This window comes from Gossypium hirsutum, chromosome D13 (assembly GCF_007990345.1).
Source record: "Gossypium hirsutum isolate 1008001.06 chromosome D13, Gossypium_hirsutum_v2.1, whole genome shotgun sequence".
Lineage (NCBI taxonomy): Eukaryota > Viridiplantae > Streptophyta > Magnoliopsida > Malvales > Malvaceae > Gossypium > Gossypium hirsutum.
This window is the reverse complement of record NC_053449.1, coordinates 54,165,554-54,237,642: the sequence shown is the minus strand read 5'-3', so window position 1 is coordinate 54,237,642 and position 72,089 is coordinate 54,165,554. Positions and strand designations below refer to the sequence as shown.

The window sequence follows — 72,089 nt, the reverse complement described above, 5'->3', positions numbered from 1 at the left end:
CCAATTGCCAAGTTGAAGATTCACTCCTTTGCAACCCCCTTAATTGGAACACTTTTCGAGTTCACCGTATTGATCTGACCCAACTCACTCTCTATCTTGAGGTCAAGTTTATGAGTAGCCTCCTCGGACATAAACAAGTCAGACGCACCAGTGTCGACAAGCGCATCTAATTTCTTGTCGGCCACAATAATGTCTACAAACATCAGCCCATGACTCGTTCTATCTTCGACACCCCCTAGTATCGAACCGAGATTGTTATCCTTCACATCTGACTCCCTCTTTGCTTCCATATTCATGAGAGTGGCCTTCTTTGGGCAATCTCTGATCATATGAGGACCATCACAGTGAAAGCAACTTATAGGCTCACTCTTTCTCTTGTCCCAAGGCTTCTTACCATTGCCGTTCCTAGCGGGCCTTTCTTTATCTCCCCCACTATTACCCTTTTGATTGAATCTGGGCTTAGAAGAATTGGCATTGTCTTTCTTCCCACCAAATTCAGCAAGCAATTCTGCCACAGACATCGCCTTGGTGAGCTCTTGGACTCCTCGGCGTTGCAACTCTTGCTTCGTCCACGGTTTTAACCCATCCTTGAAGGAAAAGAACGACTCTTTCTTACCCATATCTGAGATTTGAAGTATGAGTTCGCTAAATTTCTACACATACTCCCTCACAGTGCCTTATATCACAAGCCGACGCAACTTTACCCGAGCCTCATCCTCGGCATACTCTAGGTAAAACTATGCTTTAAACTCACATCGAAACTCCACTCAAGTTCTAATTTTAGTCCCACCACGTCTCACATCAGTGGACCTACGACTCCACCACAACAAAGCAACGTCAGTGAGACACAAGCAGCAGTAGTTACCTTAGTTGCATCATCCATAATGCCTTTGGCACGAAAGTATTGCTCGGTTCCTCACAGGAAGTTGTCTACATCTCTTGCAGACATTGTTCCCTTGAACTCCTTGGGCTTGGGAACATCAACACTAGGCTTGGTTGCGATAGCGGCTAACCCTCCATTACCCAAGGCAGCCTTGTAGATTGTGAGTTCACCCTTGAGCTTCGCAATCTCCTCTTTCAAGGCCGTTATCATAGCCTCGATGGCATCATCCCTGCCATTCAACTTTTCAACACTATCCAACATATACTCTTTGAGTTGCTCCTGCATGGACTGCAACCCATCATAGAGCCTGCCATCGACACAACCAATCCTTTCCTTGATATCTCCTACGGATTCCTTGAGAGTGACGACTCGATCCTCTAAAGCTGACAGTATGTCCCTCGAATGACTAGCTTTCCTAGCCCTCCTACGGGTCTCCATTCCCTCAACATTCTCAATAACTTCTTTTGACATCTTTCAGCGGTGCCTACAAACACTGGCTTGGATACCAACTGTCACAAACTTAGAGTTTTCCCATGCGATCCGAGCAGCCTTAGGCAGTTTCTTTGCTCAAAAACGCCTAAATCAGCCTAACTCGCAATACTTATGGATTCAACAGAATTCCTTTAAGGCACCCACGAAGAATGAAGTAAGAACAAACTTGAAAGATGAGCAAAAGCAATAGAAAAGTAAGAACACTTGAGAGAAAAGTTTGAGTGAATACTCTCAAAATTCTATTAACAACTGAATAATGTACAATGAACAGAGAGTCCTTTATTTATATCTAAGGCTCTCCAAAATCAACGGTCTAAAGCAAAATACATCAATGGCTACAATTAAAAGCTATCTAAATATCGAATCTCTAAGATTACATAATCGTATCTTCTAAAGATTACATTTAATATCTAGGATCACATATCTCTAAAGATCACCTTCCATATTTGCCAAGCATATCTTTAGAAGATCACTTTCCTTATTTTCCAAGCTCTGTAGATGGGCTTTTAATTTCTCTAGGCAATGGACCAGTCCAATTGGGCCAAATCACCTTCCTTGAATGCGATAAATCGTATGAGTTCGTCATAGTTGCAAGATACCATGCGCAACCCATGACACAAACACTTACCACCGACTAATACGACCATGTGCACAATCAGACCGCTAGAGCGAAAATCATTGCTTCACCACATTCACCCATGCAATAGGTCGTAGGAAATTAACTTCTCTAACCACACTACTATGCTAATTAAAAATAAGGAAAGCAACCAAGCCGAAACGTCAAACTTAACAAAACGGATGGAAACCATCAGGATCAAATCAAACGTTTGGAACAACCAGCTAATGAACGGAATAGAGAAAAGAACCAAACATATGAAAACCACAGAGAAGAAGAAGAAAGGAGAAGAAATAACGTCAAAAACAGAGGAAATTTGGGAAGGAAGAGAAAAATAATAAAAATTAAAAAAAATAGGTAGGACAACATATCCCCAATTTTTCTCCCACTCCCCACTAACCCACTAACTCTCAACCATCTCAAAATTTAGGTTCCTCCAAACCTCTATCAGACACCCGAAGCAAAAATTATCACCTACGCTCACGTAAGGAATCGAACATAGGACCTCCAACACACTAACTTCTTACCACTCGAACTAGTAGGCTCATTCTAATATGAGTTTACCAACAATATTTCATAAACCCACCTAATAGGGATAAGGCTAAGACCAAAAATAACAGAATTTACAAATGTGAGACTTGAACCCAAGCCCTCAAACACACACCCAGAACACTTAACCACAGAACCAGATACTCATTTGCGTCTACAAAAATAGACATAAATTATTCAGGGCGTTACATGCCAATCCCGAATATCAGGATGTCACATTAATGTCTCGTGTCATTCACAACAATTAAAAGTTCATTCATCCATTGTCTTATTATTCGTATAGGTTTTAAGTCAATCTTACTTTTTAGTTATCATTGTTACATGCTAAACATACATCACATAGTCTTATGTCTAGTATCATATAGTTCCCATTCATGCAATATCTATTTAATCAAGCATATATCATATTCCACACAAGTCCCATATATCGATAAATTGGCAATTTAACACATAATCTATTAAACACAAACATGTTACACACAATTGCATATAATATGATAGATTGGAATTGCAACAAGATACTCATGTAGGCATACATCACATAACACACATATACATATAAGATAATTTGACACTTGAGCAATGAAACATAAAAGTGATCTCTATCATCACTCATCAGATACACAGATCTCTAACACACCACATAGACTCATAGAGTCAAACATGTCCAATCAGTGAGGCATAAAGCTAACACTCTCCTTATTTCCCCTCACATGACCCATTGAATGGAGCTTAGCTCACATTCCCTTATCCTTCCTATATGTCTCAGGGCCTCAATTCGCAAACCATATAACATATAAGTGAGTACTCACAATCCTATGGCATGCCAACTATATCCAATGGTCTCAAAATCACAAGGCCAAAATATTCGATTTAACACACACATCACTTACAATTCACTCCACTTTTATACTACTAATATCATATTATAACATAGCATTATCACTCTCATCTAGCACATATAACATGCTTACACTTACGTTTTCACAACAGTATCATGAACATATAACACATGTATTAGCATATCATCTCGATTCACTTTATCACAATAACTCAAGCACATAATACATAAATTAAATAAGAGCACAAAAGAACTTACACTCACAATTTAGAGTAGGGGTTTAGGCTACAACTAAATTCCCAAATAAAGCATAGAATCATGTCCACAAGCAATTATTCTAAACACTCACCTACTATGCTTTCACCAAAAAACCGAAAGCTTAAACTAACTTTTCCTTGCCTTTTGCCTTGCTCGAAGAAGGCTCCAATGGTTCCGATGTTTCACACATAATAACCATACAATATACACAATCAACAATCAGTTCAAAGACTTACTTCAAACAATCAAAACATAAGCCTAAGCTATGTTTTCATGCAACCAAAACCTTCGACATAGAAAACTTTAAATTCGAATATCTCAGTCCATACTTGACCTTTTTGCCTAAAACCAAGTCTGTTCATCTAATTATTCATCTACAACTAATTCTCAACCTTTAAACTACTCAAAACTACCCAATTTATGGTATCGACTTTTTCGACATGTTTATGAAATTTTCACGAAATTTCATTAAAACATTGGAATATTTAGTGAAACTTTAAAGTAAGTTTAAAAACTTTCTAATCATGTTAGAACAAGTTGGAAAAACACTTTAAAACCATTTTTTTACCCAAAATCCTAAAATTCACCATTAACGACCCAATTTTTGGCTTTTATTTAGAACATGTGATTTAATGGCTAATAATTCAGTTTTAAAGACTAGATAACAAATAAAACTTATTAGATGTTGAATCGTTACCTTAGATGAAAAAAAACTAAGTGTTTGATTGAAAACCCAAAAATTCCAAAAGCTTGATAATGGAGGAAACTATGGTATTTTGGGTGTTTTTCTTAACTTCTATGGAGATTTATAGCTAGGTTGATGGTAAAAATCGATAGGAATTAGGATTTGGAGTTCAAAATTGATTGAAATAATAAGAGAGAATAAGGGAAGGCAAATACTAACTTTGGGGGTTGTTTTTACGTGAAATAATTTGGAGAATGGAGGTTTTTTAGCTTGAATTTTAAAATATGGTTAAATTGCTTCATAAAAACTCTCCATTTTGACTCTTTTACAAATCAGTCCCTAGGCCCAAATTGAAAGACTTTTGAAATATTTTCAAAATTTGATTTAACAGCTAAGATGTCATAGTCGAATATAATTCTGGTTTACCATACAACAAAATTTCGAGTACTCTAAAGCTAAAATTCCCTAAATACCCCTAAAACTCCTAGGCCATATTTTAGGGTGTGACACCTATACCCTCAATTTCTCAAAAACTCTACTCATTCTTCATAAAAACTTCAACCATACTCGATGCAATAAGGAATAAGAACATTTCTGGAAAGCAAGGAATTCAAACAAACTTCGACTATATATCTAAGAATAAGGGTTCCTAAACTCAAACTTTTTATTTTTCCATTAAATTGTTTTTTTAGGATATCATGCCTCCTAGGAAAGTTACACGAACTATGGAAATGAAACCATTGATAGTTTAAAATCCCTCTATTTTTCCAAACACGAACGTTGAAAAATATGTTAATGAACTTCAAGGAAAAACATTCATCCAAGAAAGGGGATTCGATCCATCCATGATTTTGTGTAAAGAAATATGGCCTTTAGTGCGATATCATAAATGGGATCGTTTTTGGATTATCCCTAAAGAGAGTGATATAGTCCCCACTGTTTAAGAATTTTATGCATCGTTACGGGACCAAGAGTCTAGAAACACTGAAGGTCATATGTGGGATATAGTCCTTGTGCAAGGGAAAGAGGTTAGAGTAACCCCGCGTATTTTTGGCGATTTTATAATGCTCCATAATATGAAAAAGATTTTATTGATGAAACTAATTTAGAATATTTTAGAAACAGAGATATGGAAAATATTATAAACTTTTTAACTGAAGGAATGAGTGAATAGGAGTATCGCGTAGGTACCAATATCCCAGTATCTTTTAATTAAGCTATTATGTTTCCTGAGGCTAAGATATGGATTCAATTTGTTTGCACAAGAATTATACCTGCTTTAAATGTTTTTAATGTTAATACCTTTAGAACAGTTTTACTCAATGTTGTTTTGAAGAAAAGCAGGTGTGTTTTGGAAAATAGATCCACCAGAATATGGGAAGATGCATTAGTAGCCAGAAGGTGGGAGTTTTCTTTCCTCTTCTAGTAATAACTCTAAGCAAAAACATAGGTGTACATATAGCCACTGAACAGTCACTGAAACCTTCCCAAAGTATTATCAATGACAATTTGTTCCAACAATACATTGAGTTGCGGGCCAAACAAGTAAAAGATTAGAATAAATGACAGCAAGAAACGAAAACTACACCCAATTCGTCATAAAGGATGGTACGAGCCCAACAAGACATTGGTGAGAGTAGTCATCCAAAGTTAGATTGGATGATTCGATGGATGCAAGAATCGGGACCAATTTTTCAAGAGTTTGCTAGGCAAAACAACATCCCAGTCCCCAATCATACACCTAACATGTTCGGGCTGACAAGTATGAAACAAAAAGAAAAAGCGTATGAAAGCGAAGACGAAGGAGAAGATGATGAGAATGATGGGAATGAGGAGATGGATGAGGACGACGATTAAATTATTTTAATATTATAAAGACTTGTATTTTTAGATGATTATTAATTTGAACTTTGTAGGAGTAGGGCTAATAAGTAGATTATTTTTTTTTTGGTTTTTTTGTATTTTGTTTAACTTTTCTACATAGGAACCCAACACGAAGGAGACACGAAGAATTTGAGCTTTACATGATCAAAGGAGGAAGCACCCACCAATAGGAGTTAGAGCAATCATGATCAATCGGGTAACTTCTCTCCTTATCTTTTTATGGGTCACACATTAAGGACAATGTGTCAACTAAAGTGTAAGGGGGTAACAAAGAAATTTGCTTCATTTTATTTGATTTTTCTTGTCTTTTGGTGTGCTTGAGCTTGTAGAAATACAAATGATTGGTTAGAAGCATGTACATAGGTTCCCTGTGTTTATGAATAAGTTTGGCATAATGATAGGAGTTTTAAATTTTTTTATTATTAGACTACTAAAGTTCTATATGTTACACTGTAAATAGGTATTAAGTCATCATTTGTACCAAGTGATATAGAAAATACAAGGAAACAAGCATGCAAGTATGAATGATAAATGGTCAAATTTGTGTTTGTTTGGTTGATTAATTTTATGCACGATGAGATATTTAGGGATGACCTAAGACATTGTTTGGAACACATCCAGAGCCGAAAAGTTGTCTTATTTATATTTCACCTTTAGTACCAATTTTTGAGCCTATTGACACTTCTTGATGAACTGCATTACAAGCCCAGGGCCTAAAAACGCTAATTTGTAAATGCCCTTTTTCTTTAGTCATATATTACATGATTATAAACTTCTGGCCATACGTATTAAGGGTTAAGTTGATACATCATAGCAAAGTTTGTAAAAATAAAGTGAAATAGGAAATATTAGTGTCATATAGGAACTATAAGTCTTAAAATTAAAAAAAACAAATAGAAAAAAGGACACTAGCATAAAAAAGATGTTAGAATGCATTGGAAACTGGTGGCGCCAAATTATTTGGCTCCACCAAAAAAATTATTATTTTTTAAAGCCATTTTTCAAAAATAGCAGTATTTTCTTGGTATTTATACAGGTGGCACCATTCTACATGGCTCCACCAAAATAATGAATTTTTTATCTTGTTTTCTTACGTGGCATGTTGGTGGTGCCAAACTCTTTGGCTCCACCAACTTTTATTGTAGATTTTAGGTCATTTATGTGTTTAATAAAAAAAAGTGGGTCATTTTTATAATTAATCAAATTTTTAGGGTTATTTTTATAGAAAAACCCAAAAAAGATGAAGATGATCTGAATGATTATGGTAATGATATAAAATGCAATTTGAATGATGAAAGTGATGCAAAGTGATAAATTAGAAAATGGATTCATGATGAATTTTAAGTTGAAGTTGGTATTTTTACCATTTGAAATTGTATATGTGGTTTGGGTTAAATTTCATACGATTGATGTTCTTTTGAATGTTATGATAGGTGAAATTGTTTCACATTGGTTCATGTAATTGTTAAACGGTTAAGGTAAGTCATTTTTTTATATTGTATGAGCTTACTAAGTATTTTATATACTTACTTGTGTTACTACTTTTCTGTAGATTTTTTATGCCGGAAACGTGTCAATCGGATTAGCGAAAAGCTCACACCTAATGTCGCTTGATTTTGTAGACTGTTGATGTTTCATTTTGGTTACTTGTGGCATGTACTTAGGTTGGATTGATTTATGTAAAATAATATGAAATTTGGTATAATAGTTTTGTATATAAGCTTATGGTTGTGGTTTGATTCTTGATTATGGTAAATGTCAAGTTTGGCATTTTGAATGGCTTTATGCATATGTTTTAGATGGTGGCATGAATTGGCTATAAACTTGGGTTTTTGATAACTAAATGTTATAATTGGTATTGTTAAAGTTGTGAATTGAGATGGTTCAAACATATTTGGTTGTTGATTTGAGCTGATGAATTGTTGGTGTCAATGAGGGCACATTGGTTGTATGCTAAAATGATTAGGTGAATTGGTATTTTGGCTTTGAAATATGCATGTTTTGGTGTTGGTTTGAATAGCATGAAATGACATTATAGGTCACTTCAAGAAATGGTATGAAAGCTTACTTAAATAGGTCATTTATACTGCACACAGGATACCACATGACCATGTGTCACACACGGGTGGTTGACACAACTGTGCATGCTACAAGTTCAAGGTGATTTTTAGTTCACATGACCAAAAGTGAGTTACACGACCTAACGACATGGCCATGTGATATTGAGTTACACGGTTTGGCCACACAGCCATGTTCCGAAGCCACATGGGCTGAGCTCGGTCACACGGCCTGGCCACACAGCTGTGACCCCTGTTTTCACTTTTTATTTAAAATTTTGTAAAAGTTTCTGTTTAGTAAAGAATTGTTCCCGGTTTGTTTTAAATGCTTCATGTGTTTGATTTAGGCTGAATATGATTAATTAACAATGAAATGATTGTAGTTGAATTATGAAATGAATTATTTGGTTTTTAACAACAAGATAGTGAACAATGTTAATGTTTTATAGTAGTAATACCTTATAGCTCGAGTCGGGTGACCGGACTAGGTATAGGGTGCTACAATATTATTATGAGATATTACCTTTTAGCAATTTAATTCCTACGTAACTACTACTATTTAGATATAAATATACCATTGAGGTTTATCAATAAAATTTAAGAGATTACCCTATTATTGTCAATAGTATAAAAAAGAATAAATTATCGTATTAGAAAACTACACTAAGTTTAATCCCAGAAAATATTAAAGTAGTCACAAACAATCTCACTTTATTATTTCATCCACAACAATTGAGTCAGATTGATTGGCGACCCTTGGTTTGAAGATATATATTTCACGAGATCTGAGACTTCCTATTGTCTAATCGATTCAAAGGATTGCACTCTTTTTGCTGTTAAAAGCTCCACTGTGCAAATTTTTCGTACTTGTCTCCAACAGTTACCATATGGTGCCATGACAATATATATCCCTGTAACCATAAGTAATCATATAAGGTTTATTAGCGAAGATAAGGCCATGTGTTATCAAGAACTCTTTTGCAATTTCTGGTGATGAAACAACAATGGTGGAAATTTCACCAAGCTATAGGTGCATTCACGATCCATTTGATCGTCCAAATCTCTGAGAATTCGATGAGGTAGTGAGCAACTACCTGATGTAGGTTGCATATAAAAGGTAATTTCCATGGCCCTGGTGGCAGATTCTTTTTGGAGTCTATGAATTTAATTATCTTTACTATTTTAACCACGACTGAAAAGAAGAGGAAGGAAGAGAACAAGATTAGCAAGGAGGGAAAAGGAAGCAACTCCATTGGTATTATTAAAGAATAGGATTTTCAGCATAAAAGGTTTCAAGTTGTGAATCAATTCCCGTTGAAAACGTTTCCCTTTTACGTATTTTCCAAATAAATTAATTGTAATGATTAAGAGTTCCACCCTTTTTGATTTCTGGATTAGCTACATTATTATTCAAATCCTATTTTCAAAAGTTGATTTATACAAATATAAAACTATAAATATAGAAGCTTGTTGAAATTTTAATTCACAATATTTAAATAATTTTTAGTATAACAATACATGAATTTTCTGTTAAAAGTTAATAGCCTATGAGATAGTCTTTCGATTAATTATTAATTCAATAAAAAACTGAGTGAATATACACCAATTGATAATTTTAACCTCACTGTTATAGTAATTAATTTCATTATTACTACCATTTTTAATTTCACTAGAGATAAATATACCGCTCATCCAAAGAAAAATTAATTTAAGCTTTCCAACTCCACAAGCATCAGGGGCAGAAGGCTCGACGGCTGGGATGATAGATTAACCTCTTAGGATACTAGATGAACCCAACATTCTCTAACCAAATCTGAGCAATCCTTAAGCGGGGTACTAGAGGAATGGAAATCATCACAAGGTTTGTTTAAAAAATTGACAGCCATCAACGAGTCCATTTCCACAATAAGCTGATGGATACCCAGACTTTTAGTTAAGTGTAACCCCTTACCAATGCCCCATTGTTCTCCCAATCATCAACATAAAACCGTGTATCCAAGCTTCCCTCTCATTACATATCAAACCACCAGCAGAGGCTTTCCGGTACGAACTACACCATCAGTATTAAGAATGAAAGAACCAGGTTGGGGAGTCGACCAATGAACCCAAACCAAAACCAAAATATACCACAGTAAGCGGCTTTAGTTTTTCGTTTTATAGTTAGATTTATTTTTCAATAAATTCAATTTTTCAAGAGAGTTCATCTTTAATTTCTGACTCATATACAGAAATTAATCTTCCTTATCAGAATATCAATAAAGTTTTTATTATGTTTATTGGTTCATGAATAGAGCCCACACTCTAAGCAAGTTGAGAGTTCGAGAATAGCAAAGAAGTTCGTGTTAGTTGAAAACCGAAAAATGACCAATTTTACTTATTCCAAAACATGTGTACAAATTCAATGAAGGATTTATTCTTAAATAACACAACTACTCAATTTTAAAATAATAATAATAATTTTTCATTGTACAACAAACTCGATTTCTATACCATTTTTTTCCAACATGATCTAATGATCCTCAATAAAAAGATGAACACTTGATTTCTATTTCTGCAAACGAGTGTTGGCGCCAATGGTCCAACAAAGAGGTGAAAATATTTTGTTGTACTACTCGTGTTTTCAGCAAAGGCTGATCCTGGTGGTAGGATGGTCTTGATTGGCTGCTACAACATGTTAAAAAGAGGCACAAGTTTTAAAGCTGTTTCTTATGAAAATGGCCTGTACTATATGGTAGGAAAGAAACTTAAGATGCTACTCGTCTGATATAGAGGGCCCTCGGCTCAGCTCCTTCACTTGACTTATTTTAATATAATTTTAATGAAGTATGGAAAACAGTAAAATTAATTGATAAAAATTAAGATGTATGGAAAGCTATAAGTGGAATTCACTTTTTTACAACTTTTGAATTCATAGCTTTAAATAAGGTGAATGTCACTCATTAATTCAATTACATCATCAATTGAGGTATAGAATTATTTTGGTTAGATCAATAAATTCTTTTTCTTGCTCAATTTTAAGCATGTTCACAATTATTGAATTTAATAGCAATTCAAATAGGTAGCAGATCCACCAAAAATAAAAATCACCTCCTGAACCACTGTTTGTCTAAATTTAATAATTATTAAAAATTATTAAGAACTATAAAAAAATATAAAATTAATAAAATATATCAATTTAAAATAAGTAACCATCACCAAATCATAAATGCAAAATAATAGAATCCATACCTTTTTTTTTTCACTGAACAGTAGTCATTTACTTTAATCATATTGCCTTTAAGTATTTTTTTTTTCTAAACTTATATCATATTTTCTCAAATTGGTACACGTAGCAGTGGACAAGATGCACATCAAACAACTACTTAAAACAAAACTTCCATTAAATTTCACATATTTTTCTAGTTATTTGTCATTCCAAATTTTTTTATATTTATAGCAATTCATCACACTAATTATTAAATATTTAAATAAATTCTAACTCCATGATGATAATTAATTTGTAATTTAAATATTTGTTATAATTTTCAATATTTTCTTATAATTCTTAATAATAATATTTTTTATAACGAAAAACTATTGGTTTTTTACAAAAAAAAAAAAGATATTTATTTTTAGTATTTTAAAAATATTTTTAAATATTTGCTGAAACAAAGAGGCGAAATAGTGTGTTTTCTAGTGGCCCATCATTGATTAGCAAAGGTCAATCCTGGTGGCAGGATGGTCTTCATTGGCTGCCACAACATGTTAAAAGAGGCACAAACTGTAAAGCTGTTTCCTATATTGCTATTGCTAGCTTATGGTAAAAGGACCTCTGCTTAGCTCCTTCACTTGATTTATGTTAATATAGTTTCAATCCATAATTTTATTTGATGAAATTTAAAATGTTAATAATGGAATGATGGATTTTAAAAATTACCAAAACCTATAAATGTAATTCACTTTTTACAGCTTTTGATTTCATAGTTTTATATATAAAATATTATAGATTATGCAGAATTGTAAGATTCAAATAATACTATAGCTTTATATTAGATTTTTTTTACTGGTGGGATGAATGGATTGACTGCGTATTGTATTAAATAATTTTTATGATTGGTATGAGAAAAAATACAAACCAATTATTTAAAAAATATTGCTAAAACTATAAAACATTATCTAAACACCATTTAACAAAAAAATTTAATTTCTGGATTTTTTAAATTTAATTATGTTTGATAATTAATCTATATTGTAATAAATATTTAAATACAATTTGTTTTTTTTTCCCTTAAATTAAAACTGTGCAAGCTAAAAATATACCAAATTAAGTTAGATTTTAAATTGTATTAGTATTTCATAGTTTTCATTGTAATATAAAAATTAAGAATTATATTATTTTAAAATGTGAATTTAGGAAATTTTTGAACATTAGTTATATTATTAAAAATGTTGGTAAAGGGTATGAAGGACCAAAGTTAAGGAGATGGATAAACCCATACTTGCATCCCATGGCTGAATTGAACAAATAAAAAGCATCATAAAATAAAAATGATTGCTACAAACTTCAACTTTATTTACAGGAGGAAAACAGTCATTTAAATTATAAAACTAATTTAATAAAATAAAATCATAATATAATTTTCTTTATGAAAATAATTAGGAAATAGTACTAATGGACTCAATCATTTATAAAAGTTTGCTTTTGTACATAAAAGGTAGGATTAAATTGGAAATTACTAAATCTACAAATATCCTCAATTCTTCCATCGCTGATTAAAATTAAAATAATAAACAACAATTTTTAATTTTTTTGTCATAATAATTAATTAAAATATTATTATTATTTAAAATCAACCCTACATAATTTATTAATTAAAATTAAGATTTGATTATGATTATTATTATTATTTAATTTTTTGTTTTAATTTTATACTTGAATAACAATTGTAGCGACCTAAAAATTTTTGGGCACTGGCACGGGTGCTAGTCGAAATGATTATTGAAAATTTGAAAACAGTATCTCGATTTTATTTGAAAAGGGAGTCACCACCGATCCTTTTTCTAGGTGTGATCGGACACCTTCAAAATTCTCTTTTTAGAAGAAAATTTTATTTTTTAACTTTTCTAAAAAAGAGGAAATTTTAGGTCTACGTTAAAATCCATAGAAAATTAGAGTGAAGGTATTAGCACCCTCGCGACGCCTAAAATTGGTATCTCGTTAAATGCACGTTGTCTTAATTTTTAAAAATTACGATTTCAATTTAATATTTAATCGTGATTCGATTGAAACACGAGAAAAAAAATTTTAAATAGAAAACACTAAGATTTTGAAACACGAGAGTTTTTTGAAAACATGAATTTTTTTTTTTGAAAACACAAAAATTTCTGAAACAATAATTTTTTGGAAAACACGAAAAATTTTAAAACACGACAGTTTTTTTTAAAAAACACGAGAATTTTTGAAACAATAATTTTTTGGAAAACACGAAAAATTTTAAAACACGAGAGTTTTTTGAAAATGCGAAAATTTTTAAACACGAGAATTTTTTGAAAACACGAAAAATTTTTCATTCACTAGAATTTTTGAAACACGAAAATTTTTAAACACGAAAATTTTGAAACACGAATATTTTTTCGAAACACGAGATCTTTTTTATTTTTTTTAAAAAAAGGACGTATCATATTTAACACGAATCGGTGATATTCATTCAGCATTGCAATGAAATCAACGAATTAGTGTCAAATCGATTAATTGCCTTATTTAAAATTTTAAAAATAATAATAATAAAATTTAAGAAAATATAAATACAAAAATAAATAAAATAAAAAATAAAAAACGGAAAATTTTGAAACACGAGAACTTTTAAATTTTTAGAAAGACGTCTCATATTTAACACAAACCGATAATATTCACCCAACATAGCGAAGAAACCAACGGCTTATTGTTAAATCGATTCGTTGCCTTATGCATCAAAATTATTCGAATTTAAAAGTTAAAATAAAATAAAATTAAGAAACATAAATAAAAAATAAAAAAACTTAAAAATATGCAATAATATTAAAAACGAGACAACATTTAAATATTTAGGCAAAATTAAAAGATCAAGAATTTACCAAAACCCAAAGTTATGGGCTGTTTGGGCCTTCTTTTTTTTCCTTTTTTTTCTTCTTTTTTTCTGCTGGGTTGGGTGCTGGTGGGCTGGCCTGCTCGCTGCTTGCTACTGCTGATGCTGGGCTGCCGCAATCACTTCACTGTTGTTGGGCTGCACTGGTCTGGGCCTGGGGCTGCTGCTGGATAGGCTGGGGCGTTGGGCAATGGCCTGCTGTTGGGCCTGCTTTGTTTTTTTCTGTTGCAGGCCTGCTGTTTTTTTTTGTTTTCTTTTTTTTTCTAGACAAGCCTGCTGTTTTGGGGCTGCTGGAGCGCGGGTCGGGTCGGGTCAGGTCGGTGAGTCGGGTCGAAGCTCGGGTCGGGTCGGGTCGACCGACTTTTCTATTTTCTTTTTTTTTATTTCTTTTCTTTTTATTTCCCTTTCTTCTTTCTTTTTTTTTCTTCTTTCTTTCTTCTCTTCTTCTTCCTTCCCTTCAACCTTGCTCTTCCTCGTCGTCACCACTTCTTCCGCCTGGTGCGACGATCGCTGGTGTCTCTTCTTCTCTTCTTCTTTCTTCTCTTTTTTCTCTCTTCTTTTTCTGGTTTTGATTGCTGTTTTTATTTCCTCTTTTTTTCTTTGCTTGTTGCTTTGCTTGTTTGAGTTGTAGGTGTTGACGACGGTGGTGTTACGGCGGTGGGCACAATGGCATTGGTGCGACGGCAGTGGCTTTTGCTTGCTGCTATTTTGATCTTTTAGTTTCTCTACTGTTTTGCCTTTTTTTGTGTTGCTGAATTCCCCCTCTTTCTCTCATTTTCTTTTTTTAAATCCTTCAATCAGGTGGCAGTGGAGCAATCATGGCCTAGGGAGGCTGCTGGAGCTGGCCTGCTGGTTGCGGCGATTTGACAAGTCCAGAAGGACCAAACTGCAGAAGATGTGAAATTTTTGGGGTAAAAGTGTAATTTTAGGAAAATATGGGGCTAAAATGTGATTTCTAGAAATTTTAAAGGCCCAAATGTAATTTACAAATTATTAAGGGTTAAGATGTAAATTTTGAAAAGTTCAAGGGCTAAAATGTAATTTGTATTTTTGTTTTTTTTTTCAAAATTTTATTATTACTATTTTATTAATATTTAAAACAAAAATTAAAAATAGGCTAAAATAAGTCCAAAATTAAATCCTAATGGGCCCAATTATTGGGCCCATATGAGACCAAACCGGCCCAAAACCCTAACCGGGCAAAATTCAGTGATGACAGCTACCCATCTTTGCTCATCGCTATGAAACAGGGATAGAGCAAAGACTTAAAAGCACTGAATTTTTTTCGATTGTCCAAAATTATTATATTTTTTTGTTTATATTTTTTGAAAGCCTGAAACTGAAAATAGTTTGGTGTGCGATCCAAAGTTCAACTCACTTCTCAAATTATAAGTTGAGCTTTGAAAAATAGAAATTGGAAAATACCTCAGCATATGAACCAAGGCTCAACTCACCTCTCGCAATATAAGTTGATTTTTGAAAAACAGAAATTAAAAATACCTCAGTGTATAGCCCAAGACTCAACTCACTTCTCGCATTATGAGTTGATTTTTTCTTAAAAAAAGAAATTAAAAATACCTCGGTGTGCAGCCCGAGGCTCAACTCACCTCTCACAATATGAGTTGATTTTTTGAAAAACATAAATTGAAGAAAAAAACCTCAGTGTGTGACCAAAGAGTCAACTCACCTCTCGCAATATGAGTTGATTTTTTGGAAAATAGAAATTAAAATATACCTCAGCATGTGACCTGAGGCTCAACTCACTTCTCGCAATATGAGTTGATTTTTTTTGAAAAACACAAATTGAAAATACCTCGGCGTGACCCGAGGCTCAACTCACCTCTCGCAATATGAGTTGATATTTTTGAAAAGCAGAAATTGAAAATACATCAGCGTGGCCCGAGGCTCAACTCACTTCTCGTATTATGAGTTGATTTTTGAAAAAGCAGAAATTGAAAATACCTCAGCGTAGCCTGAGGCTCAACTCACTTCTAGCATTATGAGTTGATTTTTGAAAAATAGAAATTGAGAAATACCTTGGAATGTGCCCAAGGCTCAACTCACCTCTTGCATTATGAGTTGATTTAAAAAAAAAACAGAAATTGAAAAATATTTCTTGAAAAAACAGGGTTTCAAAAACATCAGGTGAAACTAAAAGCCTTCTTCTTCATTGATTATGTGCAGCTTTCTCCCAATATTCCTTGCTCTACTGGGATACCTGTATATGTCATGTACAATGTTATCATGATATGCACGTGTTTGCCCTAAATGCTTTTATGCCTACATGATCATGCCATGCACCCTAGGCTATTTGTCACATGCCCCCTCTTTTCATGAGGGACCGCATTCATTGCTTCAATCCTTGACTTTTCTCTCAGGTTCTGTATTCATCTTCAAATTTCACGAATAATCCACATTTCTTCGTATATCACACTCTTTCCCCCCTGTTGAACTTTTTTCTTGCTTTGTGGCCCTCATACTTATTAAATTCTCATCCAGGTAATGCTCAACATACCTTTTGTTTAGAGTATGTCATCTTACTATTTATCATTTAAATGAATCAAACACGGGATGCATAAAATGACAAAGTAGACTTGAAAGAAATACCTCACATTCATATTTTTTCAAAAGCAACAAACAAAGGAAATTGACAAGGAAAGTTTACTAAATAAATCGTCATAAAAAAAAGAAAGCAAATTCAATGGCCACAAATGCTCTAAATATCCAATGCATGAACTCCTCCACATTTCTTCATCTTGGATGAGCACAGCTTCTCATACAGAAGATTTCGAGCTTCTGAGAATGCTTCAAATATTGTAACTTCGCCATTCGACTCCCCATTCAAGTCATCTTGCTCCTTAAGCTCGAGCCCACTTCATTAGGACGCCCTTTGGGTTCATCCTAATCTTTATTGTTTATCAAGACGCCCTTTTCGGGTTTTCATCTTGATTTTTCTTTTTCTTTTCTTTCTTTTTTGTTTTCTTTTTTGTTTCTTGTTTTTTTAGGCATAATATTTCTTCACAGCATCTGAGTTCACTGGATTAGGCAATTCTTTCCCATCCATCTCAGTGAGAATCAGAGCCCCTCCTGAGAATGTCTTTTTTACAACATATGGCCCTTCCCAATTTGGCGACCATTTTCCTAGAAAGTCTTTTTGTATCGGGAGGATCTTTCTTAGTACCAGTTCCCCTTCACGAAATTCTCTTGGCCGCACCATTTTATCATGGGCTGCGATCATTCTTTTCTGATACATCTGTCCATGACAAATTGCCTTCAAGCATTTCCCTTCAATAAGATTTAGTTGATCATACCGAACTCGAACCCACTCTGATTCTTCTAACTTTGTCTCCATCAAAATGTGCAGGGTTGGGATCTTTACTTCGATAGGCAGAACGGCCTCCATCCCGTAAACCAGAGAAAAAAGAGTTGCCCCTGTAGACGTCCGTACAGAGGTGTGATATGCGTACAAAGCGAATGGTAGCTTCTCTTGCCAATCTTTATATGTATCAGTCATCTACCCAATAATCCTCTTAATGTTCTTATTAGCCGCTTCTACTGCTTAGTTCATCTTCGGACGATAGGGTGAAGAATTATGATGCTTTATCTGAAATTGCTCGCATACTTCTTTCATCATCTTGTTGTTCAAATTTAAAGAATTATCTGAAATGATTCTTTCAGGCAGACCGTATCGACATATGATCTCCTTTTCTAAGAACCTACAGACTGCAGCCTTCGTCACATTAGCAAACGAAGTGGCTTCTACCCATTTTGTGAAGTAGTCTATAACCACAAAGATGAATCGATGTCCATTGGAAGCTTTCAGGGAAATTGGCCCTATAACATCCATGCCCCACATAGAAAAAGGCCACGGAGAAGTCATGAAATGAAGGGGTGATGGAGCTGCATGAATTTTATCGCCATAAATTTGACATTTGTGGCACTTTCGTGCGTAGCTAATGCAATCCGTTTCCATCGTCAGCCAGTAATAACCAAGTCTCATAATCTGTCTGGCCATAGTGAAACCACTGGCATGCGTTCCACAAATTCCTTCATGAACCTCTTCAAATATCTTTCTAGCTTCAACAGCGTCCACGCATCTCATGAGCACTTGATCTTTTTCCCTTTTGTATAGGATATCCCCGTCAAGAACAAATCCAATCGCCAATTTCCTGATTGTTCTTTTGTCATTCTCATTTGCTTGCTCGGAGTACCTTTGATTCTTGATATACTCCAAGATATCATGGAACCATGGTCGTCCATCTGACTCTTCCTCAATACTAAAATATTGTGCGGGGGTCTCATATATACTCATTTGGATGGGCATTATTTCAGTTTCTCTGTTTGCTTTGAACATCGAAGCCAAGGTGGCTAGGGCATCAGCCAATTGGTTCTCCTCTCGTGGAAACTAATTAAAAGTCACTTCTTTGAATTCTTTGACAAATTTCGCAACGAGATCGTGATACCTGACTAATTTTGGATCTCTCACTTCCCAATCTCCACGAATTTGATAAATGACTAATGCTGAGTCCCCGTGTACCTCTAAAATTTCAATTTTCCTCCTGATAGCTGCATGGAGTCCTATGATGCAAGCTTCATACTCTGCTATATTATTGGTACAGAAGAAATTCAATCTGGCAATAAGCTTGTAATGGTCCCCTTCAGGTGACACTGAGACTGCTCCGATCCCATGCCCCAATGCATTTGATGCACCATCAAAGCTCATCTTCCATGACTTCTCTTTTGATGACTCGCCCTATTTTTCTGAAATGCACATCAAATCTTCATCTGGGAAATCAAATCTCAAAGGCTCGTATTTCTCCATTGTTCGACTTGCCAAGAAGTCAGCTATTACGCTTCCCTTTATCGACTTTTGGCTCACATATAAAATGTCATACTCAGTTAATAGGATCTGCCATCGTGCCATTCTGCCTGAGAGTGCAGGTGACTCCATCATATACTTTATTGGGTCCAGTTTTGAAATTAACCATGTCGTATGATACAGCATGTATTGTCTGAGCCTTCGAACCGTCCAAATTAATGCATAACAAAAATTTTCAATTGAAGGGTATTTTGTTTCATACTCTGTGAACTTCTTGCTGATGTAGTAAATTGCCTTTTCTCTTTTCCTCGACTCATCATGTTGTCCCAGTACGCAACCCATTGAGTTTTCAAACACGGTCAAGTACAATATTAAGGGTTTTCTAGGGGTTGGCGGTACTAGTACCGGAGGATTAGATAGATACTGTTTTATCTTGTCGAAGGCCACTTGGCACTCCTCATTCCATTCTCCCAGATTATGTTTTCGAAGGAGTCAAAAAATTGGATCACACTGATTGGTAAGTTGGGCAATGAATCGAGCAATGTAATTCAACCTTCCTAAAAATCCTCTAACTTCCTTTTGTGTGTGCGGGGGAGGCAGTTCTTGTATAGCTTTTATCTTATCTGGATCAACTTCGATACCTCTCTCACTAACAATGAACCCTAGCAGTTTTCCTGAGGTAGCCCCAAACGTACATTTGGCCGGGTTAAACTTCAACTGGAACTTTCTTAATCTTTCAAACAACTTCCTGAGACTCCCAACATGCTCTCTTTCTTCCCGAGATTTGGAAATCATATCATCGACATAAACTTCTATTTCTTTATGCATCATATCATGGAATAACGTCACCATGGCTCTCTAATATGTTGCCCCAACATTCTTTAATCCGAACGGCATTACCTTGTAGCAAAAGGTCCCCCACATTGTTATGAATGTAGTTTTCTCCATGTCCTCGGGAGCCATCTTTATCTTATTATATCCTAAGAAACCATCCATGAAAGAAAACAAAAAATGCTTTCCCGTATTATCCACCAAAGTATCGATATGTGGTAAAGGAAAATTATCCTTGGGGCTTGCTTGATTCAGATCACGATAATCCACGCACATTCGCACCTTGCCATCTTTCTTCGGTGCTGGGACTATATTAGCTACCCATTCTGGATACTTAGAGACTTGTAGGAAGCCAGCGTCAAATTGTTTCTTGACTTCTTCTTTTATCTTCAACAGTATTTCGGGTCTCATCCTTCTTAGCTTCTGTTGAACAGGTTTGCATTCTTGTTTCAGTGAGAGTTTATGGACCACAATATCTGTGTTCAACCCTGGCATATCTGGATAAGACCAGGCAAACACATCTTTGTACTCATGGAGCAAGGCGATCAAATCTCGCCTAGTGTTTTCTGAAATGGAAGCCCCAATCTTCACTTCTTGTTTATTTTCTTCATTCCCTAAGTTCACTACCTCAACAGATTCTTGATGGGGTAGGATCTGTTTCTCTTCTTGTTCTACCATTCTTAGTAAGTTAGGAGACGAGACACAATCTTCAACATTTCGTCAGCTTCGAATTCTCCTAAACAAACAGTCTTCTCAAAATTGATTTCAGAATTCATAACGGGATTATTCATGCCATTGATATCTGGGCACCTGAAAGGTGAATGGAAAAAGCTATAGAAGATCATTGAGGTATTGGAATCAGCACACAATGATATGAGATAATATGAGACATATGCCGAAAAAGGATATGAATAGAAAGAGTAGTCGCGAAGTTAATGGAAATGAAAAGAACATGACAATATAAAACAAAATGCATCTTCATTAATGTTCATTGAAATGATAAAGAACAAACATAAGCTCTTACAAAAGGAACCCTACTGTTTAAGGACACACAAAATGAATGGTTAACATTGGGCATTACTCTGAAGGGGACTTAAAAACTACAAGGAGGTCCACAGCAGTCCAATTGTTCAAAGCAAATCCAGGAGGACAAGAGCGTATTATTGAAGCATTCTTAATTTCATCATTCTCATTGCCAATAGCATTTAGGCTGATATTCTGAAGACCTTTTTCAATCAATAATGTGACTTGCGGATTGTCCTGCCCTGGGTAAATCACTCCTGCTGATGTAAATGTTCTTGACAAAGGAGGATACGCCAACGGCTCCCATTCTAATTCCTGGCCTGAAGCTCTCACAATTCTTCTTTCTCGATCTTTTTACAATTGTTTCCTTCTTTGATGTATATCTGGCTTGAACCCCAAACCGTATCGACCCTTATGGTGCATTGGTTTCAAAGCTCTAGCCATCTCTTGTTGATATTTTCCTAAGCCTTTCTTCGCTCGAGCTCCTTTTCCCATAGCCAGCTTAATTCCCATCTTGGTATTCCTCGACAGTTTGGGAATGGGGATCTTATTCCCTTCAGTAACAAATGCAGCATTAATAAATTCCAAGGAGCGAAAAGAGCATTCTACAGCATCTTCGCTTATTTCTATGTAGGGTGCATCAGCAGAGATAGATGCGACGATGTCTTCCTCACCAGCGACAGTAATCAAGCGGCTATCTATAATGAACTTTACTTTTTGATGAAGGAACTGCCCCAGCAGAATGGATCCAAGGTCTTCCTAAGAGGTAATTATATGAACACGTGATGTCCATGACTTGGAACTCGATATCATATGCACATGGCCCCACTTTTAGAGGAATTTAGATCTTTCTCATGACCACTCGTCGTGTCCCATCAAATGCCCTTACTATAGAATAACAATGCCTCAGATAGGACATATCAACCGACATCCTAGAAAGCGTGGCCAAAGGCATAACATTGAGTACAGATCCATTATCAATGAGCACATTTGGTACTATGTAGCCTTTGCAATTGGTTGTGATGTACAATGCTTTTACGGAGCCCCTACCATTTGGTGGTATTTCGTCATCACTAAAAGAGATGAAATTATCTGCATTCAGATTATTTACCCACTTATCAAGCTTTTCCACAGATACATTGTTTCCCACATAAGCTTGATTTAACACTTTTAGCAAGGCGTTTCGATGTGGCTTCGAGTTCAACAATAGAGATAGTACCGAGATTCGGGTCGGCTGCTTGTTTAATTGTTCTACAACGTTATATTCACTGTGCTTAATAAACTTTAAGAACTCATGTGCTTCCTCCTCATTCACAGCCTTTTTAACTTCTTGCTCGGGCGGTATTTCAACATCGTCCTTACCCTCATACATTGGTGCTTTTCCTTTTTGGCTCGGACCAGTAACCTTCTTCTTTGGCTCAACCGTCTCGGGAGAAAAACACATTCTGCTGCGAGTAAAATGTCCTACTCTGCTGACATCTTCATTCATAACTTTTGACTTTTCACCTTCAGGCAAACAATATTGGCATCATACTTCCACGGCACTGCCTTATTGTCCTTGTAAGAGAAATGAGCAGGTACTTCGATTATCAAACTTGGTTTAACTTCTCGACTAACTTCTTCCTTCTTTGCCTCATAATAAATCACCAAAGGTCTATCGACGCTATAAAGGGAAGCCATTGATTGATTACCAAAGGCACATATTTCTCCTTCCTCGGCCCCTTCCACCCTATCAAAGACTTTGACATCCTTGTTATCCATCATGTCCTGAAGTAATTTTCTAAATTCCTTGCAAGATTAGATGTCATGCCCTTCGATGCCATAGAAATCACAAAAACCTTGGTCTTTTGGGCTTTCTTCTTTGAGAATTCTACTAGACGGGCAGAGCAAGCCATTTTCAACCATCATCTCCCATACCTTACCCAAAGGTGTCCTTACTCGGTAACATAACCTTTGGTTCGCCAACCGTCTTCACTTGCCACTGCATTTACATTCCCACTAGTATGATTAGGAAGAGGATTTTTAGTCACATTGCTAACACCATTGAATCGTAGAATGCCGACATCAATAAGACCTTGAACCCTCCTTTTAAAAGCAATGCAGTTTTCTGTAGAGTGTCCCTGATTCCCAGCGTGATAGACGCAGCTCGCATTAGGATCATACCACTTTGGGTACGGGGGTTTCAGAGGTGCCATATAATAAGGAGATATTAATTGTTTTTCCAACAGCTTCGGGTATAATTCCCCATATGATACAGGAATTGGTGCGAACTGAGATCTTTCAGAATTGGGTCTTGCTGGTCTTTGTTCAGTTTTGGGTTGGCTTTGTGTAGGCATGGTATTTGGTGGGAACATGGTGAATGGTCTTTGGTTGTTCATGGCATACACGGGGTAAGACGGAGATGTTTGATAGTAAGGACTTTGAGGAGGAAATTAGAAGTTTGAATGTGGGCGATAACGAGGTTGTGGTTGGGCAGGATACGGATTGGGGGTACATTAACTCTCGGTTCTAACCATGTAGGCCTCTGCCTCCTTTTTTCTTTACGGGTACTGCCCTCTTCGAACTCTCGGGGCTTTCCATTCTCCCACTCTTGACGGCGTTTTCAGTAAGCTCCCCGGATATTACAATATCCGCAAAGTCCTTTGTGGCGCTTCCTACCAATTTATCGTAAAACGGCGCTTTCAGAGTATTCATGAAGAGAACCGTTATCTCTGTCTTAGTTAACGGGGGCTCCACCTAAGTAAAGATATCCCTCCATCTTTGTGCATATTGCCGAAAAGTCTTTGTCGGTTTCTTTTCCATCATTTGTAAAGTTAGTCGATCAGGCACCATATCCGATACATGTCTATATTGCTCACAGAATGCTGATGCCAAATCCTTCCATGATCGGATTCTCTCTCTACTGAGCTGATTATACCATCGAAGAGCTGAGCCAACCAAACTATCTTGAAAGCAATGTACCAATAATTTATCATCGTTCACATAACCAGTCATCTTTCGGTAAAACATGATCAGATGCGCCTTTGGACATCTTGTTCCGTCATACTTCTCAAAATCAGGTGCCTTAAATTTTGGGGGTAAAACCAGATCGGGCACCAAACTGAGTTTTTTGGCACTCAAAGCAAAAAAACTTCGGCACCCTCTACCGTCTTGATCCTCTCTTCCAGGATCTTATACTTATCCTGAGCGTTACTGTCATCAATTTTCAGCCTTGCTATTTCTACGGGATCATCTAAGTCTGGAACAATTGGATCCGAGAGATTAGCCCTAGGGTTCGATACAAACATTCATTGCCCTAGATGAGCAGATGGAGCAGGATGTTGTTCCAAGACTGTATGTTCCTTTTAGGGATATCCTCTTTGCATTGCATGGACATGAGGTGGAGTGAATCCCGGGGAATAAAGCGGATCTTGACTAGCTCTTGCCTGAGGCGGCTCTACGATATCAGGGCTCTGCATAGGTCCCTTTCCTTTGACCAAGGCCGTCATCATTTCCATCATTTTGGTCATTTGATCCCTTTTCTCGAGTGATTCTTCTCGAGACCTCACCATCAAATCTCTCGCCTCTTGCTGCGACTTACCCAGTTGCTCCTGCAACTCTTTTTGGGTCTTTTCCATCCTTTCCATCCTTTCATTGAGTTCGACATCCATAGCTCTAACTCTTAAGCGCGTCCTATAAGAGTGACGTAATTCCAGACTCGTAATGTAGCAACTGTAGATTAGACGGTTTTAACTTTAGCAAATGTTAGGGTGATATGAGCATGCAATGAATAAATGAATGAGTAACTAATGAATATTAATCATGCATAAATATGCAAAAATAGGTGTTGATTCCAAAATGGCCCCATATTTGGGTGTTTCATTTATCAAAAGAGTCCATTACAAAAAGTTTTGTCATCTTAGTTTTAACAGTTACACAAACTTCTTAGCCACATCGCCTTGTTTCTTTATACGTTCCAGGAACTCCGATATGCTTGACCTTTAGCTAGGAGGGTATTGGCAACTGAGAACTTCTGCTTCATCTGATAATTGCACTACCTGCGTAGCCGCCTTGCGAATTTCATTGATCAAACTACTGAGATGTATGTCCTTTTCTTGGAAGGCTCTTTCGTAGACACGAATGTCTTTGTCATGCTAACCATTTTTCTCTTCTAGAGCTCTCAAGAGGTCATCCAAATGTTGCTGATGAGTTTGTAGTATACTTTCTAGATTCCGGATTCTTCCTTTTAGCTCTTGACGCTCAGACTGACTAGCTATTAATTCTGCAGACACAGTTTCGTATTCAACATTTTTCTTCCTTAACTATATCATAGCACGTGCAGCTCTTTCCTCTTCCTTCTTTGCTTTTTCTTTCCAGAACTTCATCCCACCTTTGATATTACTTAGTTCCTCATTCCATTTTACTGATGATTTGCCCAATCCACTATTCCTTATGGTGCCTCTTAATTTCTTGTTTTCCAAATGAAGGTCCCTTAAATCCTTTCTCGTAACTTCAACTTCTTTTTGAACTTTCTCGGTTCTGGATTTTTCAATTTGGACATCAATCTTTAGCTGGTATTTTTCCTCCTAGAGAGAACTAATATCTCGCAACAGTTTGGCTTTTTCACGTTCAAATTCATGTCTTACAATTTCTAGCTCGAATGGGATTTCCTCTGAGAACGGATTCCGGCAAGCTTCATCAATCGATGGGGTTATTTGACTCTTCATTCGTCGTTGCCTCCATATGTCATAGTCTACATTGATAGTATCAGCATAGAGAGCCAATTCCATTAGGTAGATTTGCCTCTTAAAATTCACAGTATCTCGAACCTTTTGCATGTAACCCTCACCTATAAAGGCAAACTCCGATTGTGCCAATCCATCGGTAACTGGTACAAACTGTCGTGAAGTGAACTGTCTTTGAACCATCAATGGAGTATATCCAACTCCTCCACATAATCCTAGTAAAGGCACAAAGTCTTGACTTTCACACTTGTATAACAAGACAGAGGGACGAATCTAAGGTGCTCTCCAAGTTATATCTTCAGCACGGAAGTTCTGAAAAACTGAAACTCAGTGTTGTTCAGTGACATCCTTTGGTCAATCTTTTTCAAGGTGTGCTTCCAACGGAGCGAATGTTTTTGAAAACATGTGGAAAGGCATGCACTCCACCTTTCAAAAGTGGCTAAAGATCCAAACATTTAGTAACTAAGCGCATCCGATAAAACGTCCTTCCCCTTTTCTTCTACAAGCATTTAGAGATCTAAAAGTCTCAGCCAAGATGGTTGGGACCGGGTTGATTCTTTGCCTCAACTTTTCGAAGAAATCTACAACCGCAACTTCAATATGCCCAAGAACCTTTGGGAAGACAACCAGTCCGTAAACGGCCAAGGCAAACAAATCTACTCTTTTCAAAACATCTGGATGATTCTGAACTAACTCCTGAAGAGAAAACCACGGAACACAACTGACTTCATTCTTCTTTTTTATCTATTTTTCAACCCATGTATCAGTCATCCCCGTCAACTTCATTAGCTTTTTCTTGAAGGTCATTGGTTTAGGCTCCTTCACATATATCTTGTTGAATTGTACATTGTCAATGCGAAGCAAAGCGACATACTCTTCTATGGTCGGAGTCATGTCTTCCTGATTGAAAGTAAAACACTGATAGGCTGGGTCCCAGAATCGAACCATGGCTTGAATCAACTGCTCGTTCACATTGATTTCTATCAAGTGAGCTATATCCCCGTACTTTTCAGTGAAGATGCCTCTAGTATCTGAGTCCCACTTCTTCCAAATCTCAGTCAAGTCTTCGAGATCGTTCTGACGAGCATTCGAAGTCACACGCTCGGGAAGATCAGAGGTGTATCCTTTCTTTAAACTGTCCCCTTTCAATTTTTTAGTCCTCAAAGACCAATCTCGGACTACAGCATTTTTCTTGGTTACTCGTGTAATTGACTCCTCTATCAGAAACCCGTTTTTGGCAACCAATCTTTAACCAACACCTTCCTAATGAGATGTCTACTATGCATGATGAAAAAATAAAATGAAGAACAAATAACCTTGGTTAGAGATCACAACAGATATAAAAAGAACAATAAAGACTATGGAAAATTTAACAAATTAAACTATTCAATCATGCAATTTGGAGGAACAGACCACACATTCTTTTTTTTTCTTTTTTTCTTTTTTTTTTTGCCCCAACATGCTTTACAAGAAACCTACCCCACATACCATCAGACAATCTATCCGGCCCAATTTATTAAACAGACTCAATTCATTTGCAAATAAGTGTAAATGTAAAAGAAATAAAAGGTAAGAGGCGTTTCTCCCGTGTACTTATTTTGGTAACTATCAAATGGACAGAGGTTCGGCATAGCTCTAATTGGGTGGCTCGTACGGTTCACTAGATGTGGTTTTGGTTCTAGAAAGGTACTCGAATTGTCCATTGTCACCTACTAAGGTTAGTATAGAGCCTCGGTCATCACCCATCACAGGCTCATGAGCTCAATTCGAGGGATTACATTTACTTATGCCTATGCGGAGGGACGAGTTAACTCACGAAAGCATAAGTCATATGTAACCCAGAAGTATTTCACTAGCCTGTGCGGAGGGACGAGTTAACTCACGAAGGTGTAGCGTTTACTTCCACTTAAACGGACGGAGCCCGGGTAGAGAGCTCATGTTATGCAAGAATGCAAGTGCACGGTGCGTGGGGAGAAACTCACAAACCTTTCAATTTTTATTTTACTAAAAACAAACTAAAAACCGTAAAACTTAAAGCTGAAAAACAAAAAAAATAAAACAAGTTAGAAAAATATTAATTTAAAAACCGAATGCGGATGCACGACTTTCAAAAATAAAATTCACGAATCACGATTGAAAATTAATTTGGACAAGAAATTTTAAAAATTTTGACAACACGCGTTTAACATCATACTCTACTCTAAAAAAAAAGTCCCCAGCGGAGTCGCCAGCTGTAGCGACCTAAAAATTTTTGGGCACTGGCACGGGCGCTAGTCGAAATGATTATTGAAAATTTGAAAACAGTAGCTCGATTTTATTTGAAAAGGGAGTCGCCACCGATCCTTTTTCTAGGTGTGATCGGACACCTTCAAAATTCTCTTTTTAGAAGAAAATTTTATTTTTTAACTTTTCTAAAAAAGAGGTAACTTTAGGTCTTCGTTAAAATCCAGAGAAAATTAGAGTTTGGGAGTCGGTTACGTGCGAGGAAGGTATTAGCACCCTACCCTAACCGGGCAAAACTCAGTAATGACAACAATTTTTGTTATTAATATTTTCACCTACATAATTTTAATTAATGATAAATTTTAATTAATAATATATATCTTTGAAATAATATTATTTAAAAATTTTCAAATATTTAACAGTTTTACAAAATTAAAATTTGATCCTTTAATATGACTTTTTTTTAATTGTTAAAGTTTTATCAAGTTTATAAAATCATGCAATTTTGTAATTAAATTATTTTAAATAGTTAAATTTATAAATTATTGATATTATTCAAATAATGTATTATAATTTCAAAATTATATTCTATTTTAAAATAACAAAAAATGGAAGTAAATATCACAATTAATATGTTACGTGTCAATATATTAATCCTCCATGTAGCATGAGGAAAAGGTTATAGACAATTAGAAATCGAATGCGATAACTCACTTCTTGTTGAATCCTTCCTTTTTGGTAGTTGCAAAACTTCGATTAATCAATGGATATCTTATTCGAGATTGGAATATAAGAATTCGACATATTCCTAGAGCTCAGAATATGGCCATTGATCGAATGGCGAAATGCGTGTATGACAACTCTTTGCATCTGAAGCTTTTTGAAGTCCCTCCAAGTTCGGTCAAGGAGATTCTACATTTAGATAATCATTTTCTAAATATCAATGTCTAAATTTATTGTTTTCGCTTAATGCTGTTTATTTTCTACTGAAAAAATTCTTGTAATATATATATATATATGAATCATAAGGTGAAAGTCACACATTCAATTACATCATTAATTTATTGTCTGTAAGAAACTAAACTTGAAATTAAATTTATTGGAGCTAGGAATGACAATTTTGACGGCAGATTTAAATATCCGCGAATTCATATATTAAAATTACTAATCACTATGGATTTAAAGTGGATGTAGATAAACCCTCTCGAATATTCATTATCTAAATCCATTTTTATTATTCAAATAACAGATTCAAATATCCACATAGCTGGTTATAAATAAATTTTTATTCCAACAAAGTTCAAACGCATGACTTTTGACAGTTAAAATTATGTTTTAATCACAAAAGCTAATCTTCAACTTTAGTCAAAGTTTACGCAAATTAATAAATAGCATATGAAGATCAAACATAAAAGATTTTCTAGATTTAAATATTTTAATTAATAATAAAATTAAATATAATAATTAATGTTTAAAAAATCATCTGAAAAATATATCTTATTTAACATCTTATTATCTTAAATCTCATGTAACTTTTTTTAAATATTATTCTTTTTTATCCATAAGCTTAATTGAATAATGAGATGCAATCATCAGAATTTCTAGGTTTGTGATTATCCCTTTTATTATTTGCTCAACTCAATTAATTAAATTATTTTAAACAAAAAATTAACTAATATTCATATAATTAAAATAAATATTATAATATGAAATTATTTTATAATGCGACATAATTATATTTTGTACATATTATATTATAAAAATAGTATACATACACTTTTAAGGACATATAGTATATCAATTGTTATATAATTAAATTGTGAAAGTATAATAATTATTATAAAATTATGATATTAAAATATGCATTCTTCTATTAATGATGTACAACCTAAACCTTAAACACGTAATTTATGAGAAGAATTTAGTTTACAAGAGTCTCTCTAGATAAGTTTTTATCATTTTCTAGTAATACTCATCCATTTTTTGTTGATACAATAGTTTATTAAATATGAATATTTACAGAGTTGAATAGTCTCTCCAAGTGGTTTCAAAACCTTATTTTAGTAAATCGAGTCTATAAATATTATGAATATTTACAGAGTTGATACAATAGTTTATTAAAGTTTGGTAGGGTAATTTGTTGAATTAATTGCTTAATTAGAGTACAGAGACTAAATTATAAAAGTTTTATTACTATAAGTTTTTATTTAGTCAAAGATTTAGGGGTTTAATTTGCAATTAATCAAATGTCCAAAATAGTAATTAAACAATTTTATAACATAGGTTAGTGGAATATGATGGAAGATTCCATTTAAAATGCTTAATGATGGATTCAGCCTTTCAATTGGTAAACTTAATTAAGTTTTTCCTTGTAATTTTTATGTTTTGGAGGTAATGAGAGTTTGATTTAGTTAGCCCATATATCAATTTGCAAAGCTGTTAAAATATTTTAAACTTGTCACTTTTTATTTCTTGAAGAAATTAGTGTTAAATTTATAGATTTTAAACTTAGATTATGAAAAAAGACTAGACTGTAAAATTTAATTGTTAGTTTTGCATATAAAGCTTAAAGTGAATAAGATGCGAAATTATTGTGAAATTTTAATATAAATAGAAAATAGAGGGGCCATAAAAGATGTAATTGGAATTAATTTTTAAATCGAAACTCAAAATTGAAAGGTATTGTGTTTTTTTTACAGCTTTATTGTGTTTTCTTTGTGGTTATTTTCTGACACTTCACGTATTCTTTAGAGAGTTTATTAATTGTATTGTGAAATAATTGAGTGAGTGGTTTGTGACAATTTGGATCGGTATTGTGGATGTAATTACTTCTTTGTGTAAGGATAGATTAGGCTTAAGCTAATAGATGATCCAGACAATTATAGAATAAAATCATTCAATGAGTAAGGCTTCGTAGACGTAATACCATTGTGTTTGAACTACAATCAACAAATATTATTGTTAATTATCTCCTTACTTTGCTCCTTGTGTTACTTTACATTTAATCTTTCTCTTTATTTTTATTCTAATGGTTGTTGGAACGAAACTGTTTTTTAAATACAAACCGAGGGGTTTTTCAAGAACAAAGTGGAAGATACTGTTGACAGTCATTTTGGGTACAAAAATCTTAAAATTATATTTACTTTTTTATAATTTATATTTACTTCTCAAAAGTTTTACGGTTTTTTTATAATTTTAATAATTACAACTAAAATGACAAACCATGTAAGCATTGAGAGCTAAGCTTGTTGAATTTTTTAGATTTAAGATCAAACTGATAGAATGTGTGAATATTAGAAGGCTAAATTTATTATTAAGCTAATAAAACAAAGCCCACGTTAGGCTTCCATTAGGCAACTAGTAGAAGAGTGACTAAAATATTTAATTTTAAAAAATTGAGTAACTAAAACGAAAAAATAAATAGTTCAGCGACCAAAATAGAAAGAATCGAATAGTTAGGTGACTATTCTTGTATTTTACCAAAAGAAAAGTTTTACGATTAAAATTCGAAATTTCGATTTCGTTTTGCCACTAAGTTATAATTTTTTTTATTAACTTTTATTTCTCAAAATTGACTTTAAATGAATTAAAGGCAAATTTTTACCCAAAAATTTCTAAATAGTTAATGATAAAAAAATTAAAAATAAACATATTAACAAAATTATTAAAATTTAAGAAAATAAAATAATTTTTTATTTCATTTGAATTTTTTTTTATAAAAACTAAAAAGAAAAGTTATCAATTCATTAAATTTTAAAAAATATGGTTCTTTTATTAGTGATAAATCAATAAAACATTCAGCAAACTCAAAACCCCAAGATTATTTTAACCCAAGATTACTATTTTATTTTGTAAAAATACAAAAACAAGACCAAAGCCCATTAAAATGATTATAAAATCGATTGGATGGGAAAGAAACTTGTTTTTTAGAAAAAAGTAGTATTTTATAAATCAAACATCGTTCATAACTTTATCACATATGTGATCGATAGGGAATTTTTCTTTTTAATTTTTCTGGAGGGAACTGTATATGGGAATTTTTTTTGGTTGCTAGCGATCTTCTTAGGAAGGAACAGTCAACCAAAGAATTTGAAGAGTTAGATGAATGAAACAAACATTTGAAAGCTCAATTGACTGCAACCAATTGGTAGAAACTTGTATGATTATTTATTTTTAGTTCAAAGGTTTTTTTTATGCTTAACTGACAAAAAAAGAAAAAGAATATATATGGCAGGATCCAAACAATCATCAAAACTTATTGGGTGATATCTGCTTAATAAATAGCATTGCCAAATTTTCTCAGATCATTTACAAAAAAAAAAAAAAACAGAGAGCACAGTGTAAGTATACTCCCTCACAGCATGTTGCAATATAATATGTGCACAAATCACAAAAACGAAACGTAAAATGAGAAGAAATACAAGTAAATAACAATCTCCAGCTTCTCTCCTCTTACTTGCACCGATAAAACCTATGTTACCCCAACTTTTTCAATTTTCCTCTCGTGTTGGTACACTTATATCAAACACATATTCACACAAACCAAGTTCTGACCCTTACCCTCCAACTCCAAGTAACATAGGTAAAACTAAACATCCACTTCCTGACTGCTTTAACAAGAACAGAAAATCCACAACTTTACAGTGGTCTTTCTAGACAAAAAAAGAAAAGAATAGGTTGGCCCCAGATATATATATCAAGGCAAACTCCGAAAGACCACCTTGATAATTTCAAATTACCTGTTAGCTAGCTGACAACACTTTTCTTCTATTAATCCCTTATAAGCAGATATTGAAAGCCTAAAATCACTACAAGCAATCAATATACTCATAATACAGAGCTTAGTTTCTATGCACATTACCTGGTCGATCTAATTATTGGAATCAAAACAAGCACCTCACCTTGACGAAGCTGACAATTAAGTGTTGGTGGGAATGCTTTTCGTCAAAAAGAGGAAATTAGCAATTCGTATTTTACTCAAGTATTTAATTTTTCTTCTATCAATGTACAATGTAATCTAGGACGGATCTCTTACTGCATCACTAGTGGAGAGAATCACTTTATTAGCTGCTTTTGAAGGTGGCCTATTGATCTTTTCAAGTAACCTACTGAATACTAGTTTGACAGGTATGCAGACCACTGTTGTGAGTCCAGATGACTCTGGTTTGATTGATCCCTCCATTTGACAATTACCGCTATCATGTATGAGCTTAGATATGAGAGTATGTTCTATACCAATCGATGACAATGTTCTTGTTTTCGGGCTAGAAAATAAGCTTACTTTCTTTGGTAACTTTCTTTGTAACTGCCTGTCTGTAGGAGAGACTGGAACAGGAGAGATTCTCTTTTTAACCGGGGCTGCACTGTGATTGGGACTTACTACATTGTACTTCTTAAAAGGTGGTTTTCGTTCATGATTCAAGGAATGATATTCACCACCTTCATAACTACCCACTGCAAATGGTCGGTGAGGACGTGGGACCCTAAAATTTGTCCTCTTGGCAGTCCTCCATGCTGGCGGAAGAGATGTGTATCCATTGTTCATTAGCCCATTACTGAAATAACCATTAGCGGAGAGAAGAGTCTCAGTTGAATTGTCGTCTAGAGCTTCAATTTGAATGGGATGCCCTATTATTGCCTTCCCATCCAACTTGCTCATCAATGAAACTATAGGTACAGGTTCTTTCAGATAGCTTGCTTGGACATTCAAATCAACATCTATCAATATAGATCTTCTTTTCCCACCAAAATTTTGATGGGTAGAAAATTTTGGATCAAAATGCCACACTTCATTCTCCCACTCATTTCTCTCAGCAGCATGGTTTTCCCATTGCATGCCTTCCCAATCATGGATGTTATGATCGAAACTATCTCTACTTCTGGATGAATCCCTTGGCATATATAAAGATCCTGTACCATCAAAACCAAACATTTGGGCTCCAAAATCTTTTGCACTCAAACCAGCCACATCAACATCATTGTCGAAGTCATGATTTCTACAATAAGTCTGACCTAACAGCCTTTTTCTGAACATTCCTCGTTCTTCAGAATGTAACCCAGGAGCATATCCATCATAACCTCTTATCTCTGATGCATCCATGGATCTTTTTCCCAGATTCCGTAAGTTCCTTTTCCCTTTAAGCTGCCATTTAGACACCGCTTCATTCACAGAATGAGGATCATGAGGATAAAAGTGAGACATCTCACCAGAAAGAGATGACTCATCAGACTCCCCCTGGCCCATGCTTCCACCTCCTAGTGTGTCGAGTCTTTGAAAGGCACCCAATCGAGCATCCATACATATAGTAGCACCTGAATAGAGAATAAGAAAATAATAAGAAACAATTATAAATGAATTACCACCAATAATTAGACAGGCCATGATGCTTTCCTGAATATACAATAAAATGGTAGCACTGGCATGTGGTTAGAACCATAGGGGGTCATAAGCTCCCAAAAGTTTACAAATTCCTACACTATGTCATCATAAGTTGGGTCAAGTTCATATATCTATATTGCCCCCCCCCCCCAAATTTGTAAATCTTACATTAAAATTAAGTGATTTACATTATTTTAGTGCATATTTTTATATAGGCATCCCAAATTAATGTAACTTTGCTCTGCCATCACAATAGGGTATTTAAGGATCAAGAAGGAGAAATTCTAATTCCATACCTAGCAAGTCAAAATTAGTTTCTGAATACGAAATTTGACTACTTCATAATCCTTATAATTTAAACTACAAATACAATAGCATCATGTGCAAAATATATATGTAAAGAATTTCAGCCAATGTAACAGAGTTATTTCAGCAGAAAAAATAAACACCATAAGGACACATAAAATCATATACACCTTAAAATAATAGACCACAAAAGAGAATCACAGTGCATCTTTAATTCATGTTGTTGATTGACAACAGATAAATCACTGTCCCCTATGCCGTATGGAAACATGACCTAATACACCCTAAAGTATTAGACCAGAAAACAGAACAACAGTGCATCTTTAATCCAGGTTGTTGTTTAACAACAATAAGTTCCCGTCCTAACCAATCTGAGGACTCAAAGAACATAACTGGCTGTACTGCAAAAACATCCAAAATTGTTCCAGAATCAATAATTTGAGAGAAATCTCTGTCTTGACAGGTATATTTAATTTCACCACAAATGGTGTATAGAGAACAGTATGCGAAACATCCAGTTTTCAAGATAAATCAAGTAACAGTGGAAGCAGGATTACATTACTGCAGAATATGCAAAATCCTAAACGTAGAACATTTATCCGGGATGTAAGATGATATTGCAAACATAATGCATGAAACTAGAATTAAGACTAAGAAAAATCAACCTGAGTGTGAAGTGATATCCTCATCCATATCTGGTTCGGTCTCAGAAGAATCAGACTCTGACTCAGATTCAGAGGAAGTTGATTCAGAAGAACCAGATTCAACATCTTCCAAGAACTCACTAGAATCATCTTCAATCAAGAGCCTATGAAAAGGATAAGAATCACATTCCAGAAAATGGGAAGGTGACATCTCAATTTGATTTCGAAGAATTTCTTTATAATCCAACACATCAAAAGACTCGGGTGGGAAGTACATGCATTTGCTCCTCTTTGCTCGGAGAACACCTTCCATTCGCTGCTCTCCTGAAATAGAAGCAGAAATAGCACTAAAGTCAGGTTGTAGAAAACGCAGTACTTCTAATTTTACACTACCCTGCAAGATTTGAACAAAAAGGCACCTCCAGTCATATCTCTTGACCAAAAATTCCTCAGTAAATCCCTCATGTAACCATTTCCCTTAATCTAAAGAAGATTTTACCATTAATGTGCGCAGGTCTTCCCATGCTGGGAACCCTTGTTGAAGGAGATAGAGTATCATCATCCAAAGCACAGAAAGATGTAAGCTTTTGCTTTGCACATGCAGTCTTGAGCCCCATATCCTGCATTTCTCTCATCCGAGGTATGATTTCAGCATGATCATTTTCGGAACTTGGCAGATTTCTGGCTTGATCTTTTTGCAAAAGTACAGGGCTACTCACTGTCTCACCCTTGATGGAAGTATCTTGATTCCTGGATTGAATTGATTTTGTGTTCCCAGGTTTTCCATTACTAATATCTGAACCACAAGAATCCTTCTTAGCAGAACCAGATGATTTACTTCTTGCATTAGAAGGTCTATCTAATTTTCCTTGTTTTCTCAATAATTCCTTCTCAAGTTCAAGCACATGAAGGATAGCGTCTTCCCGTCGAGCATATTTCTCTCTTTTCTTGGGTGGCACACCTTGTGAGGATTCTGCCCTTTCAATGCAATCATCGAACTCCCCACATAGAAATGCCTTCACACGCTTAGACTTTTCTAAATTGTACCAATCGCTAAGAAGACAGAAAAAGAAATATACAATCGCTAAGAAGACAGAAAAAGAAATATATCTTACAAGTAGAAATAAAGTGAAAATGGAACAACATATTCCATACCATAAATATTCTAATCCATATATGAAAAAAAAAAGGAGCTTTTGAACCATAACTTAGAAAAAAATGGAAAATCATCCATCCACAAAGGCGGAGTTTTTAGAATTCACCAGTGAGGTTAGCAAGGTCACCATAGTCCTTCAGGGTATTTATAGAAATAAAAATTTTAAAAATAATAATATAAAAGGTAATGTGACATGTAGAAACATTCTAACACCACTTGTGGAATTTAAAAATTCCATCAGTGGTGTATAGAAAAACAAAATCTTAATCCCATGAATTCTCTCCAAATAAATGACCACAGAAAAATAGTTGCAAAATGATGGAAAGTGCAATCTCTAAATATTATATGCCTTCAAAATTGAATAACTAGAGGCCCAAGATATATGCTACTCCTTCCGTATTAACTTCAGACAGGCTAGTGGAAAGTAAAGATATTTTGTTGGCATAAAAACTTGAGAAAAGCATTAACTAAACTTATTATTATGTACAAAGGCTTCAAATAACTATACAGATAATCTTTCTCCTAACATCGAAAAAATAAAGTTTGACATGCATCTTTAATGGAAATGTTGAATACATTAATGTAGTATCTCTCACTCTAACATGGATAGAAAAGAAGCAATAAAATAAAATTAACACATATTTTTAGGCTCCACTGTTCAGAATAAGGTAAAAAGGGCCATAGCCAAAGCAATCAAAATTCAACAAGAATTATAGAAGGGATAAATTTATCGCCTCTTTAGCTTCTCACAAGTCACAAATAACAGACTAAACATTATTGTAAGATTAAATTAATTATGCCAGAGCATTACATTAGCTTTAATTGAGCAGGATGACAATATGATGTTCTGTCAAGAAAAACAATGTGAATTTGTGTGTGTGTGGTAGTTATAGTGTTAGGGTTTAACCAATAGTTTTCCTTATTCTTTATAGGTACAAGTACAACATCCAAACTATAGATAAAAAGAAAATCTGAATGGACATTCATATTAGTCTTCCTCCCTCTTATCCTCCCTCTCTTTAATTGGAAATCAAATGGAAATCCAGACATGCGTCATTCAAACCCTAGAAACCATGCAGGATGGAGCTACAACTACCTATATTTTAGAACTTCCCGAAACCTTTTTGCAGAGTAAAAAGGACCTAGACTCTGGAGTAAACCATCAATCATTAACAACTTTCCTTCAGAGTAAACCATCACTCATTCACAACTTTCCTCCACAGTAAACCATTACTCATTCACAAGTTCCTAAAGCAGAACTGAGTTCCATATTATAGTGCATCATCAAAATACTTTATCTATCCTTAACATCTTACATTTGTAGAGTCATTCTCACCATTCGTTTTGCTCAGAAAAAGCCTTAACTATCCACAGGTTAAGTTCATAAGAGTAAATATCACAGCTTCATTTCTTCTAAACTCTCGTAACTTGACATTAAATCACACTATTCTCTATTCTTCCAGTAGTTCAATTCTATCCTTAATACCTAGTACCTAGGTATATAAACATCAAGATAAAACTTATAAATTTAAAAATGCTTCTAGTATTTCTTTTGGAAAAATTAAGCCAACAAAACTCACATGTTAAAAAATAAATAAATAAGACTTACACGCTGGCATCCTCTCTGCCAAGAAGTTTGACTGGAGTTCCAATCCTTGGAGACGCAAGGTGTGAAGCCGGTAACTCTTCAGGCCCCAGTATCTTCCCCGGCCACCACGATCCGTTCCTCCTGCGTACCCACACGATCGACCCGACTCCTCCTCCATCTATTCCTGCCCCATTCTCCATCTCTTTCTCTCTAAAATCTCTTTCCCTCTCTATCTCTACCCCTATTTCTGTATCCTCCGTACAATTAACGGATTTCCCATCTATATCTATAAAAGAAAACAAAAAAAATTGAAATGAAAAGCAATAAAACTTAAATTAAAGGGTAGCGTAAGGGGGTTTCAGCCACCGGCGCAAAAGAGGGAGAAACGGAGGATCCGAAAGTGGGAGAAACCGAGGGATTCGGGTGAGGGCTAGGGCTCCCATTCAGATACTAGATTTGGGGATTTTGTGCATTTTATTAGTCTTAATTCACTATTTGGTTCTGGAAGTTTTCTCATTTTCTCATTTTGGTATCAAATTGTTTTATTTCAATTCGAGATCTAAAGTATCAATCATTTTTCAGTTTAGTATCTTAAGTATGTTCTGTCATATCTTTTAACAAATGTTAAAAAATTTAATAATCAAAATTTTATTTTTTTTCTTTTATTAAATGGATATCCACATTAAAAAATAGAAATAAATTTATAAAAATCTAAAAACTATATAAATTATAAATAATTTGTAAAATAAAATTTTAAAAAATATATGATAATTGAAAAGTAATTAGTTAAAATATACAAATTTAATGGTTAAAATAGATTAAAAGAATACTGTCAAAAATAACCCTTAATGTTTGATCATTTGCTCACTTTGACCTTTTATCTTTTTTTTATGGAGCACTTCAAGTCTTAACATTGATCTATTTTTAACTGACATGTTGACTTAACCGTTAGTTGACTAACGGCACTGATGTTAAAAAAAAATTATTCTACATTTCACACATAATTAAAATAAAAAAGTATTCAAAAAATATTTATTAAAAAAACAATTAAAAACAAAAATTGTAAAACACTTGAACCAAATAATTAAAAAAAAAAGATCAGAAATCTACCACTAAATTGCTTCCAACTTTGAATGAAGCCCGAACTCCAGTCAAGTTGTTGTCAAAAACCTTAAAATCCCTCAAAGCAGGCAGTCAACCGATGCTTTCCGGCAATTCTCTAGTCAACTGGTTCGAAAACAAATTTAACAAATTCAAATGCTGTAACTTACTTACTGAACCTTTGGGGAATTTCGCTGGCCAAATTATTCTGGGAAAGATCAACTTCAACCAAATTCAAAGCATCACTGACTCTGGGTATTTCACCTGAAAGATGATTTTTGAAGAGATACACATTAGTTAGATTCTCAAAAGTAAACAAATTACTTGGAATTGGACCTTCCAAATTGTTTCTAACAAATTCAAATGCACTAAACTCGAGATTTCACCGATTAAATTAGCTTCCGTTATCAGTCATCCATAAATACACTAATTTCTTCAAGAAACCAAATTCCTAAATATTTCCATGGTGTAAAAGCCATTATAAGCTAGATCCAGGGTTTGAAGATTGGACAAATCACCAATTTATTTAGGAAATGTTCCATTGAAAAGGTTTTGGTGTAAATATAACGATTGCAACAGTGGTAATCTGTAATATCCCGTTTTTCAGTGGTATCGGAAGCAGTAGTTTTGGGACTACAATTCTAATATGTTTGATCGTGTTTTAATACTTAGTTAATGTTTATGGAATTGTATTAGGGTTATACTAAATTTTGGTAAAAAAATTTTAAGATTTAATTAGTTAATTGAATAAAAAAGATTAAATTGTGAAAGACGCAAAGCTTGGTAATTAATGAATTATATTGACTTGATAGTTTAATTAATGATGTGGAGGGGACTTATGAAGTAATTTGACCATAAAGTTTATTGATGACGGTTTTAAGGCTTGAAAATATGTTAAAATGCATGTTTAATTTTAAGGGCAATTTTGTAATTAAGTTAATATAGTTTAATAATTAAAAATAAAATTGAGTATCATCTTTCCAAAAGGGTTCTTCCACCAAAAATACAAAAGAAATCCACCATTTTTGTGCTATCAAGGTTCGGTTAAAGTTCCCTTTTGCATGTGAGTTCAATTTAAGCTTCTTCTTTTTTTGTAATTTTTATGTTTTTAGGATCGTTGCAACTAAGTCCAACTAGTCTATAGCTTCGATTTTGAAACTGTTAAGATTTTTGAAATGTACCATGAATGAATTCTTAGTATTATGAGATTAGATGATGAATTAGAGTTATTAGTTGTTGGTTATGAGTAAATTATAAAGTGATTTTTGTTAGTTTTTGAGCAAAGGATTAAATTGATGAAATGTTAGAAGTGATAGGGAATTTTAGTGATTTTAGAATAAATGTGGGCTGAATATGGTAGGGTAAAAATTCAGCTAGCATGTTATGTTATAAAGTTTTGTTAATTTTGGTATTTTGAGGGTATGGACTAAATTGTGATAAATGCAAAAGTTTAGGTAAAATATGTAATTAATGAAAAGTTAAGGGTTTTATACATTAAATTGAGTGTGAAATGTATGTAAATTTAATAGAATGTATTTAATTACTATATGGATCAAGACACAAGTCATAAAGACAAGAATGTATTTAATTACTATATGGATCAAGACACAAGTCATAAAGACAATAACCAAGGAAAGGGAAAATTTGTGGAGTAATCCCTGCGTTTGAATCGGGAATGGATCATAGGTAAGATCATAGTGTTTTGTTTTAGAATTGTGATTTATTTTTTTAGATTACTGATTTCTATTTAATTAATTTATATATAAATGTGAAGCTAATTTTGGTTATGTACATAACCATGAGAATTGTAAGTAAAATATATACCCTTCAGTATCTCTGATTGCACATTCGTACCCCTGTTTGCACTTCGATACCCTTGACTGCACATCTGTGCCCCTATTTTGCATCTATCATGCCCCTGAAAATGAAGTAATTACTAAGTATGTGAATCGAGCACTAGTGATTTAGACTAAATGTTATGGAGTCCTACGAACTAGGTATATACTTGTATGTACGGTTTATTTATGGATTGTTATATAGGATAGGTATAATTCTATTATGATAAATTTCCAGAGAAGATGTTCATTTCAATTTGGTTGATTGTGAAAACAAACGTACCATGTATTTGAAGATTAGGATGAGCATGTTATAACTTTAATTGTTTATTTTAATTAAGTCAAGTAGATGTTATATTATGATCTTACTAAGCTATTTAAGCTTATTTGTTTCTCTCATGTCATTTTGGTAGCTTTTGTATCTCTTTTTGGGTTGTGGCATGTGTATATAGGTGTTGTTTGTAAGTGGTTAATGCTAATGGTAATGGATGATTAAGAAGATTGTTAACTTCTTTTGAGTGTGTTTTATGATGTTGGAATATGAAATCTTTTGTATAAATGGTAATCCTGATGTTTATTTGGTAAACTTTGAAGCATGTTCAAAATGTAATAATAATATGGTTAGTTTTGGGAGCTTAAATTGGAAATTGATATTAGACAAAGTCTTGTTAGATTATTTGAATGTTTAGTTATGAATTGAGGTGCCTATGAACGGTACATTTGTTAGAAGCTTTAGGTTGATTGTTTTGTCATTGTACAAGCCCAAATTTCCCGGGCCCAAACAAAAACAAAGCAGGCAATTTCAGTTTTTTAATAGCAGGCCTAAACTCGTCTAAGGCCCAACAAATAAGTGGCCCAATAACCCCTAAACCTAGCAGCTAACAGCCCAACACATCAAAATTAAACAGAAAAAACCCTAAGCAATAAGGAAAGCTGCATCTGCCTCAGCGCCGCAACAGCACCCACACCGCGCCCAACGCCCGATCGCCGCACGTTTCGGCCTCCACGCGCGCCAAACTCTCCACACACCTGCAAAACGGATTCAAAGAGTCCTGAAAGAAAAAACAACAAAGAAAAAATTTAGATTTAATTTATTTTCTTTCTTTCGGCCTATAAAAGGCCTATCAAAATCTGTAAAAAGGATGGTATTAACGGAGAAATACACAGAGAAATTGAAAGAAATACAGATTAAACTTGTTTTTCAAAGGTGATTTTTGCTTTTTATTTTACAGCGTTTTCTTTTCAAAATTTTTCTTGTTTTTTTTCTTCTTTTATTTTCATCATTATTTTGTTTAAAATAACAAAGAAAAAGGAGGGGTCTTACCTCTTTCGTCGAAGACGCCGGACCGTCGCCGTATCCGTCGCGATCAGAGCGCCGGCATGGGCCGAGGGGTGGCGCGAGGACGCTAGGGATTAAACCCTAGCAGAGCACCAAAAAAAACACTGTTTTCTTTTTTTTTTCTTTTTTCATTCGGTTCCAAATGACTTTTTTAGGGAAAAATTTTGTTTTAAATAACGTTCAAACGGCGCCGTTTTAGCCAGGTGCGACCCGCACGGTGACCCGACCCGGCGGGAAGGATCCGCACGTTTGGCTTCAATGGGGAATTTGCGCAACTGGCCCATCCCTTTTGCAACGCGTTTCAGTTAAATCCTATTTTTCTTTTTTTTTTAAATTGGGTCGCAGATTTTAATTTTGCTTCAATTTGGCCCATCACTGCGCAGCGTTTTGGGAAGGCGGGAATAATTTCCCTTTTGGTCCTCCATTGTTTCCTGCGCATTCAAAGTGGTCTTTTTTTATTATTTCAAATTTGCCTTTTTTTCGTCTTTTGTTCAATTTAATCCATTTTAGTTTCTTATCATAATTATGCTATACCCTTATTTTGTTCTATTTTATTTATTGTTATTATTATTAACATTATTATTGTTATTATTTCATTCATACATACGCATATTTTATGTATAACCTACATGCATATTTAATATATATTTTAAGCTTTTATACATGCATGCATACATTTCGTTCGCACATTTTTAAAATTTCTTTTTTTTTTATAGTTTTTATTTTTCTTTCACATGCTCATATTTTATACATACTTACACATTCTTTATTTTGTAAATATATATGTATATATAATTTTATATTTTTATTTTATTGATTCACATGTACATATTTTATTTATATTTATTTATCATTATTTTATCTTCACCACTCCCACATTTAAAATACACATACATTTTCTATAATATATTTATGTACACATTTTTCTTTAATATTATTGTAAGTATTTTTTTATCATTTTATATATACATATTGTACATATATACATAAGCATTTAAATGTGCACATATTTTCATGGTTTACCTACATATATATACATTTTTTATTTCGGAAAATATATACACATATGCATATCTTTATACTTTTATTTTATTTTTAAAATTTACATATACATTTTAAATTAAAGTATTTGTTCCATGTTGTACCTTAACCCTTTTTAGCATCCATTTTAAAAATATATATTTTGATTTTCTCAAAGTATTTAAATCATCCTGTTTTATAAATTCCAAAATATTTGGTATTCATGGTTCTCGAGGAAGGTCGTGTCCTAACTTATTGGATCGCGATTATTTTTTCGATGAATTTAAAAGGCCAAGTATTTGTTTTGCAATAAATTCAAATTTTAAATAAAAGGTTATCCTCGGGAATTCAAAATGTTGGGTCCTAACTTACTGGTCATGACATTTTCTTCTCGAAATAAGAATTTTCAAAAACAAAAGGCAATATTCGGGTATTTTGAAGATTTAAAAACATTGTGCCCTAACTCACTGGGTGTGGTGTTTTATTTCTTTGAAATAAGAATGTCTTTTTATTTTAATCCATTCATGAAATAAAAGTTTCCTTTTAAAATCTTTTAAAATTTTCGACACCAAGACATTAAAAAAAATCAATTTGGTACCAATTTTGGGCGTTACGAGGGTGCTAATCCTTCCTTGTGCGTAACTGACTCCCGAACCTGTTTTCTCAAATTTCGCAGACCAAAATTATTTTTAAGGTGGGCCGATCACACCTTAATAAAGGGTCGGTGGCGACTCCAGTTTTGTTTTTTAAAAAAAGTCGACAACTAAATTTTTGTTTTCAAAAAAACGGTTTCGACAGCTTGGCGACTCCACCAGGGACGTAGAGAGTCGAGCCACAAACTGATCATATTTGTCTTTGTGTCGAAAATCAAAAGTTTTTAAAAAAAATTCATGAGTTCCTTTGCATTCATTGATGTTTTATCACGGTATTTTGGTAACTTTGCATTTGCATTTTGCATTTTACCCTTAAGTGGGAGCGAGAAACTAGTCCTTCGTGAGGTTTTCACCTCCGTGCAGGGTAGTGGACTGCTTCCGGGATACATCCGTACCTATGTCTTCATGAGATTTTCATCTCCGTGCAGCCATAGGGAAATGTATCCCCCTGAACTGAACTCGATCCGTATGAGCCTATAATGGGTGAGGATAGAGGAATCTGCTGGTTCGGGTACCTTAATTATTTTTAAGGTGGGCCGATCACACCTTAATAAAGGGTCGGTGGCAACTCCAGTTTTGTTTTTTTTAAAAAGTCGGCAACTAAATTTTTGTTTTCAAAAAAACGGTTTCGACAGCTTGGCGACTCCACCAGGGACGTAGAGAGTCGAGCCACAAACTGATCATATTTGTCTTTGTGTCGAAAATCAAAAGTTTTTAAAAAAATTCATGACTTCCTTTGAATTCATTGATGTTTTATCACGGTATTTTGGTAACTTTGCATTTGCATTTTGCATTTTACCCTTAAGTGGGAGTGAGAAACTAGTCCTTCATGAGGTTTTCACCTCCGTGCAGGGTAGTGGACTGCTTCCGGGATACATCCGTACCTATGTCTTCGTGAGATTTTCATCTCCGTGCAGCCATAGGGAAATGTGTCCCCCTGAATTGAACTCGATCCGTATGAGCCTATAATGGGTGAGGATCGAGGAATCTGCTGGTTCGGGTACCCTTACTCTAGAAACTAAACCTCATATAGTGAGCTTTAGGAACTTGCCCTAGGTAGAACTATACCGAGCCCTAGTAGATTCCTAAATAAGTGTTCTTGTTATTTTATATTAGATTATATCTTTATATGTGATACTGACTTGGGTTTATTTTGTTTTGATTGCATGACATCATAATTGCATGACATTTCATTATAAAGGCGTTGGTTCATATTCGGTTGCCATATAGAAAGTTTATCATGGGAAATGGGTTTCTTGATAGAGTGGAAGACAATGCGGCTGTCCGGACTTGGTCTGAGAAGATACAGTATGAAAAAGGTGATAGTTTGGCCGTGGGATACGTATCAGAGTTATGGGACTTCACTCGTGTTAGCGTAGCTCAGAACAACTTGCAGGAGTTGAAGGAGATTTGGGATCAATGGGATAATGAGGTTAGGCAGTTATTCTATTTGAATTATGGGGATTTGCCTTATTTACTTGACATGAAGGTAGACAAGCGTCTGTTTTGAGCTCTTGCCCAGTTTTGGAATCCGGCCTACAGTTGCTTCACATTCGGGAAGGTTGATTTGGTGCCTACGATAGAGGAGTACACAGCTTTACTTTGGTGTTCGAAGGTTCAGGTAGATAGAATTTATTCGAATGCGGTAAATGTACCGACCTTCTTGAAGAATCTGATAAATATAACAGGGATGAGTGAGCAGTGGGTTACGGCTCGGATTAAGCAAAAAGGGGATAGAATGTGTATTCCCTGGAAAAGTTTGAGGGACCTCATTTTAGCACACCCAGATGTGAGGAAGAAAGTAGACATCTTTGCTTTGAATATATATGGCTTAATTGTGTTTCTTAAGATTTTGGGACATATTGACGAGGCGGTCACTGATTTATTTGATCGACTTGATAAGGGAGTTACGCCAGTTCCGGTGATTTTGGCAGAAACCTTTAGGTCATTAAATGCATGTCGAAGAACGGGAGAGGGCGGATTTATTGGATGTGCGCAGTTATTACTTGGGTGGTTCCATAGCCACTTTTGGAAGGTTGATAAGGTTTCATATCAGATCTTATCTGAAAGTTATTCACCGTTGAAAGAGATAGTGGCTACATCAAGGAGGGATGATATTACAGAGGAGAAATGGATGGCAATCTTTCGGAATCTGCAAGAGGAGAACGTCGAGTGGAGAGCTCTGTGGTTACTTCTAGATGATATCCTATATCGGTGTGGGGATTTTGACTGGGTTCTGTTGCTCGGGATTTGGGGAGCTGTTGGTTATGCTCCATTGCTAGTATTAAGACAATACAGGTTAAGACAGTTTGCGCCTGCCACTCAAAGATCAGCTGAGTGTGAATTTTCATATAAGGATGATGGATACAAGAGGAAGGCTCGTGAGATGGCCAATGCATGGAATCAGACTCGCCAAATGAAGAGATTAGCCGTGGGTCCAATGACAACTTCTGAGTACAACGAATGGTGTGTTAGGAGGATTAATGACAACATTCCTAGGCCAAGTCCAGAAAATAGTCAGTCGATAGAGGAGCATTTGCGTGTTGTCCCTTCTGAGTTGGAAATCATAAAGCAAGACTTCGAAAGAATAAATGCAGCATTAGAGAAGAAAATAGAGCAAATTAAGGAAGAAAAGGTGAATTTAAAGTTGGACATAGATATTCAGAAATTGGAAACCGAAGGCTTAAGAAAAGGGAAGCGTAAAGTCGATGAGGATCTAAACAGCTTAAAGACAGATTATAAGAGACTACGTTTGTCAGTGAGAACTGTTGGGTTGGGAAAAACCTCAGAGCAGTGGCGTCAAGAGGTTCAAGAAGAAAAGGCCAAGGCTAGTATATGGGAAGAAAGATTCCAGGAAGCCTAGATGCAAAATAGATCGCTTGAGAAGAGTTTGTTGGAACATCAGGATGAAAAGGATAAACTAAAGGCTAGAGTGGCTGAACTTGAGAAGATTGTTCATCAATACCTAAATCGTAATTCAGTGGTGGAACTGCAAGCAAGTTTAAGCAGGATCGAACAAATGAAGAAAACTATAGAAGAACTAGAGGTGGCATTGTAGAACTGTGAAGCCAGGATTGAGTATTTGGAGGCAAACGAAGATCATCAAAGTGAACAGCTTCACTATCTCCAGAATCAGGTCAGAAGCAGGGATCGTGTTATGGGACAAGCCTTGGTTCAGATTCGAGAAGTAGCTGATCACTTACAAACTTTGGCAGTACAAGCTGACACGTTGAGTGTAAAGTATGAATTGGAGTCAGACCGGGGGTGGGAGTTAGCCTCGTTACTTTAAAAAATCAAGGTCTTAAGTATTAGGGCGAAGTCGTATTTGTAGTCTATTCTATGTAAAGGGATTTGTTTTCTAATAAAGTTTTCCAAGTAGAATTGAATCATAATTAACGTCTTTCTTGCATTCATCTCATGCATCGTATCATATGTATTAAAAACCTTTAATTGATCCTAATTAATTAAAATTATTGCTCAGTTAACCTGGAAACCAACCAACCAATCCAACACCGATACGGCACTCGAGCAAAGACAAATGTTATGGATCAGAGATTAGAAAAGCTCGAACAGTATTAGAAGGAGATGTAGGACCGGCTTCAGCTACAGATGTAGGAGCGGTTAGACAAGATGAAATAAGAGATGTCTGAGAAGATGCGAGAATCCCAAGAAAATATAGTGGCAAAGTTAACCCAACTGATAACCAAGGGAAGTGATAAAGGAAAGGGCCCCATGGCAAATGTCGATGAGGGAAATGATGATGAACCTTTCTATCCTCCAGGTTTCACCCCTCCACATGTGCGAACTCAAGCTGAATACCCGCGCAAATCTACGGTCACCATCATGCCGCAGCAGTTTTGAGCTGGTGCTTCGAGCTTCCAAGCTGGACCGGGAACTAATCCCAAAAATAATCATATTAACTCTGCCATTCCTGATTTTGATGAAGTGGTTGAGAAGGAAAGAATGAAGGAAGAGTTACCGAAACAGTTAGAAGAAAGATGCAGGTGGCTCGAAGAGAAGTTCAAGGCGATGGAGGTCACTGAAAGTTATAGAGGCATCGACGCAAAAGAGCTGAGTTTAGTGCCAGATCTAGTACTCCCTCATAAGTTTAAGATGTCTGAATTCGAGAAGTACAGTGGGACGACTTGCCAGAGGCTCACATCACCATGTTCTGCAGACGGATGGCGGGATATGTTAACAACGACCAACTCTTGATACATTGCTTCCAATATAGCCTTGCAGGGGCAGCATCCAAGTGGTACAATCAGTTGAGTCGTGCCACGATTGGTTCATGGAGGGACCTGGCACAATCGTTCATGAAACAATATAGTCATGTGACAGACATGGCTCCTGATAGAATCACCCTTCAAAACATGGAAAAGAAGCAGAGTGAAAGCTTCAGACAGTACGTACAGAGATGGAGGGAGGTCACGGTCCAAGTTTAACCCCCGCTCTTGGAAAAGGAAATGACCATGTTGTTCATTAACACCCTGAAGGCACCGTTCATTACACATATGTTAGGAAGTGCCACAAAAAGCTTCCCTGACATAGTCATGAATGGCGAGATGATTGAGAATGCCATCAGGAGTGAGAAGATCGATGCTGGAGAGAGTAACAGAAGATCGGCTTCGAGGAGGAAGGAAAACGAGGTGAATAGCGCGAGCATGTACAACAAGGGTTACTCGAAGTCAGTAATAGTGAGTCAGCCAGAAAAAGTGGCTGCCAATCAGCAAAGCTCGTCGAGACAAAAGGTCGGTACAAGGCGAAATACTGAGAGGCCCCAATTCATGCCAATTCATATGTCATACAGGAAACTATACCAAAATTTATTTGACGCACACGTAGTTTTCCCTTTCTATCTAAAGCCCTTGCAACCCGCGTATCCCAAATGATACGATGCGAATGCACAGTGCGACTATTATGCGGGAATAACAGGGCATTCCATAGAAAACTGTACGGCCTTTAAGAAGTTGGTTGAAAGGCTCATTGGTATGGGTGTCGTTAAATTTGATGACTCGACCAAGGCAGAAAACCCATTACCAAACCACACTGATGGTGGGGTAAATATGGTGGACGAAGACAGGAGGATCAAGACAGACATTGCGGATGTGAAAACTCCTCTGAGATGGGTCTGGAAGGAGATGGTGAAAAGGGGACTAATCGTCTCAGAAGGAAGTTGTGAAAAGAGGGGGAACTACTGTGAGTTCCACCATGAAGTGGGGCATGAAATCCAAGAGTGTACAGAGTTTAGAGCCATGATACAAGGTGTGATGGATAATAAGGAGGTGGAATTCTGTGAAGGAGTTCAAGAGGAGAGTTATGTATGCGCATCAGAGTTGGCATTGGGAGTCTCGAAGGCTAACCATCCTGTGGTCATCATTTCGTGACCTCAGAACAGTGAGGTTGGGGCATGTATAACGCCAAAAGTAATCATTCAAAAATCGGCTGTGTTTGCATACAAGGATAATAGGAGGGTTCCTTGGAATTACGATTGTAATGTGACAATCCCGGGGAAGGAGGATATAATCAGTAAAGAGGATCAGGATGAAGGAAGGCACTGCGAATAGATGAAAGATCGAGTAGAGCCAATAAGAGAAGAAACTTTGGTTGGAAAGAAGAAGAATACGGTCGAACCTAAATTATTGGTCAATGAACCAATCAAAGAGGAGGAAGCTAGAGAGTTCTTGAAGTTCATAAAACATAGCGAGTACAACATTGTGGAATAGCTGCACAAACAACCAGCTCGCATATCTGTGCTAGCTTTACTCCTGAACTCGGAGGGACATCGAAATGCACTACTGAATGTGCTAAATGAAACTTATGTGGCCGACGATATCTCTATTAACAAGTTGGATCGACTGGTCGAAAATATAAGCACTGATAACTTCATCTCTTTCAGCGATGACGAAATACCACCTGGGGGTATGGGATCTACTAGAGCTTTACACATCACTGCAAGGTGTAAAGGGTGCATATTACCAGGAGTTCTAGTAGACAACGGGTCGGCACTGAATGTATTGCCTCTATCCACACTCAACAGGCTACCTATGGACAGTTCACATATGAGGTCGTGCCAGAATGTGGTGAGAGCATTTAATGGCACCGAGAGGAAAGTCATGGGAAGAATTGATATACCCTTGTTAATTGGCCCAACTGTCTATGAGGTAGACTTCTTGGTTATGGACATCAAGCCTTCTTACAGTTGCCTATTAGGAAGGCCTTGAATTCATTCGGCAGGTGCGGTGCCGTCATCGTTACATCAAAAACTGAAGCTGGTGTCAGAAGGCCGGGTAGTGACGATAGATGCTGAAGAGGATATCATTACATCTGTGACTAACGATTCGCCTTATTTAGAGAAGAGTGATGATGCAATCGAGTGCTCTTTCCGTTCCTTGGAGTTCGTAAATGCAACATTCATCTTTGAGGGAAACAAGATCCCGATGCCGAGAATATCAAAGACCACAAAGATGAGGCTGCAATTGACAGTTGGAAAAGAAGCTTTGCCAAGGAAAGGATTGGGGAGATATCTTCAGGGTCGAGTCGAGGTCCCAGTATTGAAGGGCAAGCACGATCGTTTTGGCTTAGGTTATAAGCCAGATTTTAAGTAAATAAGGATGGAGCGAGAGAGGAAACAAATAAGAAGAAGGGCTCGTTTGACAGGGGATGAAGTTGAATGAGAACCCATGACCTTTCCTCACATGTCTAAGACTTTTGCATCGGGAGGGTTCGTCTATCAAGAAATGCTAGGGGACAGAAGCATTAACACGGAGTTAGAGGGTATTCATGCCGTGTATGAAGAAGCGACGGGAGGAAAAACTTTACTGGATATTCGTCCTTACGAGTCGGGAAGGGAGCTAAAGAACTGGACTGCAGAAGAAATATCTGTAGTTTTTAGGATTTCCTCAGAGTAATGTCCAGAACACCCTTATTGCTTTTTAGCCTAGAAGTGATAAGGATTCCTTTGTGAAATAGGCTCATGTCTAGAAAATTGTTATTTTAATAAAGTTCATGTTTGCAGTCATTTTTGGATCAAATCTTTCTTTCTATAAGAGCAGTTATTTTGAATTTCTCTCAAACTACACTTGCATTTCATTCATGACCATATTGCGCCAAACAAACTCCTGAATCCATATTGTTTTTCATAACAGGTCTTACGATGTCAATGATACGAATGTCACTCTTACAAATTTAGAGTCACCTTTTGAACGAAACATGTGTTTAGAGGGATCGCATGATTTTGAGGATGACGAAGACTGTGGTTTGTCTCCTGACTTGTTGAAAATGGTAAAAAAGACTGAGAAGCAAATCCTACCTCACAGGGAATCAATAAAAATTGTGAGCTTGGAGGAAGACAAAGAGGTGAAGATCGGATCGAATATCTCTACACACAAGACAAGACCTCATCGAATTACTCCGAGAGTTCAAGGACGTATTTGCATGGTCATACCAGGATATGCCGGGTTTGAGTACCGATATTGTAGTCCATCGTCTCCCTATAAGAGAAGATTGCAAGCCAGTGTAGCAAAAGCTCAGAAGGATGAGGCCTGATATCATGTTGAAGATAAAGGAGGAGGTCCAAAAGTAGTTTGATGCCGGATTTCTGTAAGAAGTCAAGTATTCTGAGTGGGTGGCTAACATCATACCAGTTCCAAAGAAATATGGAAAAGTACGAATGTATGTGGATTATCGGGATTTGAACAAGGCTAGTCCAAAGGATAATTTCCTATTGCCCCACATCGACACATTGGTAGACAATACTGCGGGCTTTTCATTGTTTTCCTTCATGGATGGTTTTTCTGGGTATAATCAGATAAAGATGCATCCTGAAGACATGAGAAAGACTACGTTCATTACGTTATGGGGGACGTTTTGTTATAAAGTGATGCCATTTGGATTGAAGAATGCAGGAGCGACATACCAAAGAGCCATGGTAGCCTTGTTCCATGACATGATGCACAAGAAAATCGAGGTTTACGTTGATGATATGATCGCGAAATCTAGAACGAATGGCGAACATGTGCGGGTCTTGAGAAAGTTATTCTTAAGATTAAGAAAGTTCCAGCTCAAGCTTAATCCAGCGAAGTGCACTTTTGGGGCCAGGTCAGGAAAGTTGCTAGGCTTCATAGTCAGTGAAAAGGGAATCGAGATTGACCCAGACAAAGTCAAGGCAATACGAGACTTACCTCCACCTCGCACTCAGAAAGAAGTTCGAGGTTTCTTCGGAAGACTGAACTACATTGCTAGGTTCATTTCACAACTAACCGAGAAATGTGACTCTATATTCCGTCTTCTGAAGAAGCATAACCCTGGTACTTGGGATGAAGAATGCGAAGAAGCCTTTAGCAAAGTGAAACAATATTTGTCTAATACTCCGGTGCTGTCACCACCTAGCCCAGATAGGCCCCTGATATTGTATCTGACAGTATTTGATAACTCCATGGGATGTGTGCTAGGCCAACATGATGAAACAGGGAGAAAAGAAAGGGCGATATATTATCTCAGCAAGAAATTCACTGACTGTGAAATGAGATATTCGCCGATTGAGAAGTTATGTTGTGCCTTGATTTGGACAACCCGAAGATTAAGGCAGTACATGTTATACCATATGACTTGACTAATTTCAAAGTTAGACCCGTTAAAGTACATGATGGAGTCAACGGCTTTGAATGGGAGGATGGCCCGATGGCAGGTCTTACTGTCTGAATTTGATATTGTCTATGTGAGCCGAAAAGCTGTAAAAGGGAGCGCAATAGCGGACTTTCTAGCTAGTAGGGCTTTGGAAGATTACGAACTGTTAAGTTTTGATTTTCCGAATGAAGGCTTGTTGTATGTAGCCGCTACTGAAGAAAATCTCCAAAAAGGTCACAGTTGGAAGCTAAACTTTGATAGAGCCTCGAACACTGTAGGCAATGGAATTGGGGCAGTCTTAGTATCCCCGAGTGGTGATCATTATCCATTCACTTGCAAATTGGATTTTGATTGTACAAACAACATGGCAGAATACGAAGCGTGCATAATGGGTATTCGTGTAGCTATAGAGCGAAGAATCAAAGTGTTAGAGGTCTATGGAGATTCGACATTGGTGATATATCAGCTTAGGGGTGAATGGGAAACGAGAGATCCCAAATTAGTCAGTTATCAAAAGTTAGTCCTCAAATTGATTAACGAGTTTGAGGACATCACTTTTTGCTATCTCCCACGAGATGAGAACCAGATGGTTGATGCACTAGCTACTTTAGCCTCCATGATCAAGGTGAACAGACATGAGGATATGAAGCCAATCCAAATGAGTATCTACGAAGACCCGGCTCACTGTTACAATATTGAAGAAGGAGAAATCGATGATAGTTTTTGGTATCAAGATATACTACTATATGTGAAAAATCGTGAGTATCATGGCCAGGCAACGGAGAATGAAAAGAGAATTCTGAGAAGACTAGCCATTGATTACGTCTTAGATGGGGAGATCTTATACAGGAGGGGAAAAGATCAAGTACTGTTAAGATGTGTGGATGCCGTGGAAGTAAAGAAAATTCTGGAGGAAGTCCATGAGGGCATCTGTGGAACGCATGCCAGTGGGTTCACAATGGCTAGACAGATTATGAGGTTCGGGTATTATTGGTCCACCATGGAAGGGGATTGCATCAATTACTCCAAAAAGTGCCATAAATGTCAAATCTATGGCGATAAAATGCATGCACCTCCTTCGCATCTTCATGTCATAACTTCTCCATGGCCTTTCTCCATGTGGGGTATGGATGTTATCGGGCCAATATCGCCGAAGGCTTCAAATGGGCATCGTTTCATATTCGTGGTTATTGACTACTTCACCAAATGAGTAGAAGCTGTTTCGTATGCTAATGTTACAAAGTCATCAGTCAGTAAGTTCTTGAAGAGAGAGATTATATGTCGGTATGGAATGCCTGAAAGAATCATATCCGACAATGCGTTGAATTTGAACAACAGCTCAATAGCAGAAGTCTGCAGTCAATTCAGGATCAGACATCACAATTCGTCGCCGTATCGCCCGAAAATGAATGGTACAGTGGAAGCGGCCAATAAAAATATAAAGAAGATTGTAGGGAAGATGACTGAGACTTACAGGGACTGGCACAAAAAATTACCGTTTGCCCTCATTGCTTATCGAACGTCAATCAGGACCTCCACCGGGGCAACACCTTTCTCCTTAGTTTATGGCATAGAGGTAGTCTTGCCTATTGAAGTTGAAATTCCTTCTCTCCGAGTTTTGACTGAGCTACAATTGGATGAAGCAGAATGGGTTCAATCTCGATACGATCAGTTGAACCTGATAGAGGGAAAAAGGCTAAAAGGCTATTCAGCATGGTCAGATGTACCAGAAAAGAATGATGCGAGCCTACAACAAAAAGGTCTGACCCAGAGAACTTCACATGGGGACTTGGTGTTGAGAAAAATTCTTCCTCTACAAAAAGATTTTAGGGGGAAATGGATGCCGAATTGGGAAGGTCGTTATGTCGTAAAAAAGGCCGTTTCTGGAGGAGCCCTGATCCTGGCTGAAATGGATGGAAGAAACTTGCTTAATTCAGTAAATTCAAATTCGGTCAAGAGATACTTTACTTGAAGAAAGGAAGGAACCAAGGTGAAAACCCGCAAATGGCACTTTGATTCCAAAAAAAAAATAGAGAGGCTAGGGTGAAAACCCGCAAAGGGCACCTTAAGACCAAAGGGGTTTGAGTTGAAAACCTGAAAAGGGCGGCTCAAATTTTGATTGTCAAGTGGTAGTCTTGTTGTACCTAAATTGGCAGAAATGAATAAACGACATCTTCGGGCATCAACAAAATACTGTGAATCTCCTAAACGCGTGTTGAATTTAGAAGGGTCTTCGAAAAGTTGTATAGAGAAATTCAAGCAGAGATATCTGGGGCACCTGTTCATATTATTTTTATTGAATTCGTTGTTTTAGAATGTTTCATTCTTTTTCAATATAAATGTCCCCAGACAATTCCTCTATCATTGACAACCCATTGCGAGCTATGCTCCAAAATTAATTTTGTTTATTTTATCGTTATGATCTTTTCGCAAGCATGTTGCATTAGAATGACGATTAATGGACTAATAAAACTTGCACAAAGGAAGTTTTTCATATTACTCTAGAAATTTCTAAATAATACAGGAACCTGAAACAGGACTATTGTTTAGACTTCACCGGGTTAAAAGGTCGGAGATATCTAGGAGTCAAGAGTCAAGATTTAAATTTTCAAGTTTTAACGAAGCGTTGTTGCCACAAAGGAAGCCTTAATGAGCAATAATAACTTTAAACATTCAATATTCATTTTTTCATGACATAACATTCAAAGGTCATTCATACATGTCTAGTTAGGAGCATTGGGTTTATTATGATCATGACATCCTAATCACTAGGCATAATTAGGTTCATAAAGTAAATTATACAGGTCATGTTCCCCAGAGAATAGATCAGCGAAATCATAAAGCCTTATCTCCCTGAGCAACAACGGAGCAGGCTGAAAAGAAAAGCAGATCTTGTCTTCATGTACTAACGTGAAGTAGATCATAGCTACCAGATCCTGCCTTCCCATATTGGTGGCAAAGCAGATCAAAGAAACAGATCTTGTCTTCACATACTGGCGTGAAGTAGATCAGAGATACCAGATCATGTCTTCCCATACTGGTGGCGAAGCAGATCGAAGAAAACAGATCTTGTCCCCATACTGGTGGTGGAGTAGATCAAAGATAGCAGATCTTGTCTTCATGTACTGGCATGAAATAGATCAAAGATAGTAGATCTTGTCTTCCCATACCGGTGGCGAAGTAGATCGAAGAAAACAGATCTTGTCTTCATGTACTAGCGTGAAGTAGATCAAAGAAACAGATCTTGTCTCCCCATACTGGTGGTGGAGTAGATCGAAGAAAATAGATCTTATCTTCATGTACTGGCGTGAAGTAGATCAAAGATAGTAGGTCCTGTCTCCCTATATCAGTAGCGAAGTGGATCGAATATACATATTTTATCTTCCCATACTGGTGGCGAATATTAGATTGAAGATTACAGATCTTGCCTCCCTAAGCAGTAGTGGAGCAGATCGAAGATGGCGGATTTTACCTCCCTGAACTTGCAGTGGAGTATATTGAAGCCAGTAATTCTACCTCCCTGGTCGGCAGTGGAATCGATCGAAAAAGCAGATCTTGTCTTCATGTATTGGCGTGAAGTATATCGAATAAAGCAGATCTTGTCTTCCCATACTGGTGGTGAAGTAGATCGCAGATACAAGTTTTATCTCCCTGAAGTTGCAGTGGAGCAGACTAAAATAACCAATCCAATCTCCTTGAAGTTGCAATGGAGTGGATTAAAACCGCAGATCTCATCTCTCTGAAGTTGCAGTAGAGCAGACCGCATCAGATTTATCTTTAAGTTGTAGCAGAACAAATTGAAACTACAAGTCTTATCTCCCTGAAGTTGCAGTGGAGCAGATTAAAGATAGCAAATTGAGAAGCTACAGCATATGAATCTTATCTCCCTGACATTGCAGTGGAGTAGATTGAAACGCTAGTTCCTGTACCTCTGAAGATGCAGTAGGAAGGAATGAAGCTACTTGAAGAAGAAAAGCACCAAAGAAGTCGAGGCTCAGTAAGGCCGGGCACAATTGGACTTTTAGTCTTTGCTCTATTCCCGTTACACGACAATGAGCAAAGAGGGGCAGCTGTACAAGCCCAAATTGCCCGGGCCCAAACAAAAACAAAGCAGGCAATTTTAGTTTTTTAATAGCAGGCCTAAACTCGTGTAAGGCCCAACAAATAACTGGCCCAATAACCCCTAAACCTAGCAGCTAACAGCCCAACACATCAAAATTAAACAGAAAAAACCCTAAGCAATAAGGAGAGCCGCATCTGCCTCAGCGCCGCAACAGCACCCATGCCGCACCCAACCCCCGATTGCCGCACGTTTCGGCCTCCACGCGCGCCAAACTCTCCACACACCTGCAAAACGGATTCAAAGAGTCCTGAAAGAAAAAACAACAAAGAAAAAAATTTAGATTTAATTTATTTTCTTTCTTTCGGCCTATAAAAGGCCTATCAAAATCTATAAAAAGGATGGTATTAATGGAGAAATACACAGAGAAATTGAAAGAAATACAGATTAAACTTGTTTTTCAAATGTGATTTTTGCTTTTTATTTTACAGCGTTTTCTTTTCAAAATTTTTCTTGTTTTTTTTCTTCTTTTATTTTCATCATTATTTTGTTTAAAATAACAAAGAAAAAGGAGGGGTCTTACCTCTTTCATCGAAGACGCCGGACCGTCGCCGTATCCGCCGCGATCAGAATGCCGGCATGGGCCGAGGGGTGGCGCGAGGACGCTAGGGATTAAACCCTAGCAGAGCACCAAAAAAAAACACAGTTTTCTTTTATTTTTTTTCTTTTTTCATTCGGTTCCAAATGACTTTTTTAGGGAAAAATTTTGTTTTAAATAACGTTCAAACGGCACCGTTTTAGCCAGGTGCGACCCGCGCGGTGACACGACCCGGCGGGAAGGATCCGCGCGTTTGGCTTCAATGGGGAATTTGCGCAACTGGCCCATCCCTTTTGCAACGCGTTTCAGTTAAATCCTATTTTTCTTTTTTTTTAAATTGGGTCGCAGATTTTAATTTTGCTTCAATTTGGCCCATCACTGCGCAGCGTTTTGGGAAGGCGGGAATAATTTCCCTTTTGGTCCTCCATTGTTTCCTGTGCATTCAAAGTGGTCTTTTTTTATTATTTCAAATTTGCCTTTTTTTCGTCTTTTGTTCAATTTAATCCATTTTAGTTTCTTATCATAATTATGCTATACCCTTATTTTGTTCTATTTTATTTATTGTTATTATTATTAACATTATTATTGTTATTATTTCATTCATACATACGCATATTTTATGTATAACCTACATGCATATTTAATATATATTTTAAGCTTTTATACATGCATGCATACATTTCGTTCGCACATTTTTAAAATTTCTTTTTTTTTTATAGTTTTTATTTTTCTTTCACATGCTCATATTTTATACATACTTACACATTCTTTATTTTGTAAATATATATGTATATATAATTTTATATTTTTATTTTATTGATTCACATGTACATATTTTATTTATATTTATTTATCATTATTTTATCTTCACCACTCCCACATTTAAAATACACATACATTTTCTATAATATATTTATGTACACATTTTTCTTTAATATTATTGTAAGTATTTTTTTATCATTTTATATATACATATTGTACATATATACATAAGCATTTAAATGTGCACATATTTTCATGGTTTACCTACATATATATACATTTTTTATTTCGGAAAATATATACACATATGCATATCTTTATACTTTTATTTTATTTTTACAATTTACATATACATTTTAAATTAAAGTATTTGTTCCATGTTGTACCTTAACCCTTTTTAGCATCCATTTTAAAAATATATATTTTGATTTTCTCAAAGTATTTAAATCCTGTTTTATAAATTTTAAAATATTTGGTATTCATGGTTCTCGAGGAAGGTCGTGTCCTAACTTACTGGATCGCGATTATTTTTTCGATGAATTTAGAAGGCCAAGTATTTGTTTTGCAATAAATTCAAATTTTAAATAAAAGCTTATCCTCAGGAATTCAAAATGTTGGGTCCTAACTTACTGGTCATGACATTTTCTTCTCGAAATAAGAATTTTCAAAAACAAAAGGCAATATTCGGGTATTTTGAAGATTTAAAAACATTGTGCCCTAACTCATTGGGTGTGGTGTTTTATTTCTTTGAAATAAGAATGTCTTTTTATTTTAATCCATTCATGAAATAAAAGTTTTCTTTTAAAATCTTTTAAAATTTTCGACACCAAGACATTAAAAAAAATCAATTTGGTACCAATTTTGGGCGTTACGAGGGTGCTAATCCTTCCTTGTGCGTAACTGACTCCCGAACCTGTTTTCTCAAATTTCGCAGACCAAAATTATTTTTAAGGTGGGCCGATCACACCTTAATAAAGGGTCGGTGGCGACTCCAGTTTTGTTTTTTAAAAAAAGTCGACAACTAAATTTTTGTTTTCAAAAAAACGGTTTCGACAGTCATGTTTAAAAGTATATTAAGAATGTTTTGACTATAGAAATGTGAACCGGGTTTGAGACATGGGAGCCGAACCTTGAGGCCATTTATTAGTTTCAATTTGGTGACAAAATAGTGTCACATCAGTATTTAATTTCATTTGGAGCGTCACGTCGGTAGTTAATGTTGATTGTTAGTCAACTAACGACCATATCAACATGCCATTAAAAATAGACTAATTTAACGACCATATATAGTACGTATGATGAATATTATAAAATCAATAATTATTTTAAATATCATTAATTTTTCATCTACATTATGAGTATGATATTTCAAATATTTTTATATGTGAAATATTTTAATTAATTATTTCAAATATCATTATGTTTATAAATAAAATATTTTAAATATATATACAAAAATATATAACACTAAAATTTACTACACTCGTGATATGAATTTACACGTATTATCTTCTATTTTTCGCTATATAATCTATTTAGCGGCGAAGTGAGTGTCAAAGCGTGCAAAACGTGCATACGTATTGGACTCCATCGCCGGGTTGTGTTTGCCAACTCCAATCCTTGTTTGAATCTGATTTTCTATGTGTAGCCGAATTGGGCTGGGTTTTTATCTAATTGAAAGAAAAAATCTTAATAATTTGAATTACAAAACTCAAAACCCAGCATCAGATAGTCTTAAAATGTTGCCAAAAGTCTTCAAGTTCAGTTTTGCCACGTAATATCACTAGCAAGCAAACCAATTCAGGTTGCAGCTCAATTACAAACAGATATTCCACGTAATATCACCATCATGGAAGAGTGTATGATAGAAATAATTCTAGCAAACCAAAAAGCAAAAACACACAAATTATAACCATGTCTTAATCCTATGCCCCCGGTGAGGATGTGCTAGATCCAACTGATTTCCACAGCTTTACCCAATCCACCATGGCTTTAGCTGCACGAGCAAACATGGGATCTTTCGATTCTAGCTGCTCTTTAACAACATTTGCCACCTCAGCTACACAGTCCTCTGTTGTTGTAGCTTCCCGTGACAACCTCACCGACTGAAAGAAAGGTACGACTTCCTCCATCAGCTTCACACCCTCCCATTCTTTTCTCAAGCTTGCTATAGCATCACCTCTATCATTTCTCCAGACATATGGCATCCCAGTTTTCACACCAAGTCCCAGGTGATCGCATACAACCTTAACACACATCCCACTCCATATGTCTTCCATTGTTTCCCACCTAAACTTACCTTCCCCACCCAACCTCAAAGACGGAAGCAAGGCAGGTCCAATCACCTCCCGATTAAAAGCGATGTTGATTCCGCTAATAGGCATCAGGGTTCTAGCTGGAACCGTCAGAACTGCATCAACATATCTGGAATTCCTTTCTTCTGGCTTGAGGGCTTGAGTAGGTGCATCATAGTCAGCTAAATTAAGCCATAGCCCACATGACAAAGCACACTGTACCCCACTCCGAAGACTGAATGGGTAGCCACGAACAAAATCTGCACCTTCAGTGAAAGGGTCATACAGAGTGTTAAAAAAGAATGGTGTGGCCGGGGTTGTAAGGTTAGTAATATGCTGGGCAACAGCATCCACCAAAATGCCTTTATTGTCCTTGGCTGGGTAACAGTCATCATCCACAGAGATAATGTACTTCTTCCGAGAAACCAGATAGCCAAAATACCGGCATGAATAGCCAGAGAAAATGGTTGAAGTAGAAGTACCCACAACACGATCTATGTCAGGCTTTTTATAGACATCAAGGTTAAAGCCCTCTGGAATTTTGAGCTCCTCTTTCAAATCAGGGTCTTTAACAATTATGAGATGAAATCGAGAGAATATGGTCCTCCACTCATTCATGAAAGATGTCAGGTCAGGACGTAGTGCTCCTATAACAATATCAATCTCATCATCCTTAATTGATAGAGACATCTTGCCAAATACAAACGTCAACAGAATTCAGAATACTCAAGCCTCTTAAAATCAGCTTCGTTACTCTTTAGACCAAGCTACTGTGAATCCCCCTGATTAAACTAATCTCAGAATTTCTTGGAGCATCCTATGGAGGGAACAAAAATCCATTCGGAAATCAACTCAAAACTCATTTGGAGAGACAATAAAAGAAAAAGAAATTCTGAAACTAACTTACTGGTAGGAAGGACAGGGGTAACTGTAACTTGAATGTTGAGTGCCTGGATAAGTGAGAAGACCTCGTCCTTGCCAGTAGCTATGAACAGCTTAAGAACTCTCTCGGTTAGCTTTCCAGCTCTCAATGTTCTCTGCTAGAATCATGAGAATTTATCTTAACTAAATGAATGCAACTAGAACCAAACAAGAGTTACATATAATATAAGGTTACAGAGGTAAGATTGACCCATGAATCTAGTCAGACAGAAAGAAAAATAATAACAACGAGCTGAATTGTTTTTCAATTATTTTCAGGTTCAAAGGATTTGGAAGACAAAAGGGAAAACAGAAAAGAATTTAGAGAACTCAAACGAGGTTAATTCAGCAATGTATTAAATTTAATAAACAGGGAAAAAGAAATTATCATAGCAAAGAAAATTAGTAAACAAGTGGTACCAATAGCAAAATGTTCAGATCAAGTGATCCAAAAGACAAAGGAATCAAATCGAAGAAACTCAACTTAAGGGTGAGACTTGAAAAAATAAAAGAAATGCACTTTAATATTTGAAATAGATAATCAAAAGAAAATTGAAATTGCAGAATACAGACTAGACAACACAACAATAAAATTATCAAGTACGCTCTGAAGACTCAGCCATATCCCATCAAAATCAAATGACTCAATTTCCCCATACATACATGCAAATCAACACATAAACTACTCATAGCTTCACATAAAAAGAACAACCCAAAAAGCAATCAAGAAATTAAAACTACCCATCTATCCAAAAGGCAAGAAAACTCAAAGAAGACAAAGAAGGGAAAGAAAGAGAAAGAAAATTTTACCAAGAAGAGTTCGATGAGAATGTGATCAGGAAAAGGAGAGAGATCAGTGATATTGGAAAGGTTATGGACAGCAGAATCTAAAGTTAGAGATAGCAAACAAGGCGGGGTTCTCATTCATTTAATTACTAAATTCATTCTCATTAATTTATATTTTCTGAAAAACAAATAAAAAAAGATGAGATTCTTGGATCTATAACTATAAATTATATGTATAATTACAAAAAAAAAATCATATAAACATAAAGAAGAATTGGTCCAAGTTCTTGATCCCCTTTTGCAGTATTGAAGGCGATAGATCTGCAGCGGCTTCTCCGTCCACTGTGTTTGACAAAATTTTCTATTCGTCATCTTCAGACAAACTCGACTTCACACGTGTGGAATTGGACTGGGTCGGTTGAATCATGGGCTGATAAAATAATGGTTTCTACTTCAAATCTGGATTGATTGAGTTATCTTATCATCCAGTCATATTTTAATTTCAAAAATGGGATAGGTCATCCAATCCAACTTGATAGGACGTTTTAATAGACTCAAGTAGTAGACATCATATCCTTGTAGACGAACCTATATAAATCTTTATATATCCCTGTAGATGAACCTATATATCCTTGTAAACTATTAAAATAGTCACTTTTGTTTATCTTATTTTATATTTTAATTACTTATGTTTAAAATGTTACATTTTAGTCATTGACGATATTATGTTGTAACATTTTAGTCACTGAGCCATTAATTATCGTTAACGGTGTAACAATAAGCTAACGTGGTACATTAAATTATCATTTCAAATAAAAATTTTAGGTTAAATTATACAACTGGTCCCTATATTTTTTTTGTTTTGAGTAATTTAATTATTTCCTTTTATGTTATTTTAGCTTTCTTTGTTTTTTCATTTTCTTCTACTTCTCCTTCTGCTTTCCTCCCTTCAATTATTTATATGTAAAAAAATAGAACGTCGATAATGACAATTTATCCCAAAGAAAAAAAGAGAAAAAAAATAAAGAATACACAGATTTTACGTGGAAACCCTTTTGGAAAAAAAAACCACGGGTAGATGAGAAGATAATTCACTATGTCAAATTCGAATAATCACAAAAGGAGTAGACTATGTCTATTTATAGGCTTGTAAAACCATATTCTAATAAGAGTGTAATAAGATTGAAACACATTATTCTAATCAATATCAAATAGATGGAGATTAATAAGGTTTAAAAAATCTTATTCTAAAATAAAATAAAAGAAGTATAGTTCTATAGGGATTTTACTTTTATTTTATTTTACCACTGTATTTTATTTAAATAAGGATTCGGGTAACTTAATTCTAACAATCTCCATATTGACACGAATTCTCAATGAACAAGTTCTTCATCGCGAACTCTCAACGAACAAGTTCTCCACCTCTTCTATAAAACCCCTTAAGGGTTTAACTTCAACAATGAACACAAATCAAGTCTAAGCAATGCTCAAACTTGGTTATAGGAAGTGACTTAGTCATCATTGTCGAAACCATTTTTTTGAAAAACAAAAATTTGTTGTCGACTTTAAAAACAAATATTGGAGTCGCCACCGATCCTTGATTGAGGTGTGATCGGCTCACCTTAAAAACGATTTTGGTCTGCGAAATTTGAGAAAACAGGTTCGGGAATCAGTTACGCACGAGGAAGAGTTAGCACCCTCATAACGCCCAAAAATCGATACCAAATTTGATTATTTTATGTCTTGATGTCAAATTTGAAAAGAATTTAAATAAAAAATTTTAACTCGTGAATGAATTAAAATGATAAACATTCTTATTTCAAAGAAAAAAACATCACACCCAGTGAGTTAGGGCACAATATTTTTAAATCTTCAAAATCAAGTTCGTCTTTTGATTTCAAGACTCACGCGATTAAATCTAAGAAGGATATTCGGCTATCTTAGGTCAAATGTAGAAAATCAAAACCCAGTAAGTTAGGGCACAATTTATCAAAATTCCAAATACAGAATATTGCCTCTGGTTTTAGAAATTCTTATTTCGAGTTAATAAAATGTCACGACCAGTAAGTTAGGACCCGACATTTTTGGATTCCCGAGAATAAGCTTTTATTTGAAATTTGTGTGAATTTATTGCAAAATAAATACTTGGTTTTCTAAATTCATCGAAAAATAATCGCAATCCAGTAAGTTAGGACACGATCTTTCTCGAGAATCATGAATGCCAAATATTTTGAAAATTTATAAAATATGATGATTTTAATGCTTTGACAAAACCAAATTATATTTTCTTTAAAAGTATGATAAAATATTAATACATAACATGAAACCATTACTTTAATTTAAATCATATGTATATATATTTACAAAATAAAATATGATATATAAGTAAATTTTAAAAATATGTATATGCATATATTAAAGCATATATAATAAAGTTATAAAAATAAAATATAAAATATGTATAGGTATAAGTATTTAAAAATATATATAGAAATAAATACAAATAAATAAAATAAAAATATAAACAAAATATATTAATAAATTATGAAAAAATATATATGTTTATATATAAGAAAAATGCGGAAAAAAAATATTTATAATAATTTTGAATAATGTATGTATATATATATTATAAAACCGTATATATATTTGGATTATAAAATATTTAAAAACTATAAAAATATTATAAAATATAAATATATGTACGTATATATCTATATAAACTAAGAAAAATAAAGTAATAATAAAATATATAAAACATGTATATATATTCTAAAACCATTTAAAATATGTACATATATCTATTAACATACATATGCGTATATACATATAGGTATAATAATATTAATATTTAATATAATATTAAATAATACTAATAACAATACAGTAATAATAACAATCTAACAGTATTTATATAAAAAAAACCTTAAAATAAAAAATGAAGGATTAATTAAAACTTTAATTTAAAAAAGGGGTAAATTTGAAAATAATAAAATATGAATGGACCAATTAGAACACACAATTAACAATGAAAGACCCAAAGAGAAATTTACCCAAACCTTCCAAACACTGCACAGCAACGAGGACCGAATTGAAACAATATTAAAATATGCAGTAAAATTTAAAATAAATAATAAATTTAATTTAAAAAACCCCAAAAAGCGAAGGACCAATCGCGCAAATGGCCCTTTTTGAACCCTATAAAATCCCATTTTAAAACCCTAAAGTCATTCCCTTTCTCTGTCATTTTTGTGTTTGCCGCAGCCTCCCTTTCCCATTGCCGCTCTGCATTCCTCTCACTTCGACGACGGAATGAAGATCCCTCAATGCCGCATGCGACGGTAAGTCCTCCTCTACTTCCCTTTTCCGCTTTTGTTTTAAGAAACAAGATAGAAAAAAATAAAAGGAAGAAAAGGAACAAAACAAATACCTTCAAAAATTTGCCTTTTTGATTCCTTATTTTGGTATTTTCTTTAATGTTTTTTCATACAATATTTTTGCTAACCCCTATTACAGAAATCCATTGTCTTTTTATAGCCAAAACTTCTTTACAATATGTTGTATCTATCATATTAGTGTTGCTCGTGGTTTATTTGTTACAGGTACATGGAAACGAGCACTGCAAGGCTGCTGAACGTGCGAGCATGATGAACGTGGGTGGTGACGGTTGCCGCGACAAGGGCAGTTGCTGTGGCGCCGATTTGCTTCAATCTGCTTAAGATTTCTTTGACTGTTATGGGTTTGGGCCATTAGGGTTAGGTCTAGTTTTAGGCTAATGGGTTTGGGTTTGATGTAACCTAGGCTTTAGGTTTAGTTAGGCTCGGGTAAAAATTGGATATTACAATCATATCTGCAGGATTTTCATGAGTACTAATTTTGCTCATAACAATATCATCACAAGCAATAATATCACGAACAAAATGATAACGAACATCAATGTGTTTTGTTCTCTCATGAAACATTTGGTCTTTTGTAAGGAAGATGACACTTCAATGCCACAAAATAGTGTATTGATTTGAAGGTCTTCATTGAGTTCACTAAAGAGTCCCTTCAACCAAATAGCTTCTTTACAAGCTTCAATAATCACTGTTATGGGCCAATTTTGCCCAGGCAAAAACAAACAAAAATAAAAACCCAATACAAACCCAACAAGCCCAAAACTTTTACAAGCCCAAACAAAACTAAAACCCTAAGCCCAAAATAACAACAGCCCACAAACTATATTTTTTTTAGCAAAAAAACCCTAGCCAGGGTCTCCAGCGCCGCACGCCTCCAGCACACGCCCACTGCCGCACGTCACCTCAGCCCTGCAAAACAACAAACAACACGCAACAACAGAGAATGATACAACAAGAAAAAAAAACAAATCGCAAAAGGACAAAAAATAATAATAGCAAATAGCTTTGGTTCGGCTATAAAAGCTGAAAATGAAATATTTGTATTCTTCTTCGAAATTTAATAATAAAAAAAGAAAAAGACTTTGATTTCAAGGTGATATTTCATTTTTTTTGTTTTAAATCTAGTGTTTTTTTATTTTTTATTTCTTTTTTATCTACGAAAATAAAAAAGGAAAAGAGAAACGTATTTGATTCACCCAGTTACTCCGTCGACGAAAGTCCCTTTGTCGTCGTCGGAATCGGGCTTAAAAGGGGAAGGTTCTTTATTTTTCTTTGCTCTTTTGGATTTTTCATCTCAAGAAACGGACTAAAGGAGGAGAAATGACCAAAATGGTCTTTTTCCGATGAACTCCGGCAATCGCATGCGGCGGTCGATGGCGCCGGCACTCGGTGGACGTGGTGGCCGATGGCTGGACCTTTGACCGATGCTTGGAGAGAGGGGAGAGTGTTGAGAGTTTTTTTTCTTTTTTTTTGAAAAGGAAGAAAAGAATGAAAATTTTAAAAAAAATTTGCCTTTTATAAGCCCATTTAAACGGTGTCGTTTAAGGCTGGCTTCAATAGCCCCAAAACGGCGCAGTTTTGCCCTTACCCGAATTTCAACCCGACCCACCTGGAGGATCCGCGTGTTTTCAACCAATGGTATATTTGCGCGCGCAGACCTTCCGCCTTTGCGTCGCGTTGTAATTTAGTCCTTTTCGTTTTTTTCTTTCTTTTAATTTGCCTGTTATTTTTCTATTTATTTCATTTTAATCCGCGCTGAAACGTTGCGCATAAGGCTGGGGATATTTTCCTAATCAGTCCTTCTTTCTTGGCGCACGTTTTACTTTAGTCCTTTATTATCTTTTTTTATTTCATTTTAAAATCTATCCCTTAAATCCTTTTTTTGTCCTTTTATTTTTATTATTACTATTATTATATTTATAATGCTTTAAAACAGTTTCATTTAATGTTTATTTAATTACTTATTTTCAATTTTGTAATCAAACTTACATTAGTTCTTATTTTATTTATTATTCATTTTTTTACATTGGTTTGTGTATTTTATTCTTGCCATTATTATTACTATCTCATTCCATTATCTATTTATTTGCTAATTTTCAAATACTTTCAAAATTTAGATTTATTATTATAGTTATTGTTGTTGTTATTATTGTTATTATTATATTGTCATTTATATCATTATTCCTATTCATGCATGTTAATATTAAGATTTGTTAGTATCGATGCTATATGTATATTTTATTATGCATACTATGTCACGGTTATCTCAAACGTATGTAGTACTATCATATGTAACCACATATAACTCCTTTTACGTATTTAACGATTTCTTTAAAAACCTAATAAATTAAACGTACATTTTTAAGCATTTCATTTCCCTTTTATCCAAATCAAAAAATCTCGAAACAAGGCAATATTTTGCGTTTGAAAATTCGAGAAAATGTGCCCTAACGTGCTGGGTTTCGTTTTCTCGTTCGACCAAATAGCCAAATATCCTCTTAAAATTTCAAAGTATGGGTTTTGGAAACCATAACGTAATCTTGGTTTCGAGGGTTTAAAGTATTGTATCCTAACTTGCTGGATGTGATATTCCTTCAGAACAAGAGAATCTTAAATTTCAACCCATGTTATTCAAGTTTTTTTTAAGGATCGTATTTTAAAAAAAAAACTCTTCAAAGTTTTCAATCTTCGACACTAAGACACTAATTAATCAACTAGGTACCAATTTTGGTACCAATTTTGGGCGCATCAAGGGTGTGTAACCGACTCCCAAACCTGTTTTCTAGATTTTGTAGACCAAAAATTATCGTTTTAGTAAATTTAAACTTTTATTAAAATGATTAAATTATGAGGTGATCCGATCACACCTAAATAAAAAAAGGATTGGTGGCGACTTCTTTTTTTTCGTTTTCATTTTCAAAATTCAAGTCGATCCCATTTTCACAAAAAAAATGGTTTCAACAATTGCCATGTACTCACCTTCAGTGGTAGACAAAGCAACTGTAGTTTGCAAAGTGGCTTTCCAACTGATTGCACAACCTCCGATTGTAAAGACATAACTTATAAGAGATCTTCTTCCATCAGGGTCTCCAGCAAAATTAGCATCAACATACCCAATGACTCCATCTCTAGTTCTTCCAAACTATAAGCAAACATCAGTATTACATCGTAAGTATCTTAAAATCCACTAAACTGTTTTCCAATGTTCTTTACCGGGATTCACCATGTATTTGCTAACTGCACTGATTGCATATGATAAATCTGGACGTGAAGAAACCATAGCATATATGAAGGATCCCACTGCAGTAGAGTATGGAACATGTGACATATACTCAATCTCATCATCTGATTGTAAAGACAAAGCCGACAAAAGTCTGAAATTAGCTGCTAAAGGAGTACTAACAGGCTTAGCATTCTGCATATTGAATCTGCAAAGAACTTTCTTAATGTAACCCTTCTGACTTAGGTACAATTTACTTGTTTTTCTATCTCTGAGAATCTTCATACCAAGTATATTTTTTGTTGGTCCCAAATCTTTCATCTCAAATTCTTCACTTAGTTGGGCTTTGATATTTCTTATCTCTCATTTATCTTTCGCTGCTATTAACATGTAATCAATATAAAGGAGTAGATACACAAAAGAACCATCACTGTTTTTCTTAAAGTAAACACAACTATCAAAGCTACTTCTTTTAAAATCATGAGAAGTCATAAAGGAATCAAACCTCTTGTACCACTGTCTTGGTGACTATTTCAAACCGTAAAGGGACTTTTTCAGCAAGTAAACATAGTTCTCTTTTTTTGAGACTATAAAACTCTCTGGTTGTTGTATGTAAATATCCTCCTCAAGTTCTCCATGCAAAAATGCAGTTTTTACATCTAACTGCCCAAACTCCAAATCATGCATGGCCACAATACCAAGCAAAGCTCGAATCGAACTATGCTTCACAACTGGGGAGAACACATCTGTAAAGTCCACTCCTGAAATTTGACTGTAACCCTTGGCAACAAGCCTTGTTTTATATATGGGTTCATCAACTCTTGGAGCCCACTATTTCTTTGTAAACACTCATTTACAACGAATAACTTTTTTAGCTTTAGGAAGTTTCACAAGATCCCATGTTTTGTTTTTATAGAGTGATTCCATCTCCTTTTGCATAACAAACATCCACTTTTCTGAGTCATCACAACTAACCGCCTTAAAATAATTAGATGGATCTTGGTTTGCATCTATATCTTCAGCCACATTAAAAGCATAAGCAACTAGATCATTCTCGGCATACTTCTTTAGAAATTTAATTTCCCTTTTAGTTCTGTTTTTGGCGAGAGAGTATTGTGGTGAAGAAGCAACTCTATTATGAATTTTTGTACTAACTTGAAGAGTCGACTCTGTCGTAGATTCTGGATTAATCTGATGTTCCACCTGCTTTTGATTTTCTTTATTGGAAGAGCCTTTGAGAGATAAGTTAGGTAGCATAGTAGTTTCATCAAAAATAACATCTCTGTTAATCACAACTTTTCTATTTTTAGGACACCATAACTTATACCCTTTTACACCAGCTTTATAACCAAGAAAAACACATTTAATGGATCTCGGTTTTAATTTTCCATTATCAACATGAGCATACGTAGGACGCCCAAAGATCTTTAAATCAGAACAGTTAGCAGGATTACCAAACCATACCTCTTGTGGAGTCTTTTTCTCAATGGCAACAAATTGAGATTGATTGATCAAAAAATATGCAGCAGAGGCTGCTTCGGCCTAAAATAACTTTGGTAAGTTGGCATTAAACAACATACATCGAACCTTCTCCATGATCGTTCTGTTCATTCGTTCTACAATGCCGTTTTGCTGTGGAGTATAACGAACTATCAAGTGTCTCACGATCCCTTCTGACTTGCACAGTTTATTAAACTCATCAGAATAGAACTCTAAGCAATTATCAGTGCGGAGGTATTTTATTTATTTTCCCATCTGTTTTTCAATCATAGTTTTCCAAGACTTAAATGCGGAAAACACATCGCTTTTCTACTTCAGGAAGAATGCCCACACTTTTCTAGAAAAATCATCAATAAAAGTTATCATATAATTAGCTCCACCTCTCGAAGGCACTTTAGATGGCCCCCACTGATCAGAATGAGTATACTCCAATGTTTCCTTCGTGTTATGGATTCCTCTAGTGAATCAAACTCTCTTTTGCTTCCCAAAAATGTAATTTTCACAGAACTTCAGTTTGTAAATTCTTTGCCCATCAAGTCCTTTTTTGCTCAATTCTATCATGCCATTCTCACTCATATGCCCTAGACGCATATGCCAAATTTTAGTAATATCACCATCTGACAAGGAAGAGGATGCAACAGCTACATCACCAGTAGCAATAGAACCCTGCAAAACATATAACTTGACAGTCTTTATCTACCCTTTTATCACAACGAGAGAACCTTTAGAAATCCTCAAAACCCCACTTTCAGTTGTGTATTTGTACCCATTTGAATCAAGAGTACTCAACGAAATTAAATTTCTCTTCAATTTTGGAACATGTCGTACGTCACTAAGTGTTCTGACAACTCTATCAAACATCTTAACTTTAATTGTTTCAACAGCTGCAATTCTATATGAAGCATTATTTCCTATCAAAACAACACATTCAGACACTGTTTTGTAAGTTATAAACCAATCCAGATTGGGACTCATGTGGAAGGTGTAGCCCAAATCAAGGATCCACTCATCGTTCACTTTAGAATTGTTGACAGAAGTGACTAGAAGTTCACCATTACTGTAGTCTTCTACAACATCAGCTTTACCGGAATTTTCTGGTTATTTTTTATTTTGATTCGCAACCTCCCTTTTGATCTTGTTTTGTAGCTTATAACACTCAGATTTAATGTGCCCTTTCTTCTTGCAGAAGTTACAAGTTTTACCTCTGTTTGAAGACTTTGATCTACCCTTAGATTTGCCGCGAGGATTCCGTTTCTGTGTCCTTTCACGATCATTATCAACATTTCGATCTTGTCTTCCACAAACAATGAGATCCTCGCCTTGAGACTCAGTTTTAACCACAAGATGCTTCATCTTATCATATAAGGTTAAAATATCATAAACCTTATCAATTGTGAGAGACTCACGGCTATATAAAATCGTATTTCTAAAGGTTGAATAAGACTAGGGCAACGAATAAAGTAGAATCAACCCTAGATCTTCCTTATTATACTAAACCTCTATGGCCTCCAAGTTTGAGAGAATTCTTTAAACACTGTTAAGTGTTCGTGCACAGATGTACCTTCCTCCAAATGATGAGTATAAAGACACTGTTTCATATGCAGCTTGCTAGTTAGAGTTTTCAACATACATATTTGTTCCAACCTCTTCCATTATCCAACATCGGTCTTCTCCTTCATCACATCTTGCAAAATTTCGTTAGACAAATACAAATGTAACTGTGTTAATGCCTTTCAGTCCTTGCGCTTCTTCTCTTCCTCGTCAATGTTGAAGGCATCTTATCTACCCCTAGCAGGGCTTCCTCTAAGTCTATCTATGCAAGAACTACCTGCATCTTTATCTGCCACAACACGAATCTGGTGCTGCGATCCAACAATAGAATTTCATACTTCAAAGATGCCATTATCTTGAT

The 72,089-nt window shown here is 35.3% G+C and overlaps 3 protein-coding genes and 1 long non-coding RNA gene across 5 annotated transcripts; 2 read left to right on the top strand and 2 right to left on the bottom strand.

The window, feature by feature from the left end:
- Positions 1–32,234: 32,234 nt before the first annotated feature.
- On the bottom strand, positions 32,235–38,591 carry LOC107920354 (uncharacterized protein At1g51745). Its single transcript, XM_016850030.2, has 4 exons — positions 38,084–38,591; positions 35,818–36,371; positions 35,340–35,642; positions 32,235–34,301 (listed from the first exon to the last, which is right to left on the bottom strand). The coding sequence occupies exons 1-4, from the start codon at positions 38,260–38,262 to the stop codon at positions 33,007–33,009; spliced, it is 2,331 nt and encodes a 776-aa protein (XP_016705519.2). The 5' UTR covers positions 38,263–38,591; the 3' UTR covers positions 32,235–33,006.
- Positions 38,592–45,250: 6,659 nt separating this feature from the next.
- Positions 45,251–46,873, top strand: LOC121224986 (uncharacterized). Its single transcript, XM_041108648.1, has 2 exons — positions 45,251–45,442; positions 45,533–46,873. The coding sequence occupies exons 1-2, from the start codon at positions 45,251–45,253 to the stop codon at positions 46,871–46,873; spliced, it is 1,533 nt and encodes a 510-aa protein (XP_040964582.1).
- Positions 46,874–59,760: 12,887 nt separating this feature from the next.
- On the bottom strand, positions 59,761–62,596 carry LOC107920153 (probable UDP-arabinopyranose mutase 5). Of its 2 annotated transcripts, XM_016849693.2 has the most exons (3): positions 62,084–62,596; positions 61,252–61,389; positions 59,761–61,042 (listed from the first exon to the last, which is right to left on the bottom strand). In XM_016849693.2, exons 1-3 carry the CDS (start codon positions 62,195–62,197, stop codon positions 59,984–59,986), a joined length of 1,311 nt encoding a protein of 436 aa, XP_016705182.1. In that variant the 5' UTR covers positions 62,198–62,596; the 3' UTR covers positions 59,761–59,983. The 2 variants fall into 2 exon arrangements, with proteins under 2 accessions (XP_016705182.1, XP_040965071.1); XM_041109137.1 differs by having other exon boundaries at positions 59,761–61,169; positions 61,260–62,330.
- Positions 62,597–65,291: 2,695 nt separating this feature from the next.
- On the top strand, positions 65,292–65,992 carry LOC121225131 (uncharacterized). The gene is made up of 2 exons (XR_005923029.1): positions 65,292–65,400; positions 65,662–65,992. It is a non-coding gene; the product is annotated as an uncharacterized lncRNA (long non-coding RNA).
- The last annotated feature ends 6,097 nt before the right edge of the window (positions 65,993–72,089 follow it).

Coding starts and splice junctions, on each gene's coding strand:
- LOC107920354 (XM_016850030.2), bottom strand. CDS start 38,262: ATGGAGAATGGGGCAGGAATAGATGGAGGAGGAGTCGGGTCGATCGTG. Junction 35,643..35,817: donor AAGACCTGCGCACATTAATG/GTAAAATCTTCT, acceptor CTTCTATTTCAG/GAGAGCAGCGAATGGAAGGT. Junction 34,302..35,339: donor GGATATCACTTCACACTCAG/GTTGATTTTTCT, acceptor TTCTCTATTCAG/GTGCTACTATATGTATGGAT.
- LOC121224986 (XM_041108648.1), top strand. CDS start 45,251: ATGGGAAATGGGTTTCTTGATAGAGTGGAAGACAATGCGGCTGTCCGG. Junction 45,443..45,532: donor GGGATCAATGGGATAATGAG/GTTAGGCAGTTA, acceptor GCTCTTGCCCAG/TTTTGGAATCCGGCCTACAG.
- LOC107920153 (XM_016849693.2), bottom strand. CDS start 62,197: ATGAGAACCCCGCCTTGTTTGCTATCTCTAACTTTAGATTCTGCTGTC. Junction 61,390..62,083: donor TTCTCATCGAACTCTTCTTG/GTAAAATTTTCT, acceptor TGATTCTAGCAG/AGAACATTGAGAGCTGGAAA. Junction 61,043..61,251: donor TCCTTCCTACCAGTAAGTTA/GTTTCAGAATTT, acceptor GTATTTGGCAAG/ATGTCTCTATCAATTAAGGA.